The sequence below is a fragment of the Triturus cristatus genome, chromosome 12, assembly GCF_964204655.1.
Source record: "Triturus cristatus chromosome 12, aTriCri1.1, whole genome shotgun sequence".
Classification (NCBI taxonomy): Eukaryota; Metazoa; Chordata; class Amphibia; order Caudata; family Salamandridae; genus Triturus; species Triturus cristatus.
Genome location: NC_140595.1, coordinates 634,294,803 through 634,366,891, shown reverse-complemented (window position 1 = coordinate 634,366,891; position 72,089 = coordinate 634,294,803).

Genomic DNA, 72,089 nt, shown 5'->3' with positions numbered 1-72,089 from the left:
ACTAGAAGCAAGGGTCCCTATTTGGACAAAGGTACCTACCTCTGCCAACTAGAGACCCCCATTTCTAACAGTGGGTGACAGGATCTGCACTTTTAGGATGGACATATGATCCTGGACTATCCTGCTGAAAGAGTCTGCGTGCACTGACTTATTTTCTTTCAATGGAAGGCGGAACCCAAACACTTAAAAACCAGACAACATGCTTTTATTCAATTTAAATCCGTCTCATTGAGTCAGACTCATTCACAGGTCTCAATTATGAGTACTTCATTACATTCTGACACCCATAATAACCCTGTCATGAGTTTGTTTGATTTTATCATATCCCGTAATTACCGGGAGTGATAAAACCCAACAGTTGCATTTTTTCCCTCATTAAATCTGGGCAGGTCAAACCTGTCGGAATTTAATAAGGGACCCAGATATTTATATTGGAACCTGCGGCTTTTGGTGGAGAAAGGACAAAAATCTGCGTGTTAGACCTAATTTTAATAGCCATAACTCATGATCGGTTCTGTTCAACATGCCCATTAAATTCCGAGCCCTGTGTTATGGGATTTTAATGGGTGTATTAAATGGAATCTACCCCTCACAGGCATATGTAATGGAGGACTTAGGGTGCAGTAAACAGTGACTCAATGTTTACTCACAGGAACATATATCATTTTATTAGGTAGGGACAGATGTTAAGTAGTTACCTGTTAAGTAGTTACCTTACAGGTAAGATTATTCCAAATACTCAAACCCATGCCCTTGGAATGGCACCAATGATAAGATCTGCTGTGCCTTGCCATATTATCTGACCTTTGACCCTGCTGGGGACCTATGAGGTGTCTCCCTTCAAGTAGTACCTCCTGGACTATCAGTGGTCGATCCATATTTGAGATGAGCCACTATTTTTTCATACATAAGTAATACTTTCTACTATGTGATGTGAAAATATTCAGCATTTTCACCTGGTGCCCCTAGTGTAAGCTGAAGCTGGTGAACACAGAGGCATCTGATCAGTACTTAATTTGTAAAAAAATTTGAGCCAGGCCCTTGTTAAGAGGTCACTACAGCTTGCACCCCTCCATCGCCCCTGCCAACACTGCAATGACAGTACTAACACAACTACTCCCTTCACACTCCTACAAGTGTGACAACTGAGACAATTCCAGGCCCCAAAACTATAAGAATGGCTTTGGCAGCAGGTATAAATCATTTTTAATGCATAATGAATCAACAAACAACTTATGTTGTGCTAATAACCATGTGTCAGACTGTCATAAGTGCCAGTGTTGGCAATTAAGTTCTGGTGCCGAGCACCGGGAACAACCGGCTCAAATTAATCACTGCCTCTGATACTCTTCCCCACACCAGTGATTGACCTGAGCTGACCTGGGATCTGCAGATTGTCCGACTAATACAAGCAGAGATATAAAGTTTTCCTTCATAATTCCCCCCCGGCACTTCCGAATGCCAGAATTATAGCATGCCAAGGCTGTCTGGTCTTGAGTCCTCCTTTTGCCTCTTTCACCCACCACCCAAACTTCCTATCTGTTTATCTTTTATGTGTAGGTTCTTTTCATCCTTGATTTCTCCTTCAGTTACATATTTTCTACCATTCTCTTCTACTTTCTTGCTCCCTTTTTTTACGTCTCGCCTGAGCCAGCGCTTTAGCGCTGCTCTGGCGAGAGTTTTAATAAGCGGGTTTTGGAAGTGCAAACTAGTGGCTTTTCAGGCCTCCAGTTACAGTGCATGTACGCCGGGCGCGCGCACCATTTGGCAGCCTGCGTGATCACTTTCGCGGCCAACTACAGTGCATATACGCCAGGCGCGCGCACCATTTGGCAGCCTGCGTGATCACTTTCGCGGCCGCTTTGATGTTCTCAGTGAGCCGCGCGGCCACTGAGAACATCAAAGCGGCCGCGAAAGTGCACACCATTTGCTTATGGTAGAAAGACACACCTGATGGCGTGCTAGATCTAAGGACTTCCTGTTAGGATTAGGTGAAACACTGCCTGCCAGAACAAAACTTTCTGTAAGGAAACCTCACGACCTCCATGTGGTTCTCTTTTCCTCTACCTTAAATTAAAATTTAATGCACCTTCTATCGAAACATAAATATTACACTTCAATATGTGACATCATTTTCTGCCGACTACCATGCACTCTTTCAGACTCTAATTTGTGAATCCTACACACTACTGGGGCTCCTTTATAGTTCTCTCAGATCTCAAGTCAAAACACTTCCTTTCTTTCGTCAGCCGACCGTCTTCGGTGGAGGCCTGACTAGTCCTACATGGTGGTCTGTGTCATGGCGCCCCTAGAAGCGTTATTGATGCATTGTCCAGCTATATGCCTGCTACTTAATAAAGACATGTCCAAAAATACCTACTGGTTGACACACTGAATGGTGCAGCAAGGTCAGGAACCAGCACGAGGAGACAGGAAACAGCAAGAGTCAGAAAACAATGCATGTGCAGAGGGAACTTCTCATTGGTCGAAAATGACACTAAAAAGTCCCAGCAGCTGACAACTAACTCCAGGAATTCCAGTCATTTTGTAGACTTGATTTTCTGAAGGACCAACAATTTTGAGCACGTGGCAGAATGTACTACACATGACATGGCGCTTGTTTACAGATGGGCATTCCTAGCAGACTGCGATTATTGCCAGTGTTGACAATTAGGTGCCGGTGCTGAGCACCGGAAACCACTGGCTCAAATTAAGCGCCCTCCCTCTGACCCTCAAATTAACAAGACATGACATGTTCTTACGAGCGCGGATCAACTTTTCAATAGAATACCAGCTAGTTTGGAAAAAGTCCCAAATATATAACACTTCATTATTATAAAAATAATGTAAGGAAACGTGTAAAGCAAACAGAGAAGCTGAATCCATCTGTATCTGACCCAAAACTGATCTTTATAACTTATCTGATTGGCCAGCTCACTTGCCATTGGACTTGAACTGACAAAGAAGCCCGTGCATTAGTATTACCTTGAACGTCTAAGGAGAAAAGTTTTTAAAGAATTAAACATCTCAACATTATATGGGTTGGGCCGGCTTGGCAAGCATTGGCATAGCCAATAGGTCTCACCTTTAGGACCTTATAAGTGTTTAGCCATGCAACAGTTGCATAACTAAATACTTATAAGGTCCCAAAAGCGAGACCTATTGGCTATGCCAATGCTTGTTTGCTTTCTCTCTCTACCTCTAGTCAAAGCATGATAATGGAAAATACGGTAATTCCTGAAGAATTAGTGCATGTAATCACCACCTGCAAAATTAAGCTTCATTCGAATTTACGTAGGGCCCGATTACAACTACGGGGCGGGCACCGCGGCACCCGCAGTCCGGCCACCCTATTATAACTTGGGCAGTCGGACCGTCATTGCACTGCCGCGACCACCAGGGATCCGAGGTCTTGAGGCCACAATATGCGTGGCGGCACCACTGCGCTCCTGCCAAGCATATTACAAATTTACTCACCACCACACTTTTCATGGTGATGCAACCGCCATGAAAAGTGCGGTGGTGAGGAAACAAAAGTGGCCCTACAGGGTCACCTGCTGTCGGGGCACAACATGTTCCCCCCTGTGTGCATACACACCAGTACCTGCACGTCATAGACTGAAGCAGTCCATGCTGTGCAGGTACTGCCTTTGACTTTGCCATTGTGCTGCCTATTTCGTAGGCACCATCGTGGGACTGCCAAAGAACCAGCGGCCAGTGACTTTAAAAGTCATAATCTGGCAGGCGGTGCGCAAATGGGTGTGGCGGTGTGGGAGTGTGGCGGCGGAGGCGTGGCGGTCCTCCTACCACACAGCGAAACTCATAATCGGGCCAGAAGTGTCTTCAATTTAGACCTTCCATCCATTTTATCTCTCTAATATTTGGTGGTGGGTAGGAATAAAGGAGAGTGCTGAGGAGTGGCTGTATATTCTGAAACAGCTCAAGCCTCCCTAATAAAACATTTGTATCATTGAGATCTCACAGCTCGTGGAGGCCAATATAAGACATAAAAAATGTATAACTTGTTAAACCTACTTTAAAATAAACTCAAATGTAAACATAAATTTAAATCGAGAAACAATTCTGTGCTCAATAAAAGTTGTGAATTATAGGTGAAAGTTTTTTTTATTGCTTATTTCCAAAAATAATGTCTCCCATCTCACTGCTTCGAGATTTTTTTCCCAGCACTACTATTATAACCTTAGAGCCCGACTTAGTGGGCTCTACTGGCCATTAAAAGCCCGCTCCAGCTTTAAAGGCCACACCAAAGGTGAGGGCCTTTAACAAGGGAGCGGACTTTAATGGCTGGTTGAGCCCTCTACACAGGGCTCTAAGGCTGTTAAAATGTTCCGCCCCTAGAGGGAAGAATGTTCTAATTTGTAAAACAAAGGCCTCATGAAGGCCGAAAGGGTTTAAATCCCCTTGGGCTCCGTGAGGCCTTTGTTCACAGCATTAGCTGTGAAGAAACATTGGCATTTTGGAGCTCCAGTCTTCTACTGCCCATTAGAAGCCTGGAGCACTCCATTGTCTTCAATGGAGCTCCCAACATTCCAATGTTCTAATTTGCCATTTTAAGATGCTTGGTTCAGGTGTTTTCTACTGCTTAGTATATGTAGATTTTAAACGAGGTGAAGGACAGCCGCTGCCACAAGGGTTTACAGGTTTTAGCTATCATGGTTAAAGACCCTCACCCAAAGCAGGCTCCGTCAGACTGGGCGCCATCATGTGGAAATTTCAGCGGTGCAATTTGCCACCTGACCTAAACATGCAGGGGGCATAGCTTCACAGGGCGGTGTTTGGGGAGTTACACTCTCCTCATAAATGCATTTTCAGTTTTCAGGTAGGTAGTATGGTCTGGGGTCAGGTAGTGTCACTGGAATCATCATCACTCATTATCAAAGACACATGGCCCTATGAAGCTTGGAAGAGCCCCTTCAGAACCGAACCCACTACCCCTACCACACACATAGCTCAAGGTTGTATGATGGAATCCCGCATACGTTTAGCATGCATGCCTTTACAACTCCAGCATAAGAACAAATGCGCTGGTACGAATGTTTTCCTTTATCACGCAAGTTGTTACAACGACTTGCCTTAGGGTGGCGCTGGACTTTGAAATAGTATTATTTACTGTTCCAATTCCAGTCTGTGCAACACTATGTAAAGGTGTTGGACTTAAAATCCAACACCACTGCACCAGGTTTATGTAACGATTTGCGTGCTAAACAAATGTGTGGTAACCATGCTATAGCTCTGTTGCCGGCGTTGTAAAGACAGCGTCATTTCGGCTTCATATTAAAGGATGTTTCCCATAGCTCAGCAGAGGAATGGAATAGAGTAATAAACACATTTTTTTTAAAGTTGTATATAATGCAAACTCGAATCAAAGGTTTTGGAGCGCTTTACATGAGTACCAGTTACATTACACAAGGACAAATTAAGGCCTGAATTGTTGGAATCAGCCGATGATCTGAAATTCTTCCCATTTCAGATTCAGAAGTGTGCCTCTCGCCCCTCTTTTCAGTTGTTTACTTTTTGATCAGTGCTTGGATGACAGCTCACAGACACACAACGCCTAGCCGGAAGAAAGGACTGTATTTCGAGGTGTACACAAACCCGTCCTTCCCAGCTGTCCTGTAACAAGTCAATGCTGACGACTAAACTTGCATTTGCCAGATGTTCATATATACCTTACCTCTTGTTTCTTCTTAAACAAACATTCTGGTGAAGGTTGGAAGGCACCTGTTTTCCGTAGCTGGAGAGCAAACTGGTGGAACAGGTAATATGTACCGACTACTGCGCCTTAACTCTCTGCTCAAACCACAGTATTTGAATGTACTCATTCGTAGCCTGTGTCTGCAGGTACGTGCTCCAGCCCCGTGCTGTAATCCTGGTTGCATCATGTGACGAAAAATCATACGATTGTGGGCAATGTCATTTACATATGTACAATGTAAAAGTAAACAGAACATTTCACTGTCTGCTAATATTGCAGTATCATTTTATTATGCCTCATCACTTCTTCATTTTCTATTTTTTGGAATATGAGTTAGTCAGGGCCCCACACACGCTATATTTGTCCATGTACAGCATCTCACTGTCAGATGCTCATGCTAACATTAAAAAGTTTGCTGTGAGGCACTCAGCATGCTGTTCTCAAACATGTAAAATACAAATAACGTTGAGAACACAAACACACATCCACATGTGCAGCAGGTGCTGTAACCCATCAAATTATCCTACTTGTATTGGAACCTGTGGCCTGCAGGTGGAACACTGACACAATAGCGACAGCATTAGTGTGTAGCAAAAACATTGTGTCAAAAATATTGTTTACAAAAATATCGTCTCTCTATACTAATAATGGAACGTACAAAAATATTGAAAATATTGAAAGAAAATATTGGTTCACACTAATATAATTAAAAACATACACAATTATCGGTTTATATATATATATATATATATATTCAATTATCACGTTCCCAAATCGTTAGCACTCCGACGACAAACAAAGGGTACGGACTCCACTTCTGTGCAAAACTTCTGTTTTATTTCAAATCTGCTCCAGCTGTCATGACGCGTTTCGGTCACTGCCGTGACCTTGATCACATAAAGTAGCGCCATTAGTGCAGAGTTTAAAACCATAATACGTCCGACCAAATGGTGTATGACAACAGTCAACATGAAAAACAGACTATACGCACTTCATTTTTTGAGCAAATTTCACCAGGTGTTGTTTGTGCTGAAAAAACTGTGCACTGCTATATATTGTTTTAGCTCTTTAAAACAAGTATGCAGATATTTACTATTATATGGATTTTATTTCACTTTAATAGATTATTTTCATGGATTTTTTTCACTTTTTTGAGTCGAGCAGGCATATGTTAAAATCTAACCTCATTGACCAAACAGACCTAAAATATACATATTCAAGCCTCAATCAAACAGACAATGTGATCATGGTATGGAAGAGTCCAGAAATTGCTTAACAACTCTAAAAACAATTAGGAACATGTGATGTGTCCCAGGACATTATATATATATATATATATATATATATATATATATATATATATATATATATATATATATATATATATATATATATATATATATATATATATATACATATATATATATCGAGCACGATCCAGCATAAATCCGTTAAACGAAAGAGCAGGAACGGACCACCACACAGCCAAGTATTCTTTTGAATTTCAGTGCTTTATTCCATATTTTCAGCCAGCATGACGCGTTTCGACCGGGAAACCCGGTCTTGATCACATGACATGCCCCGATCACCTACGTGTTTAAATACAGGTGTAATTGAACATTGGCCCCTCCCAGAAGTAAATAGGGACAACAGACTATGCTCTCAAGTCATTTTAGTTACATAGTCATTGTTATATGTACATCTCTAATCCAATATCTATATTTTGCAATTTGCAGGAGTAGATGTGTGAATACAGACAATTATAAGTATAATTATACACACAATGATTTTTAAATATATTAAAAAACTTTAAAAAGTTAAAATTTTTTCAAAATATAAAAATTCAAAGTTCTGGTGGGCAAGTGCCCATAATCCAACATATATATATTTTTTGTTGAATCAGACAAATAGCATGAATATGCATATTAGAGCCAATGTAAACATAATAACAGTTAAGTTTAATGGGCGAGTGCCCAATATTTAACATATGTGTCCTTGTCTGTACTCAGGAAGGGGAACATGTGTATTTATATACCTGCATTTTCTTTCGTATTTACTTTTCTGATATAAAGTGCCCAGTGCAAAAACCAAAAAATCATCTAAATATAACACACTAAGAGTTTCTCAATAGGGGTTTAGCATTAATACTAAGTTAACTGTGATTAAATTTATACCTGATTATTACAGCGAAAATCATGTCTACTGTTCAGTTTCGCTAAGTCTTTTAAGAGCTTCTTAACAGTACAATGCATGAAAATGGTAAATAAATAAGGATAAAAAATCGTGTGCAAATAGCAATTAACAAAGCCACCCACCTCATAAATACCAGATAAAAACCAGTAACAACAGGTAAAACTAGTTAAGATCTAATAAAATGAAGATCGTAGCTTATATAAAAACCTTCTTACACGATTAAAACATCAATCCTAAAAACCATTATCACAAAATAAATATTAATAGACTTAAATTTCATTGATCAAATCATTTGCAGCAAGTTTAAGATACAACGTTAAAAGATGAAATTATCTGCCCTCTCATGAAGTTCATTAAATGAAATTGTACAAATAACCCTCCATAGTTTAACTATAAAAAGTTGTGCAAATCTTCCCCAGTGTTTAAACCGTTTGGCATTTTAGTATCTAATTGTACTATATACTGGCTTTCTAATCTGCGTAGTTGTTTTTCTCTGTCGCCACCCCTGATGGATTTAGGTACGGCATCTATGACAAAATATTTGAGGTCATTTAAATTGTTTTGATGCACTAGTTTAAAATGTCGAGCCACCGGGTAGTTGGAATCAGAGTTGACAATAGCCCGTAAATGCTGAAGAATGCGGTTAAAAACTTGAAGTTTTGTACTGCCCACATATTTTAGTTCACAAGTACATTCCAGAACGTAGACCGCATAGTCAGTTTTACATGTGAATTGCCCTTTAATTTTGCATGTGTTTGTAGAGAAAGCGTCTAAAAACTCTGTTTTATTAGTGCCAAATTTACAAGCCCTACATGAGCTACACTTGTAAAAACCTGTCTTATTCGTTAGCCAGTTCGTCTTTTCTTTTTGTATTTCTGGACTAGTTTTTACAAGTGCATCCCTCATAGAGGGTGCTCTTCTAAATGTGATAGATGGTGAGTCCTGTATCTCTGATGATAACGAAATGTCAGACTTTAAAATAGGCCAATTTCTTGTAATGATGCCTCTGAATCGTTTGTGATGACAACTATACATGGTTATTAGTCTGACTACTGATTTTTCTTTTTTATTTGGTTCATCATTGGTGCTCAGAGGAATCACATCTTTGTCAATATTTGTTGTTGTGTCTAGAGGGCTTTGTATTTTGGCTAAAGCAGTTTTAAGATCATGCATTTTGTAACCTCTTGCTAAGAATCTCTCTACTGATTCATTAAGGCAAATAGTTAAATCTTGTTCATTGCTGCAAATTCTTTTAATTCTAAGAAATTCCCCATAAGGAATACTTTTGATCAAATGTCCAGGGTGGGTGCTGCTAGCATGGAGGATCGAGTTCCCAGCAGTTGTTTTTCTATGGAGTGTTGTATTAATGATATTGTTAGTAATATATATCTCAACATCCAGAAACTCAACTCTCTCTTTGCTAATGTTTGCTGTAAATTCCAGGTTAAGATTGTTGATATTAATAATGTCAACAAATTCTTGTGCTGATTCAGTGGTGCCATGCCATATTATGCAGACATCATCTATGAATCGCCACCATCTTACTATGTTTGATATGTCTGAGTTTGTCAGGATGTGTTTTAAGACATGCTCCTCCCACCAGCCTACATGCAAACATGCATAGCTGGGGGAGAAGCATGCTCCCATCGCCACGCCCCGTAGTTGTTGATAAACTTCTTTGTTGAACAAAAAGTAATTGTTATTGAGGCATATATGTATCATAGTCAATAACATTTTGTTATGTTCATTGAATTTTACATCCCTGCTATCGAGATATTGTTTTGTGGCTTTAAGGCCATCTTCATGATTGATGCTGGTATAAAGGGAGCATATATCCATCACAATAAAACAATATTCGCTGTTCCATGTAATCTCCCTAAGTTTGGTTAAAAAATGACCAGTATCCTTTATATATGAAGGAAGCAATTCCACAAAATCTCTAAGAAAAAAATCAACATACTTGGACATAGTTTCTAGTAGTCCACGTTGGGCAGATATTATAGGTCGCCCAGGTACCGGGGTTATTTGTTTATGTACTTTAGGTATGAAGTACAGCGTCGGGGTACATGGGTGATCAGTTTTCAGAAAATTATATTCTTCTTTGCTAATAAGACCCATTCTTTTCCACTGTGCTAATTCCCTAAAGACCAGATCTTTTACTGCTCTTAATTCAGAAAAAGTTGCCTTCCTATAACATAATGGATCCCCAAGATGTCTATAGGCTTCTTTAATATAGGCATCACGTGGCCAGAGCACAATATTGCCCCCTTTGTCCGCATTTTTCACAATTATGTTGTTTTGCTTGTTGATTTTCTTAATTAATCTCGAATATTGTTGTTCATTATAACTTCTGTGTTTATTTTCACATGATATATTTCTGTTCAACGTTTTTAATTCATCAACAACACAGTCACTGAAAATGTCTATAGCATCCCGTGGCATGATTGGAATGAAAGTTGATGGGGAACGGAAAGGGCTGGTGGCTGGGCTGGTACTGTTAATCCCCATTTCACGAAGCTCCTCCTGTGTGTTTCCCACTGTTTCATCTGCATGGCCTGCTAATGAATAGACATTTCTCAACATAGGCACATCTGATACCTGGAATTGATTACTCGGCTGAGTCTCAATATTGATCGCTGTAGCTGTGTTAGTTGCTCTTTTAAGTTTGTGAAATTTTACAAGTTTCAGTTTACGTATAAATTTAAAAACATCAATTCGCGATTGTACATACTTAAATCCTGATTTGGGGCAGAATGAAAGTCCTAAGGCCAGGAGTTGAACTTCTGCCTTGTCGAGGTTCAAGTCAGTCAGGTTAATTACAGTGTTTTTGTTTTCTTGATTTTCTCGTTTAAAATAGTAAATCCCAAATATTATAATGAATAACTAATATAATGTAAATTAAATAAATGTAAATAATATTTAATACTCTATATAAATATATGCCTAATGAAAGAAACTCACATATGTGTGTATATGTTTTATATACATATCTATAATGTAACACTTATTAAAATATTTCTTTTACATTATATACATTTTTTTGTTATTTTTTAATTTACTACTATAAAAAGCATATAGAAATATATATATTCACTGAAAAAAACAAAGGTTAAAGTAACGTTATACTCAGGTGAACAGGTCAGTGACATTAATATTTTGAACTAAAAAAAATACAGAAATTCACCAGTCATAGTTAGCAGAACTAACTATAACTTGCATCCCCGCCATGCACTCTTTTTGACCTCACATATTACATCACTCATGACGTTCTATGTCATCATTTATGACCTCACTGATGATAAGAAACAATCAAATGACATAATTGATGCCACCACTGATGATATCACTGATAACATCATCCAATGAGTTTGTTAGGAGCTCATTACGATGGCAGGCAGACTTGGTCCGCCCGCCACCGTAGCAGTGATTGGGTCCGACCGCCATGCGTGCGGCGGTCCCACATATACAATTATGATGGGAACGCCTCCGCTGCGGTCAGATTCCGCACCTTTAACATTGCGGCGGTGGCTGCCTACAGCAGCACTGCCGTGATGTTAAAAAGAGCATGTTGTGTATTTCACTGCACTATGTGGCAAGCACTACACTGTGCCTGCCACTTGGTGCAGTGAAATGTAGGGGGGTACCATGGGTACCCCCCAGTGCACCCAAACATCCCCCCTATACAAGGGGAGCCCGCAACTGGCCCCTGAAGACATTCTCCGCCAGCCTTTCAATGGCGGTTCAACTGCCACGGAAAGGCTGGCTTCTGCCGGCATCATTATTGTGCCGGCAGAGCATGTTAGGCTCCGCCACCATTCTGACCATGCTGACTGCTCCGCCAGGCAATCATGATGCTTGCTACCTGCGGACAGGCGGCGGATGGACTTTCAGTCTGCACGATGCCCACGGCCATCATGATGTGGCGGGGTAAATCTCATGACGATGGCGTAACGATCGCCACCGACGGCCCGGCGGTGGCTATTTTTCCGACATCGTAATGAGCCCAAAGTTTGTTTTATAGTTTACTTAGTGGCAGGTATATAGCATATTATTTTTCTAGCTAATTTTGTACATCCTTTGTCCAGCTAATGGGTGCAAGTGTTTACAAAACACATGTGCTTCTAATGCATCATAGGTGTGTAGAGGCATTGAACACGTTCTAAATCTTTGTATTGAAGAGTAACTGTATGCAGGTGACAGTTGATGACTTGTGTCTAATATGTTCCACACAAGTATTTTGGTTCTGCAGAAAAAGGTTCCAACAGGGTAAAAAATTATACATAGTAGATGCTAAGGGCCATAATTGCACCAACGTGGTTCAAGGGCACTGCAAACCTTAAGTCAGATTTTTTAAGCGATGCAGAGCCACTTTCCATGGCTTTGAGTGGCTCCAAAAATCTGGAGTAAGCCAAAGCGGAGCAAATCACTGCGTTGCGTTATTCTGCTCTGGGAAGGCATTCCATAGGTATTGTGTGGGTGTTCCCAAACAACACCTGTGGTTTTTGATGCATTCCCAGATTTACAAGACCTTGCATTCTGCAGCACACATAGATAGAGGAATATGCCTCTTGGGATTGTTTTTGTGCAGGAACAGACACAAAAAAATCCGGTATGCAGCGCAGGAACCTTTGCAACATGGTGCACGGGTGCCTCCGTTCGCGCAAGGCTACATATTGTGCACCAGCGCAGGGGGAAAAGTCAGGAATGTGCCTTATGCCTTGTATACAGTGCATTCCTGCCCTTTCCCAGTGACGCAGTGCAGCGCCGCAAGGTGACTTGCTGCTCTGCACCACAATTTCATAAATATGACCCTAATTATTGTAAGCCACCTTGAGTTATTAGACGAATCATCTCAGCATCACAATTTCTACATAACATAGAAGACTGTGTGCACCAGGTCCTAACCTACGTACATGTTTCTTTTGCTTCAGAAGATGGGATATCTGTAAAGTTTCATCCCAGTATGAAGGCTGCAAGAGGTATGATCTTTAGCACAGTCAGACCTTGGTTATTTTAAGCAAATAGTGTCTATTTGACAAGTGTTGCTTAGAGTGTACACTGTTCTTAGTAGATACTTTTTAATATTCTGTGGTGTCTTTTGCATGAGAGTTTCACTGTCTGCAAACAGTGTGGTACAGGGTAAACTCTCTCCATAGAGTAAACACTGTTTACATTATCCACTTTTCTACTGATATCAACTTCAATTTTCAATGCAGGTTCGATGACTGTGAGGGGTCTGATACACATAAAAGCTATCCATAGTAGGGTATTAATTGTGGAACAGACGTTGAGTATCTTGAGGAACTTGGTATCTCTGAATACTGGTATACATAGTGAACACTGTGTGTAATGAGAGTTTTGCATATATCTGTGGTTGGTTGTTAATGTGAACTAGGCTACCAGTGAAGTGTACGTATAGGGTCAATAGCACATAACACAAGCTTGCTACACCTAAGAGAGTTGTAGCTGTGATGGCATTAATGATGCTTCATATTATTCTGAGCGATTTTGTACTTACTTTCAGGCCTTTAATACCATGCTAGTTTATGGAGTAATTTGCACAAAAGAAGCTTGGATGTCATCAGTGATGTCATTTGAGTCGTCATCAGTGATGTCATAAATGACGTCATAGAACATGTCACAAGTGATGTAATATGTGAGGTCAAAAGGAGTGCATGGCGGGGGCACAAGTTATGGTTAGATCTGCTAACTATAACTGGTGAATTTCTGTGTTTTTTGTTAGTTAAAAATGTTAATGTTGTCACTGACATATTCACCTAACTATAACGTTACTTAAAAAAAAAAAATTCCATTGAATTGCCAAGATTTTTTTTTGTTAAACAAAAACATATTTTTTTATCACACTTAACTATAACGTTACTTTAACCTTTTGTTTTTTTCAGTGAATTGCCAGGCCCTGCAGCAAAGCCCCCACGGGCAGCCAACACCAAGCTGCGTACGGCCTTCGCCCATGCACAGCAGAGGGTTGGCCACAGGAGGCAGCCAATCGGCCTGCAGGCAGCCATCCTCACACTTTGAATGGCCTTTTATCCCACGCTGCAAGGGGATGGCCACAGGCCCTAGCTTGCAGCCCCACAGGCACACCAATATAAAAAGGGGCAGAGGTATCTTTGGCCCCCCTGCCCGAGCATCATTAGGTCCTGGGGCCCCCAGGGCCCTAAGTATTTTAAAGGGGAGGGGAAGGTATGGTCCACCTCCCATAGCCTCATTATGCCCTGGGACCCTCATCTGTCAGGGCCTTAAGTTTTTACCCAAGTACCAGTTGACTCTGGGGACCCCATCCACCAAGCCTGTTTTTTTTAAAGGGGAAGGGAGCCACTTGTCCCGCCTTACTGAGCCGTTTTGGACCCCAGGAAACCATCCCCTGGGACCCAAAGTATATTTTAAGGGGAGGGGGGCCACATGGCCCCACTAGGGAACAATTTACAGCCCTGGGGACCTCATCCCCCAGGGCCCAATACACTATTTAAAGGTGAGTGCACTGGTGCCCACTCGGGGCACTCAGCATCCATAGCGTTGGGGCCGCAGGTGATCCCCAGCGCCCTTGGGGACCCAGCTGTCTCTGACTTGCTGCAGAAGTCTGCATTGCTCCCGCCCACAGGGAGCAGCTACTTATGCTGCTCCCTCTGGGAGGGAGCAATATCTGATTTGTTCCCCAGCCCGCATCAGTGCAGGCAGGAAAACTGATCAAATGTATGTTCCCAGCTGGCAGGAGCATTTACAAAGCTTCCGCCCATTGGGAGCAAACAGAAGTTTCCCTGCCCGCACTGATGCAGGCTGGTATACTGCTGTATGGTGAGCTGCCTGAGGGGTTGGGAAGATAATAGTGATTGGTAAGGTTTGTGGTGATGTCTAAGGTGTAGGCCAGGCACTCCTAGGTAGTTTTCCAAGTGCCCTCACACACCCTTGCGGGTGCAAAGCATCATCATCGGGCGTTGCTCCTCGTGGGGGTGGCGCTGCAGTCCCTCACGGGCCCTTCAAGAGGGCTCTCTTTCGGAGATCTTTAAATTGGAGTAGCCGTAGTTGTGCGTGCGGGTGTGTGGGGATGGTGGGTGATGTGGTGAGGCTAAAAAGACCTGTAGGAACCCCAAGTAGTTTATTAATGAGTCCTACGGGTCTGGTTAAAATCTAACGGGGAGTGGTGCCTGAGTAGTACTCAGGAAAAGTAGGGGGAAGGTAGGTAGTTCTGTTACTCTCGACCCGTATGTAGTGAAGTTAGAGTGAGAGTGAGAACGTGTGGTGGGTGGTCAACATGTTTCGCGCTTCCCAACGGTCCCTAACGGATCCATAGCGCTTCGTCAGGACCAAAAGAAAAATGATAACAAAAATAGTAGATATAGGTCAACACGTATCCTATGTATCCATAGATAAGGGATCCCGTTGTATTCGAGTCCCTAAGAGCGAACCTAAAAGGATAGGGAGGGGAACAAAAAGGGAATAGGGAGACAAAAAAGAGAGGCAAACTGTAGTGGTCAGCAACAAATCCAGGGGGCGTGATATATATCCCTGGTGTCAAAACCTGTCCGTGCGAAGAAATACTCGCATGATGGTTGTGCCACATGCCAAGGGAGGGGGGTGGGTGCAAGAAAGACTAGTAGATCTATCGACTCTGTGGGTGTATTGGTCGCGCAGACTAAATCACTGCGAGGCGCATGCATTGTGGACAAATCCACAGTGCTAAGTTCATGCAGGGTTATAGAGGAAGGCATAACTGCGCATGTTGTGCTGGTGTCTAATAATCAACTGGTGACCAATGAAGCTACTTGTTGCCGACATCCCTCGTGGTCTACCATAGTGCATTGTGAGTCGTGCGGGGTTTAAGAGGGGGTCATGACTGCTATGGTTGAACCGGTGTTTCGATACACCCTCATGTGTCCCCTTCTGAATAATCCTCGGTACGGTGACTCCCACACCATTATACCCCTGACTTACTTTATTTACCTTTTTTTGAGTGTGGGACCATTCCAACATGGCCGCCACACAGAGCTGCGTGGAAATACAGTCCTCCTACTGTTTCCTCGACACACCCAGCTGTTCCGGGTTGAGTGCCCAATCATCGCTGCTCCGGGTTGAGTATCCAATTAACTTTGGACATAAAGTGTGCCTCCAAACCATCTCGACTACCGGCGATCCTGGAGGCACGTAGGTGTTCAGAGCAGAATACCCGGGGCTTAAGTAAGTACTTGACTGCAGCTACCGTACTGAGTTCTGTTTGTACTATCATAACTCTGCCCAGTCAGTCCCACAGGGCTCTTTTAAACTAATATGTTTTCTCTTTCCCTCTTTTCCCCTCCCCCCCCCCGCAGTGTTATTGCTAATCCTACGCTGGTTGTCTTTTTTAGCTGGCGCCCCTCGCCCCAGCTGATCTTTATCCGGTATAGCCTGGACCCAAATTCCTTTGGGTAGGTCTACCAATTGTTCTACTCACGTTAGTTTGCCGCCCCCCACCACGTAGAACAGTCTCGTGCACGGGTAACTGCTGAGTCATCTCACCGGCTCTTATATCCAATCTCACATGTTAAGACATCTAGACTTGTCGTTATGAAGCTGTCTCACCTGACACATATCGACCTTCAGACACCGGTTCAACCATAGCAGTCATGACCCCCTCTTAAACCCCGCACGACTCACTATGCACTATGGTAGACCACGAGGGATGTCGGCAACAAGTAGCTTCATTGGTCACCAGTTGATTATTAGACACCAGCACAACATGCGCAGTTATGCCTTCCTCTATAACCCTGCATGAACTTAGCACTGTGGATTTGTCCACAATGCATGCGCCTCGCAGTGATTTAGTCTGCGCGACCAATACACCCACAGAGTCGATAGATCTACTAGTCTTTCTTGCACCCACCCCCCTCCCTTGGCATGTGGCACAACCATCATGCGAGTATTTCTTCGCACGGACGGGTTTTGACACCAGGGATATATATCACGCCCCCTGGATTTGTTGCTGACCACTACAGTTTGCCTCTCTTTTTTGTCTCCCTATTCCCTTTTTGTTCCCCTCCCTATCCTTTTAGGTTCGCTCTTAGGGACTCGAATACAACGGGATCCCTTATCTATGGATACATAGGATACGTGTTGACCTATATCTACTATTTTTGTTATCATTTTTCTTTTGGTCCTGACGAAGCGCTACGGATCCGTTAGGGACCGTTGGGAAGCGCGAAACATGTTGACCACCCACCACACGTTCTCACTCTCACTCTAACTTCACTACATACGGGTCGAGAGTAACAGAACTACCTACCTTCCCCCTACTTTTCCTGAGTACTACTCAGGCACCACTCCCCGTTAGATTTTAACCAGACCCGTAGGACTCATTAATAAACTACTTGGGGTTCCTACAGGTCTTTTTAGCCTCACCACATCACCCACCATCCCCACACACCCGCACGCACAACTACGGCTACTCCAATTTAAAGATCTCTGAAAGAGAGCCCTCTTGAAGGGCCCGTGAGGGACTGCAGCGCCACCCCCACGAGGAGCAACGCCCGATGATGATGCTTTGCACCCGCAAGGGTGTGTGAGGGCACTTGGAAAACTACCTAGGAGTACCTGGCCTACACCTTAGACATCACCACGAACCTTACCAATCACTATTATCTTCCCAACCCCTCAGGCAGCTCACCATTTTGGTACTGCCAATCATAGGAACTGATACCATTTTGTGTATTAAGCTATCTTAGGAGCGCTGGTACAGGACCTTCTTCTTAACTCTTGCTCCTGGTCCCCCTCTTAGTGTGATTATGGTATACTGCTGTGTCTCGAAGTAGGCTCCTTGGGACACAGCAAGTGACCTGGCCAAGGGTATGGGGTCTCTGGAGCCATGTAAGGCTCAGGGAGAGAGCTATGTTGGCCCCCTCCCTTTTTGTTAAAAGTAGTGGCCCTGGGGAATGGGGTCCCCAGGGCCTTTTAAAGGCTCAGGAAGAGTGGTCAGGCGTCCTCCTCCTGATTTTGTACGTTTTTGCCCAGAGATTAGGCCCCCTGTGCCTATAATGGCTTGGGGAGAGGCACCCAGAGCCCCCTCCCCATAATTAATAAAATTGGCCCTGAGGAATGGGGTGTCTGGGGCCTTTGGAGCCTCGGGGAGGTGGCTCTGCAGCTCCCTCCCCTATTCTGCACTTTTTGTGGTCTTGGAGAAGGGGCCACACGCTCCCTTCCATTATGAAAAGTAGCCCCGGGTGTTGGCTCCTCGGGCCTATAATGCTTCAAGGAGAGGAGCCGCATTCCCCTTTCCCTTAAATAAAGAATATGGCCTAAGGGGTGGGATCCTGGGGCCTCTACTTGAAGAATACGGCCCTGGCAACCATTTTCTTGCAATCCCGCTGGAGTTATGAGGGATTGCAGCAGAAACTGTAGATTTGTTTTTATTATTTTGGCCCTGGGGGGCAGGGGTCCCACTGGCTCCCCACACATGGGGCCTAGAGGGGCAGGGTTTCCCTACCCCTGCCCCCTTATATTTTGTTTGATATACAGCATCAGGACAGGGGATCAAGTCCTGCCCCTGCCAGCAACGTTTTTCTAATGTTACTGGCAGAGTACTCGCTCCAACAGTAATCAGCCTCCCATGGGCTTCCATAGGAGCAAATTGGCCCAAGGGAAATAAAGCCCACGGGGCCAATCAGAACAATCCATTTTGAAATTGGTGCTCCCGCAAGAGTCTCTTGAGCCTCTTACGGACCCAACCACCCAGAAAACACAAATACTTTTGACCCTTAATTTCCCCAAAAACTACAGACCGTAATTACACCAAATCACAAAAAGCACTATCTCTGGACCAAGATCTAGCTTCCTTGCAAATTTGGTGCAATTCCATTCAGCAATTTTTGCTGTAGCCTTTCTTAAAGTAGGCTATGGAAAATGCTTGGGGATTTTGTGTTTTATGACCCCCTGTTTTCTTGGCCCCTGCTTGACTGATCACCCCGAAACCTTCTAGGAAGGAGCTGAGGTGGATGAACTATTGTTTTAGAAAGTTATGTGAAGATTGGTCAAACGGGGCCAAAGTTATTAGCAAACCAAAAAACACTCCATCTATAGAAAAGCAGACCTAACTATAAGTACCTAGTGGCGATTGCCACTAGGTAACATATTATATATATATATCTATATATCTATATATATATATATATATATATATATATATATATATATATATATATATATATATATATATATATATATATATATATATATATGATATATATCTATGTGTGTGTGTGTGTATATATATACATATTCACTGAAAAAACCATAGGTTTCACACATGTTATAGTTAGCGGAAATTTTACTGATAAAAAACCAATGAAATTCCCCCGTTATAGTTAGTGCAGGCAACTATAACTCACGAGACCGCAATCCTCTGCTGATGCTAATACTGTATTTAGACACTTATTTGCCCATGTCTTCTTCCATAAATTTTTAGCTATACATATATTACAAATATTTTTTTTTCATAAAGACACACATGTCATCAGCAGAAGATTGCGGTCGCGTGAGTTATAGTTGCCTGCACTAACTATAACGGGGGAATTTCATTGGTTTTTTATCAGTAAAATTTCCGCTAACTATAACATGTGTGAAACCTATGGTTTTTTCAGTGAATTTGCAAGGTTTTTTAAATGCTAATTCCTAACTATAACGTGTGTGAAACCTATGGTTTTTTCAGTGAATTTGTACGGTTTTTTAAATGCTAAGTTACTTTACGCCATTCGTGGCGTGCGCGCCCACTTAACGCAGTTCGTTCCGTGCGCGCATGGTGCGCTTCGCGCACCGTGCGTGCACAGTGAGCACGCGGTGCGCTTCGCGCACCGTGCGCCCACTTTACGCAGTTAGTGCCGTGCACGCACGGTGGGCACGCGGTGCGCTACGCGCACCGCGTGCCCACGTTACGCTAGATGGGCCATGTACGCACGATGCGCTTCGCGGCGTGCGCGCCCATTCGTGGCGTGCGCGCCCACTTAACGCAGTTTGTTCCGTGCGCCCACTTTACGCAGTTAGTGCCGTGCACGCACGGTGGGCACGCGGTGCGCTACGCGCACCGCGTGCCCACGTTACGCTAGATGGGCCATGTACGCACGATGCGCTTCGCGCACCGTGCGCACATGGAGGACATATGATGCGCTTCATTGTGAAAAGTAATATTTTAATTTTTCACATAAGTGATAAGCCATGCACAAATGGTACCCTTCGGGCACCATTTGCACATGGGGTGGGGAGAGTATGGATAATTTTATTTAAAAAATTTTTTTTACCGTACACGTACGGTAAGCGTAATCGGCGAAATTATCGAAAAAATTAAAATTCCGTTTTTGGCCTTGGGGGATCTTTGGGGACTCCCCCAACATGGCTAGGTGCTTAGGAGCTGTCTAAACAGCCCCTTTACATGTTTTGGTCCTTTGTTTTTTAATCCCCACTCAGAGTGCGAGAGAGAAAATGGCGGCCGCCGCTTCCTGGTTCGACCGATTCGAATGTTTACTAAGATCTAACATCCAATCAGAATCGCGCTCGCGCACGTCACCGTACGCGTACGGTAAGCTTACCGCAAGCGCACGGTAAGCGCACCGTAAGCTGCCATAGATATATATATTGATTTAAATGCTATTTTCTCAGGAACTACTGAACAGATTTACACCAGACCTACAAAAGGCACTTCCTTGACCTGAGGACTACCTCTCTGCCAAATTTCAAGTAACTCTGTTCAGCCGTTCGGGCTGTAGCTGTGTCTAAAGGTCCTATGGAAAAATGCATGGGAAAAACGCGTTTTGGGACCCCCCCTTTTTTCTCAGCCCCCGCTTGACGAATCCCCCCGAGACTTTCAGGGTAGGAGCAGAGCGTAGCGCCCCACCTATTTTGAAAATTTCGCGAGGATTCGTCGACCGGCGCCAAAGTTATTCCAAATAGAATGTTGCGGATTTCCTGTGGAAACAGGGTCCTAACTATAACTACCTACTGGCGACCGCCAGTAGGTAATAAACATACATATATATATATATATATATATATATATATATATATATATATATATATATATATATATATATATATATATATATATATATATATATATACTGAAAAACCATAGGTTTCAGGCATGTTATAGTTATGTAATATGTCATGTCATCATCAGTGCATTGCGGGGGCGCGAGTTATAGTTAGCTGAACTAACTTTAACGGCAGAATTTCTCTGGTTTTGTACAAGTGAAATGTCCAAATAACTATAACGTCCCTGAAACCTATGGTTTTTTTAGTGAATTTCTAAGGTTTTTTAAATGCTAATTTCTAACTATAACGTCCCTGAAATCTATGTTTTTTTCAGTGAATTTCAAAGCTTTTATAAATACTAATTTCTAACTGTAACGTGCCTGAAACCTATGTTTTTTTCAGTGAATTTCAATGGTTTTTTAAATGCTAATTTCTAACTATAACGTCCCTGAAACCTATGGTTTTTTTCAGTGAATTTTGAAGGTTTTATAAATGCTAATTTCTAACTATAACATACCAGTCGCGTTTCCAGAGTGGTGGAGAAAGGTGAAGGTGGCCTCCGAAACACCTCTTGGCAATCCCACTGTGTGGGATTTACTGGAGGTAACATGAGGAGTAGTTTGCCCCCAAAGTCAACCTTGGGGGCCAACTATCCCTTTTATTACCACCAGTAAGTCCCACACAGCAGGATTGCTAACTTCTTATATCAGGCCCCGCCCCCTCCCTGCACCACTGTGCAAACGTGCCCCCTAGCACATTGTAAGTTGGATCCTTGAATCCTGAGGGTCCTTTGGGTCCAACTAGCCCACCAGGTACCTCCAGTAAGCGCCACAGAGCTGCGTTGCTGAGAGGTGTAAAAAGGGGTGTGGCCTCAGACCACCTCTCTGCAACGCAGCTCTGTGGCGCATACTGACCTGGTGGGCAAGTTGGCCCCCAGGGACCCCCAGTATTCAAGGGGAATTCCCCAACATACAATGCACCATGGGGCGCATTTGCAGAGTGATGCACTGAGGGGGCGGGGCCTCTGGCACGATGCCATTTTTTATTTTATTTTATTTTTAGAAGGGGGGCTGTGTGGCCCCCCTTCTTTCCCTATTTTCTGGTCCCTGGGGACCCCATCCCCCAGGGCCTGACCACTATTGTGTTAATTTTTTTAAAAAAATACGGGAAGGGGGCCGTGTGGCCCCCCTCCCAAGGCCATTTTTGGCCCCGGGGCACCCATCCCGCGGGGCATGGCCAGTATTTAAAAATTGTTTTACAATATTTGGAGGGGGGCCCCCTTCCTCAGGCCATTTATGGCCCCGGAGACCTCATCCCCCGGGGCCAGTTTCCTTTTTTCAAAAACTATGTTTTTGGGGGTGATGCGTGGCCCCCCTCCAGGGCCACTTCTAGCCCTGGGGACCCCATTCCTCGGGGCCTGGCCACTCCGTTGGGGACCGTGGGAGGAGCCCCAATGCCCCCACGATCCTGCAGCTCCCTGACTCCTGCGACAGCCGGCACTGCTTTTCCACAAGGGAGCTGCTAACATGCGGAAAAGCAATCTGCTTTGGATTTTGGAAGCAAGAACAGGAAATCTGCTCTCGCTTCCAAAATCCAAACCACTGTTTGCTATGACAGGGCGGGAGCCGCACGGCTCCCGTCCTGCCACAGCAAACAGCAGTGTCCAGGGGGTGGGCACCCCAGGACACTGCAGGAGCCGGTCCTGAGGGGTGGCAGTCCCCAGGGCCATCAAGGGCTCCAGGAGGGGGGGATGCGAGGCCTCCCTCTCTACCAGTGCAAAGCCCCGGGGAGGTGGAGGTCCCTGGGGCTCAGGGGTCTGTAACAGACCCCCGCATTTCCATATTTAGTGTCAGGGGAGGTGGTGCTCCCCTTGACGTGTGAGCCCCTTCAAAGGTTTTTTGATTAAAAAAATAGAGCCCCGGGGAGGTGGTGGTCCCCGGGGCAGCGTGGGGGGGATTGGGACCCCCAGGCATTTTTTTCACAGTCCCGGGGAGATGGCGGTCCCCAGGGCTGCGGGGGGCCGTGTGCCCCCCACAGTTGTTTCTGAAAGCCCTGGGGAGGTGGCGGTCCTCGGGGCTTCGGTGGCTAATTAATTGGCAGTGCCCCCGGGACCTGGCCCACCCGGGGGCCTTTTGAAAACGAAGCGCGGGAGCTCGTGCTTCATTTTTTAAAAATAATTTCAGTGGGATTCGGGAGCCCATCGCGATTTCCGCCTAAATTATTTGTAAAAAATGCTTTTTTTGGCCCTGGGGGTCCTTGTGGGACCCCCTGAGCAGACCTGGGGGATCAAGGTGTTTCTACCCTGCCCCCTTTTGTTTTTTTAGCTTCTTTTTTCTGTCTTCTTGTGACTCGGTTCTACCGAGTCACAAGATGGCTGCCAACACTTCCTGGTATGGAGTGTTGGCAGCTAATCAGAATGAAGCTCGTGCCCGGGAGGGTTCGCGAACCCACCGCGGCCATGGATATCGAAACTTTCTTTTTCTAATTTCTCAGGAACTACTGAATGGATTTACACCATTTAAAAAAAAGGTCGCTTTCTGAACCAAGGGCTACCTTTGTGCCAAATTTGGTGTAATTCCGTTCAGCAGTTTGGGCTGTAGCTTTGTCTAAAGTTTCCTATGGAGGACAGATATCGAACCCATTCTTTTTCTAATTTCTCAGGAACTACTGAACGGATTTACACCATTTAACAAAAGGTCGCTTTCTGGACCAAGACCTACCTTTTTGCTAAATTTGGTGTAATTCCGTTCAGCAGTTCCGGCTGTAGCTTTGTCTAAAGTTTCCTATGGAAATTAACATGGGGAAAATGCTTTTTGGGACCCCCTTTTTTCTCAGCCCCCGCTTGCCGAATCACCCCGAAACTTTCAAGACAGGAGCTGACCGGAGCGCCCCACTAATTTTGAAAATTTCGCGAAGATTCGTCAAACGATGCCAAAGTTATTGGGAAAACAAAAAATGCTTTTCCAATGGAAACTAGGTCCTAACTATAACCACCTACTGGCGACCGCCAGTAGGTAATTATCTACTGGCGGTCGCCAGTAGATAGTTATAGTTAGGACCCTGTTTCCAAAGGAAATCCGCAACATTCTATTTGGAATAACTTTGGCGCCGGTCGACGAATCCTCGCGAAATTTTCAAAATAGGTGGGGCGCTACGCTCCGCTCCTACCCTGAAAGTCTCGGGGGGATTCGTCAAGCGGGGGCTGAGATAAAAGGGGGGTCCCAAAACGCGTTTTTCCCATGCATTTTTCCATAGGACCTTTAGACACAGCTACAGCCCGAACGGCTGAACAGAGTTACTTGAAATTTGGCAGAGAGGTAGTCCTCAGGTCAAGGAAGTGCCTTTTGTAGGTCTGGTGTAAATCTGTTCAGTAGTTCCTGAGAAAATAGCATTTAAATCAATATATATATCTGAGCCAGCTTACGGTGCGCTTACCGTGCGCTTACGGTAAGCTTACCGTACGCGTACGGTGCCGTGCGCGAGCGCGATTCTGATTGGCTGTTAGATCTTAGTAAACATTCGAATCGTTCGAAACCAGGAAGCGGCGTCCGCCATTTTCTCTCTCGCACTCTGACGAGGAGTGGAAAAACAAAGGCCAAAAACATGTAAAGGGACTGTTTAGACAGCTCCTAACCACCTAGCTTTGATGTATGTGTCCCCAAAGTACCCCCAAGGCCAAAAAATCAGGTTTATTTTTTTACGAAAAATCGCCGACTACGCTTACCGTACGCGTACGGTAAAAAAAAAAAAATTATCCACACTCTCCCCACCCCGTGTGCAAACGGTGCCCGTAGGGCACCATTTGTGCGTGGCCGATATATTCCATTTAGAAATCTAAAAGCTTACCTTTCACAACGAAGCGCATAATATGTCCTCCATGTGCGCACGGTGCGCGAAGCGCATCGTGCGTACATGGCCCATCCATGGCACTAACTGTGTAAAGTGGGCGCGCGGTGCGCGAAGTGCACCGCGTGCTCGCGCACCGTGCGCGCACGGAACGAACTGCGTTAAGTGGGCGCGCACGCCACGAATGGCGTAAAGTAACTTAGCATTTAAAAAACCGTACAAATTCACTGAAAAAACCATAGGTTTCACACACGTTATAGTTAGGAATTAGCATTTAAAAAACCTTGCAAATTCAGTGAAAAAACCATAGGTTTCACACATGTTATAGTTAGCTGTACATTTTACTGATAAAAAACCAATGAAATTCCCCCGTTATAGTTAGTGCAGGCAACTATAACTCACGCGACCGCAATCCTCTGCTGATGCTAATACTGTATTTAGACACTTATTTGCCCATGTCTTCTTCCATTAAATTTTAGCTATACATATATTACAAATATTTTTTTTTCATAAAGACACATATGTCATCAGCAGAGGATTGCGGTCGCGTGAGTTATAGTTGCCTGCACTAACTATAACGGGGGAATTTCATTGGTTTTTTATCAGTAAAATGTCCAGCTAACTATAACATGTGTGAAACCTATGGTTTTTTCACTGAATATATATATATATGTATATATATATTTTTTTTTTTACCAATCCTGGCAATGGTGAAAGACAAGCACCGACTCCGTAAGATGATGACAAAGAGAAGTTTAATCCTACAACAACCTAGATGTGTTTTGACAGCGAACCGCCTTGATCACTATATATATGTGTATATCTATGTGTGTATATATATATATATATATATATATATATATATATATATATATATATATATATATATATATATATATATATATATATATATATGTATATATATATATATTCATTCCAAACGACGGAGCCCAAACAAAAACCCACCAGCCGGTTAGTAGCATTCAGTTCCTTGAATTGCGGAGGGTTACAGCATAACCAGTTTCAGCCCCTTTCGGGCCTTAATCATATGCATCATGTGACCTCAGCAGTTCATCTCTCTTAAATCCACATACAACACTGAAGATGGACTACAGGTAATGCCCTTTCATTCAATTCAAACTTTAGTGTGTTAGTATGTGTGTGAGTGGCTGTATGGATGAATGAGTGGATGTGTCAGTGGTATATGAGTAAGTAAGTGGGTATGTGAGAGGCATGTAAAGGTTAGTGTTGGGGTGTGGAAGTAGCTGTATGGGTGAGTGACTGGATGCATAAGTGTTGTATGGGCGAGTGAGTAGGTGTGAGTGAGTAAATGTGAGAGTGCCTGTATGCAAGAGTGTGTGCTTGTGTCAATGACTGTATAGGTGAGTGAGTACATGAGTTAGTATCTGTATGTGTAAGTGATTGGGTGTGAGGGTGAATATATGGGTGAGTGAGAGGCTGTATGAATGACTGTATGGGTGAGCAGGTGTGTGAGTAGCTACATGGGTGACTGACTCTGTGTGAGTGGCTGTATAGGTGTATGAGTGGGTGTGTAAGTGTGTGTGTGTCTAAATGACTGGATGTGTCAATGACTATATTGGTGAGTGAGTGGGTCCATGAGTGGTTAATGGGTGAGTTAGAGGTTGTGTGAGTGCCTGTATAAGTTTGTGAATCTGTGAGTGGCTCTATGGATCAGTGAGTGGGTGTGTGAGTACTTGTATTGGTCTGTGAATGGGCATGTGTGTGGTTGTAGGGCTCTGTGTGTGGATGTATGAGAGGTTGTATGGGTGTGTGAGTGGTTCTGTGGATGATGTCATCAGTGATGAAATTTGGCATGTCATCAGTGATGTCATCAGTAATGTCACTGTCCATTTCATGAGTGATGTAATATGTGAGGCCATAAGCTCTGCATTGCAGGGACCTACGTTGTAGTTAGCTCAGGTAACTATAACTGTGGAATTTCACTGGTTTTGTACGAGTAAAATCTGAGCCTAACTATAACGTCCCTGTAAGGTTACAGGGACATTATAGTGAGGCTCAATTGTAACATGCACAAAACCATTGAAATTCAACAGTTATAATTACCTGAGCTAACTATAACTTATGACCCAGCAATGCACTGCTTATGATCTCACATATTGCATAACTCATGACATGGTCAGTGGCATCACTCATGACATCACTGATGACATCTCAAATTACATCTTTTATGACATCACTGCTTTCTCTGTGTTTGGTGGAGAAGTTCTCATATTCCTCTGCATCAAGAACACATCACCAAAATCGGCGGGAAACTAATTTGGGGTCCTTTTATTTAGCTGTCCATCATCCTGGCAAAAGGCGGGAAGACCAATGCATACTACTAAGGTGAGCGGGTGGGGCCCAATGGATGGAGCTTCAGGTGATTTCACACATTTGTATCCTCGTGGTCATTTAAAGGGAGAACCATTGACTCTGCTCCCACTAGATCAGGATAAGAAAGCACCCACTCGCCATAGTCACTACAGATTGCACTCCAATAGATCAACGATGCATTCACCTCCACAAAGCATTTGAGATCAATGTGGAATTGCCGAGAAAATACACTTGCTTTGCCTTTGTCAATACCAGGAGGTCAGCATCATCTGCCCTTTACAAAAGTGGAGCATCAACTGGAGCACCTGCCATTTTTATGTTTTTATGTAAGTGCTTCCCATTGAAGTTAATTTCTGTGAAATGAGCATCAGGGCCAGAACGGTCCACTGATTTCAGCCCCGGGGACTCCATCCTCCTGGGCCTGGCCTCTTCATTCTGGGTGCCCTGGAAAGGGGGCTGAGTCCGAGTCCAAAGATGGCAGCCAACACTTCCTGGTTGAAGTGTTGGCAGCCAATCAGATCTCTGCTTGACATTGGGAGTATTTGCAGAGGGATCACGTTCATAGATATGCAAATTTGGTGTTATTTTGATAAATCTAAAACTACTGAACGTATTTACACCAAATAACAAAAAGCACTCTTTCTGGACCAAGATCTACCCTTCTGACAAATTTGCTGTAATTCTGTCCAGCAGTACAAGCTGTAGTCGCGCTCAAAATCCCTACAGGAATTAATATGGGAAACAAACTTATCCTGAACACAGACCTTTTTCTTACTCCGCTTGACAGGCCACCCTGAAATGTTCCATGCACAACTAGCTGGGGTAGGGCACTTTTTTTGGAAAATGTAATGAAGATTCGTCAACTGGCACCTACTGGCAGTTGCCAGTAGGCAGTTATAGTTAGAACCTAGTTTCCATAGGAAGAGTGTTTTATCACTTGCCAATAACTTTGGCACGTTTGATGAATACTAACAAAACTGTCAAAACTAAGGCAACGCTCAGTTCAGCTGCTGTCTTAAAAGTTATGTGGTGATCCATCAAGTAGAGGCAGAGAAAAAGGTGGGGTCCCAAAATGCGTTTTACCCATGTTAATTCCCTTAGGAACTTTAGACATGGCTACAGCCCGAACTGTTGAATGGAATTTATGGCAGTAAGGTAGATATTGGTCCAAGTAAGTGCCTTTTTGTGATTTGGTGTAAATCCTCCTGATCTCGTGCTAAGATCTAATTGGCTGCCAACACTTCAAACCAGGAAGTGTTGGCAGCCATCTTGGGACTTGGCTGCAGCTGAGTGTAGTGCCAGAGGCACTTCCATATATTGGGACCACATGATGACCTTTTGACTACCATTGATTGTTTTAATTGACTTTAGGTTTTTACTTTACTCTAGCCTGAATGTACAACATCATGTTTTCTGCATTGACTTGTGATTTATTTTGTGTCGCCTTGTAGCTTCAGAGGGGGAGTGTTTGCTTTTTACAGCCCTGCCAGGAACAGAATGGGTGAGATGTGCACATGAAAGCATAAGAGAGAGAAATGTGTGGAATATATTTCTTTGTCTTTGAGTGTAGTGTTATGTGCAGTGGTGCTTAAATGTACAGTATGTTGTACTTTGGAAAATGAAGTGTGTGATGCTATATGCTGTGGTGCATAAATGGGCATTATGTTGTACATTGGGAAGTTTTATGAAGTTTTTACTACTGGCTTTGACATGCTCTCATGTCATCTTGAAGTCTGACTCTGTCTAGCTTGAGATTTACACACACAACCAGGCCCCCAGATCACTCACGATGTTTAGACTATCCACGACAAGATTGTTTTCTAGACTTTTGGAGATGTTTTCTACTTTCTTAAGCTTCAATAAGTTAAGGGGCTGGAACATGTGGGAGCACAGAAGAATACACGAGAACTCCTTTGCCTTTGGAATGCTTGTGGGAGATCGGCCAACTCCAGTAAGTTTCCTTGGTGCAGAGGAGGTCTTCTTGGAAACTTCTAGTACATTGAGTTTATAAAACTGAGGTCTTCTGACTTGGAGTGGGATTTTTGTTTTGACCTGAAGGGACAGACGGTCTTATTCAGTGTAGCAGTTCCCGGCTTGCTGAGTCACTTGACCCCGGCTGTGAATCCCCCAGTCTTGTGTGGGCTAAACCAAAGTTATTGCAACTGGTGATGTATTTTCTCTGATTATTGGCATTGTGATGTGTGAGTGTTCCTGTATGCACATTCACGTCTCCAGTGGTTATAATCATCTGATGTATTCTGAGTATATAGCTTATATCTTTCCCTTGACAGGGTTTATTCCTTGTGTGTGATTATTTGCATTTAAACAGTGCCTATAGAAGAGTGCATGGGGCCGTCACCTCCACGGGGCACAATTTTTGACCCTGCACCCTGAGTACTGCCACCTCCCCAGGGCAAATGTGAAATAAATGCGGGGGCCCACACAGCAGCCCCAGGGACTAAAATAAATAAATGAAGTGGGTCCATTGTGGGCCCCAGGGACTGCTACCTCCCCAGACCACAGTTTTATGATGGATGGGGATGTGGGTCCCCCCTCATGGAGCTAATTATGGCCCTGAGGATCACCACCCCCAGGGCCAGCTCCTGCTATGTCCAGGGGTACCCTCCCCTGGGACCAAGCTGTTTGCTGTGGCTTGTCAGAAGCTTTAACCCCTCCTGTCAAGCCACAGCAAACACACCGCTTTCAGCAAGCGAGAGCAGTGAAAATGCTCTCTCTTACTGAAAGTGGAGCATTTGTCTGTTTCCTTACCCACTGTTTAGGGGCGGATCCTCCATGTGGGTGGAGGAACGTCGCCCCACTGCTTTCTCGCAATGCGAGAAGCAGAAAAATAAAATTGTATTATAAATACCATTTTATGTATCTGCTTCCCGCACAGCGAGAAAGCAGAGGGTTTGATTGGGGGCGGGCGGGTGGGTGAGTTGGCTCGAGGGCAGGGGAGGTGTGGCTTGCCCAATGCTCTGGGCCCTGACCATTTGGTCGGCCCTCTGGGGCCGATCAAACCAGTCATGTGCAGTCTCCCTTTTCTCCATGTAGGCTGCATGCAGCCTACATGGAGAAAATGGCCTCCCCATAGACGCCTGTGTGGTTGGCCCCACAAACCAATCACAATGCTGCTATTGAAGCATTGTGATTAGCTTAGGGGAGGGGAGGGAGGCTGCCTGTTTCCTGTTCCTGCAGAGGCAGGAAAGCAGGAGCAGACCGAGCAGTGAAGACACAGGACCCAGGAAAGGTACGTTTAAAAAAATTATTATCTAACACTAGGCCTGGGCGAAGCACTACGCTACGCCCGCGTAGTTTGCGAAGTTCGCGCTACTTCGCACTACGCGAACTGCACGTAGCACAGTGCGAACACGCGTAGCGTAGTGTTGCGTAGTGCTGCGGTCATTTTTTGCTTGCTCGCGGTCCTCAACGTCAAGTTGGCGACCGCGAGCAAGCAAAATGACATCCCGGCGAGACTTTTTCCTTGTTCGCGATCGCGAGCATGGAAAATAAACCTCCCGGCGAGATTCCCAACGCGAGGAGGTCAGGTTTCTCATTGCGAGGGGTCGCGTATGCTCGCAATGAGAAACTACCAGTTCGCGTTGAGAAAGCTGCCGCTCGAGTAAAAATCTACTCGAGCAGCAGAAAACTACAGCTCGCACTGTGCAAGATGCCATTTTCAATGATTGCACAGTGCCGGTTGCTTGTCCGCACTGTGCAATCATTGAAAACAACATCTTGCACAGTGCGAACATGTTACTACGCAGTTCGCGAAGTGCTACGCGTAGCTCGCGTAGTGCGAACTTCACTTTGCGTAGCTTCGCGAAGTGCTACTTCGCGAACTACGCCCACCCTTATTTAACACCACCTCCCTGCGCGACTATCCCTTCCCTCGTGACCACTCACCCGCCCCTCTCCACCTGACCACGTGCCCACCCCCCCACCCCTGAGCCATGCTGGCCGTGACTGCCACAAGCAAGCATGGAAACAGACAAATTGTTTTTAGACAGAGGGAGCTGAATGGTTAGCAGCTCCCTCTGTCTGAAAGCAATGTCGACTTCCTCAGGTGGCGGGGAACCAATAGTGACTGCGGGGGCTTTGACTGTGGCCAGGCTCTGTAGCTAACCCACCTGGAGGCAGCCTAACCTAACTAACTATAACATTACTTTAACCTTTGTTTTTGTTCAGTGAATTTCTAGTTTGTTTTTGTACGTAAATTGTTTTTTGTGTGTATCTATGGTTTAATACCTGAATAATGTTTCCTGTGTGCAGACATTATTTTGAAAGAGAACAGCTTTGTATTGTAAGGGTGCACCGTTTGCAAAATGTTTATAAAAAAGATGTCTGAAGAGTAATTCAACAATATTTGTATTGAGATTGTCCTTCTCCTGAGTTTTTGTAACTCTCATTCTACAACATCTTCTCAGCAAGTTCATTAATATTCTAATACCATTCTTTTCATAGCCTTTGCATTACAGTTGCAATTATAATTCAGAAATAGAGTGATCAGTTTTTGCAATAAAGTATTGGATTAATTTTCACTATGGAAATTTATTTTTAAGGTGTTTCATTACTCTCGTGAGCGGCTTGAAAGTCGCTCGTGGGGCACTGGCAAGATCGTAGAGTTATAAATTTGGATTAAAGTATTATATAGAGTTCTTTTTTATGTTTTCAGTTATTGTTTAACCGTAATCAATAAGAAGGGAGGTTTTTTTTACCAATGAATACCTCTTGCAAGATGCTCATAGAAGTCGAAAACACAATCCCCTGCGTGGACTACGAGGGGACTGTGCTTCCTGTTCAGTCCTCGCGAACCACTTGTGAGAACGTACTTTTGGAATTAACTTAAAAACACTGGGGGATATTCTCAAGAACGTGTGATATTCATAGCAAAATTACCTTAATGCAACAATTCACATCGCAGTCTATCGTGGGAAATTAGCACAGTGGTAACGTGGTATTCTCAAGCTGGCGGTACCATGCGATAGGCTCACGATAACGCGTCAAATGTCTGCGATAAAGTCAATGCTATGCCGCAAAAATGCGAAACACAAACGCAAATAAAGCTGCAATGAGGCTAATAGCGGTACAAAAATCAGCGAAAACCACCAGCGGGCCAGCAATTCCCATGTGTCATGCGGTAAAATGCACTATAAAAGCAGAGAAAAAAAAGGGAGCAAAAAAGAATGGATGCACCCGGACCGAGTGTATAGGCCAACACGAACCCCACAAGCCCACCAGACCACCAGCAAGGAACCTTGGGGTCGGGGAAGGGCAAGGACAAGAGGAAGAGGAAGATGGGGTGCAGTCCACAGGGAAACCAGATCAGCGTCACGGAGGTGACAGAACACTACCACCCACTGAACGTCAAAGTGACAAACGTGAATGCAGTCGGAGTGTCAAGGAGGTCTATGGAGGAGGACAAGAGGCGCTGGCATGATGTGAAAAGCCAAACCAAGCACAAACCCGCTGCCAACAGGAAAGCAGCAACGGCGACAGGAGGTGGAAGTCCTGCGCCACAGGAGGAGCTGGAGGAAACGGAGGCCACAGTCATCAGGGTGGAGACGGCGCAAGGAGTTGGGAGTCCGGACACAGCTCGATAGGACCTGACACAACATCAACAGGGTGAGTAACGACCAGGGCCTGGGGGAACAGGGGGGATGGGGACAATGTCACACATGCACAAAGATGTGTGGCACACTGCACATCCTTAATGTCCCTGGATCATGTCCCTGATCCCCGTGGCAGACTGAAGCACCCCCACATAGCAATAACAGCACATCCGATGACAATGTGGCACAAAGTGGAACACCGACACTGCAGAACAGAGGGCACAACTGGGTCTGCTCATGCGCAGAAACAGGCCAATCACATCCAACATAGCAGGAAACTGTGAGATGGAAATGCACGTGTACAACCACACATCCGTCATGTAGTCCAAATGTCCACTGTCCCGCAACAAATGTACAGCACCTCCCAAACAGCCACAATGTACATAGTCATACAGTTTGCATGTAAACTAGAACAATGTACCAACATACATGTCAACACAATGTCAACATGCATCTACCCTTCACATTGCAGAGGGACAAACAACACCTCCAACAGAGCAGACCAGACTACTCATCAGTGATGCTGGAGAGGACCACCACACCTTCGACACCGATGCCCTACAACAGCCCATGGACATCTTAGGCAACCCACCCCCAGGGGCAGGGCAGCCAAGCTACACAAAGGAGACCCCAGCCCCTGCACAGACCACACAGCAGGAAGCACCTGCCACCATGGATGGCTCCCAACACTTCACCTAGGCACACATTGCATTCCAATACCAGGTGTCTGAATGCCAAAAGGAGGTGGCCGAACAGGTGCGGGTGGGGTCAGAGCTCCTGGAAGCTGAAGATCACATACGTGGGTGTTCAAGTCCCATCAGGGACTACCTACACTCTGCCATTGCGTAATCAAGACTCAGTTCCAAATGTGTGACTGACCTGGCAGCTGTGTAGGCTGGTGGAGTATGTCAATGAGAAAGGAGTACTGCGGGCCTGTGTCGTGGAGGCTGTGATGGTCTGAGGAGGCTGCTAAGCTCTCGGGCCTCGGGCCATGGGCTTGGGGCTTGCACCGGCACGTGGTGGTCCCTCTTTGACACACGCCGGTGTCGGCAGGTGAGCAGTGAGGCCTGGCTGCGCAGGGGCGGGCATGATGGGTCGGGGACCAGTGGCCCGGGGTGCAGCAGGCGCACAGGTTCGCAGGCAACACTGCTCACGGCGACGGCCTCGTGGCGGGCTGAGAGGCGCCGCCCTGGCAGACACATTGGGCTTTCCGGAGGAGAACCACGCCCAGAGCTACGTGCTCTTTATTCCCACCCCTATGCTGGCCTGGCATACGCCGGGCCAGCCCACTCTGCACACGCTTACAGGTGGGGACGTCACAAGCTACATTTCCGGGATCTTTCCCACTGACTGGGGTGACATGGTTGCGTCCACTGTCCACTACACTCCATACACAAGCAGTGCATGTGGACATGAATATGTATGTGGTCTGCATACTGCAGTCTGTCCAGCACATCTCCGCCACACTTGGCATTGTGTACATTCTCATTCATGGGTCACTTGCCTCCGTCACACATGCCTGGCTCCCACCTCTCTGCCCACATTCTGCCATTGTGTGTCTGAGGTGCCATGCTTTTGATGGCTCATGTACATGGCTAGCCCAGGTTGCCGCAGTAAGTTATGCTGTCGTGTCTGGTGGGTGTTCTTGGCATGTTGAATGTGAGTCTGTGATGTGTGCATTCCCAGAGTTGTGATTTGCATGATTGTGGAGTTGGGGGGTGTGGTGTGTTTATTTGGTACTTTCCAACGCGCAGTGCATTTCCATGGGTGCCATCCTGTTAGCGCTGGTTGATGATGGACTGTCGGAGTAGAAGTAGGAATCATGCACACTGCCTGGGTAGTTGGCGACGACGTTGGTGGCGATTCCCAGGTGGTCCACTGTTGCCTGCACATTGATGGAATGCGTGTGCTTTCTGTTGAGGTAATTGTGTGCAGTGTCACCAGGGGGCACGAGTAGGACATGTGTGCAGTCAATGGCCCCCTAACACATGTGGGACGCCAGTTGTTCATGCGCAGTGTGGGGGAGTATGGGTACTGGGATACCAAGCTGATGATGGCATCCAAGACAGTTGTGATGAACTTTGATAGGTCTGGCTGTGAGACTCCTCCGACTCTGGCGGTTGTTGGTTGGAAGGTCCCAGTGGCCAACATGTGCAGCACAGCCAGCAGCTTTCTCTGCGGAGGGATGTTGGTTGTCTGCTGTGTTGGTACCGTCAGCCTGTGGGTTGGTGTGTTTTCTGAAGGTCCGCTGTCTTGGTCTGCGCTGCCTCTGTGGTAGTCTGGGGGGTAGGGGGGGTGGCAATCCTAGGGGTGGTGGTGGTGGGTGTTGTGGCACCTGTTGGGGCTCCGTGCTGCATGATCAGTGGCTCCATGGCATCTATTGGTCTTCAGGTGTGGCTGTGGTCTGGGCTCCCTTGTCTGGTGCCGGTTGTCATCCGACTTTGCACCAGGTTAGAGCAGGTGTTAATTTCCTGCTGCTAACGCGCCTTATCGCATATTCTGTGTTCTTATCGCAGATCTGGCTGGTCGTTGAGAATGTTGAGGTGTGGTGTTGTAGCAGCTTTTTGCTCAGGAACGCCTACTCTGCATCTCATTAGCGATAGTTGCCGGGGTCATCCGTGGCGATGTTTTTTGAGGATGCTAACGCTGGAAAACTGGTGATATTGGATGTTAGCATCAGCGTGTGAATGGGGCGAAAACGTTATTGTGATTTTGGCTGCGATAAAGTGCAGATAACTCAGCGATAGGTCCTTGAGAATATGCCCCATTGTTTTCTTGTAATTCTGAACAAAGTATAACATTAGCGGTGCTGATTATGAATTGTTCCATTCAATATATAAAGCAATAATTATTTTTATAGTCTCATGAGACACTCGTGAGACTCTCACAAGAGGCCCGGAAGAGAAAACACATCCTGAATAAGAGGTTTGATTGGTTCATATTTCTGTCTTTATTTACAAAAGGTAGATTAATTCCTTTTGGTTTATTTGCCTATTGAAGTTTGCTGTGAGTATACCCTGTTGTCTTACTGTGTTTGCCTTTTTGTTTTGGCATAAAAAAGTATCTTCATCCAATTCTGACAGAGCAGCCACCTCAGCCTGCCAAAGATTCTATGGTATGGCACGTTTTGACATGAAGCCTGGTGGCAAAAAAGTCTCTACAAAGTATATCATCTGAAAACTTTGCAAGAAGGGGTTTAGCCGGCGTAGTAGAAACAAACAGTACAGTATGAGTACCACAGACATATGGAAGCACCTCAGGTTTATGCATTAACAAATACTTGCTCAGGCAGAGTTAGCTCATGCTGCAGAGCTAGCCAATTCTTTACTGGTTTTCACCTAATTTGAACCTGGATTAACTGTGCCTGCCCAGGTACTGAGTGCTGAAACAGATAACAACCCTGCGTATCTTAATAAAGCACTTTTTTGCTGCTTATGCATGCATATGCGTTTTTCATCTGAGACAAGCTTGTTCAAGATCACAAATGCCCCATGAGCAGTATGTTTTCTTTAACAGTTATATGTACACATTTTTCTACTGTTTTATAAGGAGGAATTTCATGTTTTAGTTCAACACTATTCTAAAATTTGAAAATGCGAATAAATGTTGAAAAGTTAAAAAACAACAAACTTTATGTTGTTAAAAGATGTTAACAAAAATGTCTCTTTTCAAAGCTATCCTATAGTTTCATTATTTATGTTCTTTGTATTATTCTTCCCTTTTTTTCTCGCGAGAGCTATGAACAGGCAATCATAGTTGGTGGCTCGCTGACGAGCTTTAAAGTTTGTGATTTCAAAATTGATTTTACTACCATTAGCTCTACTTCTTTGTAGCATGAAAATGAGATATTTTTAACTGTGCTTGCAACTAACGTAGACAGTAGTTCTAGACAATAGTTCTGATGTGCAGTCTGGACAGAAGCTGTTCTGTAGAGCTTCCACAAAATGTTTTTCGAAAGCAGCCTGGACTTTATAGGTATAACATGATAAGGTGAGTCTTGATCCCAGCCAACATGGTTGTGGTATAATGCCATGGCTTGTGCAAGGGCCCACTTCAGGGCGTACGCTTGTTTGACAGCATCAGGAATGAGGACAGGAAACTATGGTATTATTATATCTTCCCTTTGTGGGACTTTCTGAACAAAATCAGGTGGCTATTCCCTTTCAGCCAAGAGAATGTCATAGGTAAGTGTTAAATTGTCCCACAAATTACTTTAATATCACCCTCAATTTGATGTCCAAATCATACAATCTGTCAGGAGAGCTAACCTGCTGATCTGATGTTTCAACTTGAATAAAGTTGTTAGTTGCTCTTGCCACCAGAAACTCTTGAAGATTATGGTGAACTATTGTGACTGTGCCGTGCTGTCTAGCAGTATCAGTGCCCACTCTTCTGAAGCAGTGTTCTCAATATGTGTGGCATATTTAATGGAAATACCTGCCACTTTTTTCTTTTTGAATCGGGGTTTTTGTTGTGGAAGTTTCTCTTCCTTTTTTATGATGATGTCAGACAAGCGATGTGAGACCTTTCTTGGTTTCCCATACTCTTCTTGTCTGTACTTTGATCGACCTCCTATCTCCGATTGTTTGTAGGGTGAGTCCTGAAAGGAACGAGAACGACATGTATCAGTTTACTGATACCTATTAGGCTGTTTAATTGTTTTATAACTAAGCAAGTTTTACGCTTTTCAGAGGACTCGGATTGCAGAGATCCAACCCATGTTTTTGCTTTTTCATTATTTTGTTTGTTGGTCCCAGGTGCCAGTTTGGTGTTATCCTTTTTGGAATTACCCTTAAATTGTGGCTAATTTGGTCTGGCTCCCAAATTATCTTGACCTATAGAAGTATTGGTTTCAGCAACCATTTTTCATAATTTGCGCTCTTGGTCCACTGAAGGAACCTGCCCTTGGCACTGGCTTACTGCTAGTGCTGCTGCTTCCTTTTTTATGTTACTTAAAATAATTGAGGTGACTTTAGTATAATTGCAAAATAGTTTAAGTCCCAAATCTAGGGACAGCCCCGTATTAATTTTAAATGTATTTTAACACATCAGATAAATCTGCTAAAGATGGTGTACCATGTGTTATGGTATATATTGCAGAAAGAACTGTGCCCTGGGAGGCACATTCATCCACTGGAGGAACCATCCTAAGTGTTATGCACATTGTGAAAATTCCATCTTTGTCTTGAGATCCCAAATAGGGGAAAACTGCTTCAAGCTGGTTTGTTTTTTGTGCAATCCGGAAAGGAATTTCCTCCTGTCTGATGGGAAATTTACACATTATTATATTGATTTTTACAGGACTAATCGCAGTCACTGCTAATTGTGGCTGCGTAGCTTTAACAGACCTCGCTTGGGTTCCTGTTACTGTTCACATAACAAACAGCGTTAGACATCTGTACAGTGTAACTAGGCCTCTGTAAAAAGCATGGCGCTCTAAAACATTTAGTGGTCCTAATGTTTGATATGGTGTATAGCCGACTAGGACTGGACATGTTGCTCCCTCATTGCTGAGGGTAACCAGTCTTACATTGTTTAGTAGATGTGGTAGGGTGCCTTGGAACCAATTTGTATGTTCCTGAAATGTTAATGGTATCTCTAAATCTTTATAGGACCTATATTGGCCTGGTATCGCAGCTGCTGTGTAGTTGTGGAATATTTGTGTATTGGCATTGACTGCAGGAAAAGTGACCCATTAATAGAATACCTCTGTTTGTATGCTTCATGAGCCACCATCATGAAGGTAACATCTCCCCCTCTCAGAGGGATCCCTTGTTGTAACATTTATGTTAACCCTTGTCTGCAATTAATAGGATTAACTTCTGGTACTTGCGCCATATTTAATGAATGGAATTCAAAGAAGGGTAAAACTATAGTGAGGTGATCCTTTTAAAGGTTCAAGTTGAACAACCTACAGACAAATATAGGGATTTCCTATCTAGCTGAGGAAGGCTAATTCCTAACACCCCGGACGTCTCCGTATAAGGTGAATTGGAGCTTTGGGCACATGCAAGAACTAGTCAGAAGACCCATTAAATAAGTTCCTGACCTAGAACGTTGGTGGTGAGGATTAACGCGAAAACAAAATGGCCACCGCTATGTGAGCTCCGCGTTTAGGGGCCCGTTTTTTAATCAACGAACTACGGATTTAAAGGAATAGTTTCCTGAATCTGTGTTAGCAGCCCTGTGAAGCCTATCTGCAGCTGTGGTGTTTTTTTGTTTCTGGCACTGAAGACATTGGGAACAGTGCTTTTCTCCCTCTGGTGTCAGCTTGGAGCTCCTCATAAGGTACTGCCGAGATTTCCTGTCAGGGGGGCGAAGCAAGCATTCGGGAAAGGGCCTGGCTTTGGCCTAACCATTCCCACAGTCCACTTTTCTTTGCTGCATTTTTCTGCATTTATCTTCTCTCTTTGTGCATTGCAGTTATTTACTTCTTCATTTTTTATAACACGAAAATGGAGTATAAAAATGCACAAAATCCCAATAATAAAAGGAAACAACAGATTTCTCCTCCTCCCGTTAAGTCTAAAGTGGTGGAATCAAGTGAGCCTTCTTTTACATTAATTCTTGACTAAATTCATGCGCTATGTGCCAACACTGATACTATTGCGTCAGAAATAAAAAATCTGCGTAAAGATATGGCTAGTATGTCAATGAACGTTTCTGATAATTCCATTAAAATACAGGATAACAAAGTTAAAATCGACGCCTTTATACCTCTTGTGGCTAAAATTTCTCCTATGTCTGCTCAGTTGTTGGATTTGGGAAATCGTAACAGGCAATACAATCTACGTATTTTTAATTTACCAGAGGATGTTGAAGGCTCCAATTGCAGACTATATCTGGAAAAATTGATTCCTGGTCTTTTAAATATTACATTTTCAGAGAAATTTGAAATAGATAAAGTGCATAGGATTCCATCCCATCGTAATCCTCATCACACCAAGCCACGACAAATGACTTTTAAGGTCCTACGTTATCATCATTTGATTTTGATAAGGAAAGCGGCATGTGAAATTCCATCCTCAATGGTTAATGGCAATACAATTTTTATCCACCAAGACTTAGCCAAAGAGACTGTTAAGTCCTTCCAAAGCCCGGAAAGTTTAAAATTGTTTCTGAAGCAGCAATCACATCATTCACAGCATTCTATGGATACGCATGACTCTGCTACTCGAATAATATTTTAGCTTGTATTTCTGAATAATTTTGTGTTCCTCTTCACGCTGGGCTCCAATGGATAGGTTATGCTTGTTAAGTGCGTGTGCGTTTCATATTTGTTATTGATGTTTCTTTGTGGTTGTCGTTTATGTTTTCGTCTTTTGTATGTTAGTTTGTATATTCTTTTACCTACTCTTTCCTTTGTGGGTTGATAATATTGTCTCTTCTCCTGCAAATAGCAAAAAAAGGTGTGGCTATTCTTTTTGCAAAACAAATTACATTGCCAAATTTTGAGTACATTTTCAGATACTGACGGGAGATATGTCATAGTTAAAATTAAAGTTCATGATTCAGTTATATTTTTATTAAATGTTTATGATCCTACTGCGGATGATCCTGCTTTTTGGTCTAATCTTACAACTGAAGTTCTAAAGTTGGGTAAAGTTCCTCTAATTGTTGGAGGTGATTTTAATATTATGTCTGATCCTTTATTAGATAGATTATCTTTTACAAAATTTCGTCCTCCTAAGGTTTTCCTATGCTTTCAAATCATTTATTCAAACCACAAAGTTAGTTGATATTTGGCGACTACACTTCCCGACAGAAAAAAGTTTTACATTCTTTTCTAACCCACACAATTCTCATTCTAGGCTTGATTATTTATTAGTCTCCAAGCAATTAATTAACTACGTGATTACTCCTATGATTGGTAACATTGATATTTCGGATCATGCTTTGATTTCTTTTGTTTTGAATTTAAATTCAACTTTTACAAAGCAATCTAGATGGCAAAGGAATACTGGCATTTCCTTCTTATACCTGAAGGATCTACTTCTATGGTTAATAGATGGGACGCTTTTAACGCTTATATTAGAGGTGTAACTATTTCTCTTATGGCCCACGAAAATAAAACCTTTAATGCAAATATTAAAAATTTAGAAAAGCAAATGGCACAATTTGAGACTTTTTATTATGTCTAATGATCCTCAACATAGAATCAAATTACAAAAACTTCGATATGAGTTTAACTCAATCCTTGGAAAAAGAGCTGGCATTCAGATTTCTAATTCTAAAGCCAAATTTTGTTTTAATGCCAACATATCTGGAAGACTTTTAGCTATATATTTGCGTATAAAAAAAAATAAAACTCAAATAAGTTCAATTCATGGCCCTAATGGTTAAATTGCTTTATCCCACAATGATATTGTTAATGAATTTTTGGATTTTTACTCTACTCTCTATAACAAACCTAATTTTAGTGATGTCTCCTTAATTGATTCTTTTTTAACTAAATGTGGATTACCCAAGATTTCACAATCAGATAAAATTGGGCTTGACTCACCCATTACTCAAGATGAAATTCTATTAGCCATAAAGGGGTCGATTCCGATCCTAGAAAAATTTTCCCCGTACGAATTGTATCCGGATTTTTTTACGTACGAATCGTACAAGTCCTGTACAAACTGGCAAGTACGATTCGTATGTGAAAAACACCATACGAATCGCATTGGGAATATACCCCGACAGGTCCTCGGGTCGGAAAAAGTGTCCGAAACATGCCCGGACAGTTTTACGTACGACTCGGTAAACCGACGTCCGAATGCGCAAGTACGATCTGTCCCGTCCGTCCGAATCCACAACCGTATGGTAAAAACACCGTACGGAGCGAACCTCCACAGCAACCATGGAGACGTCCAAACATGTGCCCGCATACGTGCCGAACACCCCCCCCATGTCCGCGACGTCCCCCCAGCCCCCCATATGTCCGCGACATCCCCCCAGCCCCCCAGTATGTCTGCGACGTCCCCCCAGCCCCCCGTATGTCCGCGACGTCCCCCCAGCCCCCCGTATGTCCACGACGACCCCCCAGCCCCCCCGTATGTCCGTGACATCCCCCCAGCCCCCCGTATGTACGGTGCAGACCCCCACACCACCCCCGTATGTACGGTGCGGACCCCCACCCCACCCCCCGTATGTACGGTGTGAACCCCCACCCCCGTATGTACGGTGTGGACCCCCACCCCCATATGTACGGTGCGGACCCCCACCCCAACCCCGTATGTACGGTGCGGACCCCCACCCCTGTATGTACGGTGTGGACCCCCACCCCGTATGTACGGTGTGGACCTCCACCCCCATATGTACGGTGCGGACCCTCACCCCAACCCCGTATGTACGGTGCGGACCCCCAGCGCTACGCGCTGGGGGTCCGCACCGTACATACGGGGGTGGAGGTGCGCACCGTACATATACGGGGGTGGGGTGGGGGTACGCACCGTACATACAGGGGTGGGGTGGGGGTCAGCACCGTACATATGGGGGTGGGGTGGGGGTCCGCACCGTACATACGGGGTGGGGTGGGGGTCCGCACCGTACATACGGGGGTGGGGTGGGGGTCCGCACCGTACATACGGGGGTGGGGTGGGTCCGCACCGTACATACGGGGGTGGGGTGGGGGTCCGCACCGTACATACGGGGGGGCTGGGGGGACGTCGCAGACATACGGGGGGGGCTGGGGGGACGTCGCGGACATACAGGGGGGCTGGGGGGGTGTCCGGTGCGTACCGGGCCCCCTTTTCCTCACGCTTCGCGGCGTACGTAGCTTTACCGGCACTTTTTGTGTGCCGTAAAAATATAGCCGTCCGGAGTGCTGTCGGTACGAATCGTACTTGCTGGTACGTAAAAAGGTGCCTAACTCCGTCCGCATGTCGCGTACGCGCCGTCCCGGATCCCATTTGTATGTGTTTTTGTGTCGGTCGGTGTTTTGTACGAATCGTACGGAAATGGTGTTTCTGACGAATCGTACTTGCATGTTTGTATGGTGTTTTTACCGGGTACGAGTCGGACGGAGAAAATGCTCCGACCGACGGTTCGTACCCGGTTTCTCCAGGATCGGAATCGACCCCAAAATAAGTCTCCTGGTCCTGATGGTATTCCTGCTGAGTTTTACAAAGAATTTCAATTACAGCTTATTCCTTTTTTATTTCAACTTTTTACCGTTTTTGGTTCTACAGGAATTACCACAGGTTCTTTTACTGAGGCTTTAATTATTGTACTTCCTAGACCTGATAAGGATCCCACACTTGTGTCAAATTATCGTCCTATCTCTTTAATTATTCAAGATTGTAAATTATATGCTAAAATACTTGCTTCTAGATTATCCCCTGTATTAGATTCCATTATTCATCCAGATCAATCTGGTTTTATGAAGAATAGATATTCTGCTAACAATACAAGAACTTTGCTACATGTTATTGAACAAGGTTCCACTTTAACTCTACCATCAGGAATTCTCGCATTAGATGCTGAGAAAGCTTTTGATAAAATTCACTGGCAATTCTTATTCCATACATTATTATCGTTCAATTTTGGTGACACATTTATCCGCATGATTTCTGCTTTGTATTCTGCTCCTACTGCTCGTTTATTTATCAATGGCCAAGTTTCAAACCAATTCTCCCTTTTTAGAGGTACAAGACAAGGTTGCCCCCTTTCCCCACTTTTGTTTCTTATTGGTATTGAACGTTTACTTACTTCTATAAGAAAATGTGATAATATTAAAGGAATCAATATTAAGGACCTAATTATTAAAACCTCAACTTATGCTAATGATGTACTTCTATTTATTAGTGATCCTTTATCCTCATTCCCTTTCCTATAAGAGATTATTTCAAAGTATTCCACAGTTTCTGGATTTAAATTAAATACTAATAAAACTGAATTTTTTCCTTTAAATATTTATTGCACTCCTGATATGATACCTATGAATGAAATTATTTGGCAAAAAGATAAATTGAAGTATCTTGGTATTCAGTTCTCTTCATCCATAAAATCAACAATAACATTGAACTGTGACTTAATCTTAAATCATATTAAAGATAAAAAATCCAAATGGTCTTCACTTCGACTTTCATGGTGGGGAAGAATGGATTCTATTAAAATGACTATTGCTCCTAAAATCTTCTACACCCTTGCCATGATTCCTACACAATTTTCATTAAAATTTTTCAAGGATGTTGACAAACTTCTCTCCAAATTTCTTTGGAATAACAAGTCACCTCATATTAGCTATAAAAAATAAAAAATGCCCAAATGTAATGCAGGTTTTGGTTTACCTGACTTTTTTCATTACCATAAAGCTTTTATTTTAAAACAAAGTTCCATATGGTTTAACCATTCCTTTTTAAATAATCCACCTACTTGGCTTTTTATCGAGAAATCAATAGTTAAACTATTTCCACTACCCACTTTGTTAACCATGTCTAATAAATCACAATTGTTTCATAAATCTGTTATTCCTAAATCCACTAAAATGATTTTTAATGACTTAGATTCACTTTTTCAATCTCCCATGTTTAATACAGAAGAAATGTCATTATGGCATAACACAGTCATTAAATTAAATAGAAATATAAGTTTCTGGTATTCATGGATTAATGCTGGTATTTTTTATCTTAAAGATGTCTATTACAACAATGCTTTCATATCATTTGAGGCTTTACAAACACATTTTAGTTTACCTCATTCTGACCTTTTCAAATATGAATATTTGTGTAATTCGATTTTAGATTCATTTCCTCATGTTATTCCTTCTAATGTTAAAGCTGATTTATCAATTTATATTCAAACTGTTTCCACATCATCTCATGGTGTTTCTATTTTATATAAAAAATTATCTAAACATTAATATGATTTCAGTATTTTGGAATAATGATTTCAATCTCCTTATCTATTGATGCATGGAAAGGTATTTGGCTTGGCAGTTTTTCTGGTTGGTTACCTGTCACGCTCTATCAAACTAACTCTTATATTTTATTCAACTGTTTATGGACTCCATTACATTTATTTCAAGCTAAACTTCTTCAATCTTCAACTTGTTGGCACTGTAAATTACATCCTGGTACATTACAACATATGCTTTTTGATTGTCCTTTAGAACTGAAGTTTGGGATATTATAAAAAAGATATTAAATATTCATGATGATGTTTCATTCAAAATATTAGTATGTAAATCTGCTAGTCTTTCGCAAAACTTAAATGACTTACAAGGTAAACTTTTTAATTTTCTAACATCAGCTGCTTTAAAATACATTACATTATACATTACATTCTGTTGGAAAGATGTTTCGCTATTATCAATTCATGCTTGGTGATCATGGGTAATTTTTACAAGAAGAGGAGCTCACTTATCCTTGTCTGGTATTAATCATAATTCTAACTCTTATCACTCTTTGTGGAAACCTGTTGATATTTATTTATCTTATTAATTATGTATTTATATCTAATTTTTTTATTGCTATTATTATAGACAAATATCCACGCTATAGTAGCTCTATTTTATAGTTAATGCAATAGTTTTATAGCTGTTTCCTTTCCCTCACCTTTTTTATTTTTCAACAAAGATTTGTACTGTTGTTACCTATTGTAATTCATTTGATGTTTTTGTATCTCTATATTGTGATTAGGTATTTTCGCTCAATAATATTTTTTCTGTATTGTCTTTGTTTATTGCTTAATATCAATAAAATATTTTGAACTTAAAACAAAAAAAAGAACGTTGGTGGTGCCATGTCATATGGTTCCTACAAATCAAGTAGACCTGTGTATCCTGACAACATAACCATCAGAATGTGGGGACTGAGTCCACACATATCAGAGTATGTTGGCCTAATTCCTAGCTAGCTCACAGTGCGCTATCTGAACCCCTAACCGTAAAGGGTACCAGATGGTATCTGCAAACTAAGAACATGACCCCTCTAATTACCCAAAGAAATCGTGAAAACAGATCTGCCCTTGCGTTCTCACTTAGGAATGCCCAAAGGGAGACACAAGAATGATAGAACTTGGCCTTCCAAACATTTTGTGAAGCAATTGTATTCTTGTGTAAAAAGGTTGAGCTGCAATTATTAGTATGATAAAATAAAACATTGTAACCAACATTACAAGAATGGTGAAAAAGATAAGCAGGTCAACCATTATAAAGTTACTGTGTAAGTGTGATTATATTTATAGTTGTACTCCTTATATAGCTATACTCTTCACTATAAAAAACATAGTGGGCGTACCCTCTGCCAGATCCCTTTGGCCAACACAACCACATACCTGAGTGTGATGTATCAGGAAGCCAATCTGGTGTAGAGCACACTACAGTCCTTTACAGGACATAGATTAGAGTCAGCAGAGCTACATCGCAGGCACAGTGTTACTGGATAATCGGCAAAAGTGCTCCTCTGCCGTGTTTGGCTCAGAAGTGGTTTATATAATAAAAGCACTGTTCCAATCGCACTGTGTCAGAGGTGCAGCACTGATGTGATTGTTTGTCTTGTGACTCAGAGCTGTCTGCAACCTGAGAACCAAATATTCGGGCATCACTTTCAGTGTTCCTTAGCCTTGACAGAGTGTACGAACTGCATGATAGAATGCTTACAAAAAAATAGGCCACAAGCAGAATAATTTCTATTTTATCATGTAAGTGCAAGGCATGTAAAAGTCACAGTTTAAGAAAATATGTCAAATTTAAATGTGTAACTAAAATAGAGAATTATGTGCGGGCCCCGTTGAATCTTACAACAACTGACTTGCAATCTGGCACTGTAAGGTACCCAAATCTCTCTGATTGAATGTCTCTTCTACCTGATTAAGGACAATTGACACACTCTTGGTTCCATGAATAGTTTGTTTTAAAGATGTCATTAATTCCAGGTCCCTCATTTTCTAACAAATTTAGCCCTACCATTAACACCTCCTGTGCATCTTGTTTTGCTTTCAAACTGAACTGTGCACCACCATTACAGTGGTCCACTATATCTGGTATAAATGCAAAGGAATTACACACATGTTTTTCTGTGTGTACTAAACTGATCAGAGTTGTTAAACTTGACTTAAAGGTTTCTCTTTCTGTTGTAGGCAGAATAGAACATTAACTACTACATTACAGTAACATGATGCTCCGGAAGAGTTAGACAATGGAAAACCTATTACATTGCTGACTTAATTCATTTTCAGCATTTTGGAACTCTTTGTAGATCCTTCACTTAGTTTCGAAACTTTAGAAAAATGTACAATCTCAAAACCTTTTTGCTTTCTATAACATGGATGCTTGTCAACAATGGAATATAAACTGAGATTAGGAGCATAGAGCCTCGCAACCGATTGTATTCCATCACGCATGATAAGTCATGCATTGACTTTGCTCTCATTAAAATCAATCAAGAAAGAAAGAAGAAATGAAGAAGGTACAAACCTGACAATCTCCTCACCTGTGATAAAAAAAGCAGAGGACCTTCTTTAAATACTCTGTGACCTATATTTATCACTGCTGCATCAAATCCTAATCATTGAGATTTGTGAATGGTGACAGCATAAATCAAGCACTTAGGAAACTGTTTTTTTCATACAGTTCTTTTTAGTAGGAGAAATCTAGCAGCACAACTTCCAATTTTGTCTCCTTCCTCAATATGATCAAATTTAATTGAAATATATTCATACACCATTCTGTTGGGATATGTCATGAAGTCTCTCACTTTCCCCATCGTACCATTCACTAATTCCAACCCGATGTTCAGATTTTGACGCAAAATTATTCTACAATCTTTACAGCAGTTTAAAATCTTTTCTGAACCAGCAGTATGTGAAACTGTTTTCTCTAGTGATTCCAGTTTTTTTACCACTGATTGGCATAGTGGTAAGTTTAAAACTTGATGTTCCATTTTATTTTTACTAGTAAGACTCACAATGTGTTGTTTTTCCAAATGTAGCATTTCTAAGTTACATTTTTCCTACTCGTCCAATGTTGGCATTAGGCCACAAGTTATTGTGTGGTAAAAGAGATCGACGCATGAGAGAAGCAACAGCTTTCTTAGCTTGTTTGCAAATCATTCATATTCTTATATTTTTTAATATATTGCCATACTCCACATCTGCTGCCTGTCTCATATTTTGTCAACTCAGAGTACTGACAATTTTACCTAATTTAACCGGTGTGCAGACAGAATATCGAGTTTAAAATATCGAGTTGCACAAATATCGAGTCAGAAATATCGTGGTTCAGAAATAACGATAGCAAGAATATCGTTTACAAAAATATAGTTGTTAGAGATATAAATTTTTTAAATTAATGTTATGTATTTTAGTATATCTTTTAAAAGTATATGATGTATTTTTTTGTATACGAATTGTTTGTACTTTAAATATATGTGTCACATTTTTAGTAATTGTTAATTTTTTTATTTGAATTTTGCATTTTTAGTTCCGAAGCGAGTTGTGGTTTTATAGAGGAATAGGGTGGGAAGTAATTTAATTATATAAAATTAATTGATTATTTTTTATTTATTAATATTTGTTTAATTGAGATATTATAGTGTTAAATGCGTAAAGTAATTTATTATTAATTAATTATTAATTTGTTGGTAATTATTGATAATTATTTTGTAATTAATTATGGTAAGTGTGTAATTATTATTAGGTGTGTTTTTTTGTGTGGTTTTTAGAGGTGTAAAGGGTGGTAAGTAAGTTATTTTTAATTGATAAATTAATAATTGGTTGGTAATTAATTTTGAATAATAAATTGGTAATTAACTATGGTAATTGTGTAATTAATTTTAGGTGTGTATTGTGGTGTTTATAGGTGTAAAGGGTGGGAAGTAATTTATTTTTAATTGATGAATTAATAGTTGGTTGTTAATTAAGTATAATTAATTGGTAATTAACTATGGTAATTGTGTAATTAATTTTGGGTGTGTGTTTTGGGGCTTATGGGGTAAAGGGTGCTAGCTAGTTTATTTTGTATTAATAATTATTTGTTAATTGATATTAAATTAATTAAATATTCATTATGGTAGGTGTGTACTGTGTTTATAGGGGTAATGGATGGGAGGTAATTTGTGTTTAACTAATTAATATATAGTTCTTAATTAATTTTTATTATTTGCTATTTATTGTGGGTAATTGTTTATTTTTTGTGTGTTGTTTTTACTTTTAAAGGGGTCAAGGGAGGGTATTAAATACATTTTAATTACTTTATAATTAGTTGTTTATAGTAATATTATTTTAATTTAAGTGTGTGTTGTGGACATTATAGTGTTAAAGTGTGTGCAGTTAATAAATGTTTATTAGTTTTTTTATTAAAAATATTTTTTAATGATTATTACTGTTATCACGGTGGTGATGGGGTACTAACTCCCACATTCCCCACACTTTATTTTAATACCAAGTAATTGCCAGTTTAATAAATGTATTGTGGCTTTTACATTGGTTTTTAAATCCACTCACTTTCACGGGCCCCCACATAGATTTAGAAGTGCCTCCTTGTCTCCAGGTGTAGGCCTGCTCTCTACCAAACGGAGTTTCTACAGAGCGAGGACTCACAGTAATGAAGCATGACACCTGGTGGTGTGTGAGGACAGTCCTTCACTTCTTTGAGATGCCTGGTACTCCACCAAGTACCTTGTAAGCTCCTGGTCATTTACCTTCAGGGTAGCTTCTTTGGTGTATACATGTTTAGGTTAGAGGCCAGCTCACCCTGAATACCTCATAGCCTCTTGTTCCCTCCCATGGGAAATCCCAGGGTTTAGTGTGTTGCAATAGTAATTTTTACCCTTCCGCTATCCAACACTTTCCTTACTGTTGCACTCACCGGAGTGGGAATAGTAATTTTTACCCCTCTGCTATCCAACACTTTCCCGACTGTTGCACTCACTGCAGTGGGAATAGTAATTTTTGCCCCTCCGCTATCCAAAACTTTCCTCATTGTTGCACTCTCCTGAGTACTCGACCAGGGACACACCACGGCTCTCATCCTTCTAGACCTCTCTGCGGCCTTCGACACAGTTTCACACCGCACACTTGTAGCCAGACTTCATGACGCGGGGATACAAGGAACCGCCCTTGACTGGATTCAATCCTTCCTCTCCGGCCGAACCCAGAGGTTCAGACACCCTCCCTTCCTCTCCGAACCCACCGATACCAACTGTAGAGTTCCCCAAGGATCATCGCTCAGCCCCACGCTCTTCAACATCTACATGGCCCCCCTCGCCGCCATCGTCAGACAGCACGGGCTCAGCATTGTATCCTATGCCAACGACACCCAGCTCATCCTCTCACTCACGAAGAAGCCCAAAGACACCAGACTCTGTTTCCAGGAAGGAATGAAGAATGTGGCAGCCTGGATGAAAGACAGCTGTTTGAAGCTCAACTCTGAGAAGACCGAGGTCCTCATCGTCAGACACTGCACCTCCGCCTGGGACAACACCTGGTGGCCCGAAGACCTGGCTCTTCAACTGATCCGGAGCTGCTGCCCCCCCAGCGCCTTGAGACCCTCACGGGTGAGTGGTGCGCTATTCAAAACCCTGATTGATTGATTGATTGATTGATTGATTGATTGAGTGGGAATAAAAAAATGTACCCCTCTGCTATCCAAAACTTTCCCTACTGTTGCTCTCACTGGAGTGGGAATATTCGTTTTTGCCTCTCTGCTATCCAACACTTTCCCTACTGTTGCACTCACTGGAGTGGGAATAGTAATTTTTACCCCTCCACTATCCAGCATTTTCCCTACTGTTGCACTCATTGCAGTTAGAATAGTAAAAATTGTACCCCTCCGCTATCTAACACTTATCCTATTGTTGCACTCAGTGGATAGGGAATAGTAATTTTTACCCCTCCCCAATCCAATACTTTCCCTTATTGTTGCACTCACTGGAGTTGGAATAGTAAATTCAATTACTCCACTATCCAACTCTTACTCTACTGTTGCACTCACTGGATTGGGACTAGTACATTTTACCCGTCTGCTATCCAACACTTAACCTATTTTGCACTAAGTGGAGTGGGAATAGTAATTTTTACCCCTCGGCTATCCAACACTTTCCCTACTGTTGCACTCTTTGGAGTGGGAATAGTAATTTTTACTTCTCCACTATCCAACACTTTTCCTACTGTTGCACTCTTTGGAGTGGGAATAGTAGTGTTTGCCCATCCACTATCCAACACTTCCCCTGCTGTTGCTCTCACTGGAGTGGGAATAGTAATTTTTACCCCTCCTCTATCCAATACTTTCCCTATTGTTGCACTCACTGGAGTTGGAATAGTAAATTCAATTACTCCCCTATCCAACTCTTACCCTACTGTTGCACTTACTGGATTGGGAATAGTTATTTTTACTCCTCCGCTATCCAACATTTTCCCTACTGTTGCACTGACTGTATTGTGAAATTTAAGTTTAAATATTTTTTATTAATGTAATTTTTCAATTTATTATAGTTTTTGTTTTTTATATTTTAAATCATTGATATATATTTTATTTTTTATATAATTTTAACCTTTTAACATAAATTAAAAATAATAGTTTATTAATTGTTTTAAAGTAAATATATATCAATAAATGTTTGTTTGTTTATCTTATTATTAAGTTTTTGTGTAATATTTTATTAAAATGCATATTATATTTTGTTAAAATTCAATTCAATATTTACTATATTTAATATGTATTATTTTATTATATATATATATATATATATATATATATATATATATATATATATATGTCGATATTTATACATCTATATTTTTTACATTGATATTTTTTAGTCAATATTTGTGTACTTACCTGTTCAAGTATAGGAGTCGTTATTTTTGTTGTCTATATTTTTTACTCACATTTTTTTCACAAAAATATTTATTACATCGTTGTTGTTTAAGTGAACCAATTTAACCATATGTTAATATTTCAAATACTCCATATTGACTTTTTAGTTTACTCATGAACAAGTTTCTTAACAACTTGTTGATTATTGACAGGAGTCGGCTGTAGAAGGTCACCAAAATATATGACGTGTTTTCCACCAGACAGATCATCATAGCTAATTCTGAGGACCTCTTGCATCCTCAGATAAATTAAAGCTAGCGTTAGGTTAGATACCATGCTAACTTCATCAATATTGAGAGCTTTTATGTTTTTTTAGAACTCTGGACTCTTCATGACAAGCATCATCAGATGATTTTAGGTTCTCTAGTTTGTGGTCATGTTATACAGGCAACATAAACATTCTGTGCAATGTGATTCCTTTTATGTTGTGAGCTGCTAGTCCAGTAGAAACTGTCACAACACTTGAGAGATCACAACTAGTCTTCCTGCGAACAAATGCAGTCAGAACTTTAATTAGAACACGTTTTCCTGTACCTGCCTGATCACTAACGTATAGAAGTGTAGGCCTAATATTCTACAGGAACATTCAGACTTATCATGTAGTAGGTCACTCTCTACAAATTTGGTTATTTGCTGAAAAAATTCTAGTTGTTCTGGATTGAGCTTAGATATCAAATTGTCTAAATAAATGGTGTCACTCCTCGCTTGGCCCATAGCATTTTCTACTTCATTCATAGCTACGGATGCCTAATTTTCAATTATAGTCTGGCCAAGGGGATCTTGACTATTAGGTCCTGAGCTCTGGCTATCTTGTGAACTGTCCTTTGCAACTTCTATAGCAGTTGTTTCCTCTTGTTGGATTTCATAATTTAACATTTTTTGATATGCGGGAAAAACTTTACATTTAATACTATGTTTGACTACATTGAGAAGTGTCTTTGTATTGGTCATAATCACATTGCAGTTCCGTCTCTACACCAAGGTTTAAAAAGTTGCAAATGAGCTCGGAAAAATAATTCTTTTTTTCACCTGTTTAACAGCTCAGTTTACAGTGATTAATGTGACATGGTTTTGAATATTTCACTAAACATTCATTACAGCCAGGAATCCAAAACTTTCCTTTCTCAATGTTTTCATATATGTTTTTACTGTATGTATAGTACTGCAGTACTTCATACAAGCAAATATTTTCTATATGGACACTCCAAATAGGATAATAAATATCCATCATATTTGTTTTAAGGAGTTCAGTGCTTTCTGGATCAAACTGAGCTAGATACTCAATTTCAGGAAACAGTTTCTACGCACGTTTTTGTGTTGATGCCAAGCCTAAACTAGCTCAAATGATTGATTTGGACTTCTGGTACAAGATAGAAACACTGAGTTTGTGACAAGCTTCATTAGATCCAACTTCCCTGTGTGAAAGCATCTTTAAACTGAAACTGTAAACATCCTTTATTTCTCTCTCTTCAGAACTTTGTTATGTATGAGATGACATCGAGCAATAGCAATAGAATTGTCTGCTACAAACTGAATAACCATGGACAGGATTATAGGATTGTAATCATTTATAAGTTTTGAAGCCTCACTTCTCTTCAGATTGTATGTATTCTTAGGTGAATTACCAGTGACAGTGTGTCTGACTGTAGGCATAAAACTGTTTACTCTTCCTTTAGAGATAAAAGGCCCAGGTAATCCAAAACAACACTTAGCATGGCGGGTGGATCGCCACCACCTAACCGGCGGTGGCGATCCGCCCGCCAACACACCCCACAGGGCGGCCCTTTACCCCCGTCACATTAGCATGGCGTGGGGGTACCGCGGCAGACGGAAAGACCGTCCGCCGCTTTTCTGCCGGTAGGCAATCGTCCCGATTGCCTACTGGGCGGAAAGGGCCCATAATATGGTGGCGGTGCCTTGCAGACATCGCCATCCATATTAGTATGTGGCATTTTCAATGCCTTTCCATGGTGGAGACTCTGCCATGGAAAGGCATGCGGTTTTCGCTTCGGGGGCCTGGTGTAGGCCCCCAGGGGGGTGGAGGGGTGGGGGGCTGCACTTGGGGGGTACCTATGATACCCCCAACATTGGCATGGACCAGGTGGCAGGGACCGCGCGGTGCCTGTCACGTTGTTCATGCCAATGCACAACATGCATATATTGCATTGTGGCAGGTGCTGCTTACAGCACCGCCCGCTGCAATGCAATATATGCGGGATGCCATCGCCACCGTGGCGGTGGCATCCTAATTGCCATGGCGGGATCGCCGCACCTCTGGCGGTCGGTCCCGTGTACCGTTACAATGGCATCGTAATGGACCCCTAAGTGTAGCATTTCCCTTCTGTTCTGTGTCTCCATCTGCAATATTTGCCACATTTATGGGACTGAAATCACAAGACTTGTTGCCTAAGAGTTCTGTTCTGAGAACTCTTCTGCAATGTCACTGCTCAATGGATGATAACAATGAGCCATCAGTATCTTGACCAAACTTTGGTGCGTCTTTCACCCACAATACCATATGTATATGTGATGCTCCTTTAGCTTGGTACTCTTTTATCCAGAAGAAGTCCACAACCTCACCGAGTGGTGGATTCTTTTTGTTTACAGATAAAATTGAGCATGGTCTCAAATCTTTGCTAGAAGAATCTACACACATTTACGGGATCAATGGAACACAATTCACATGCAGGCTTGAAATCAGTCCCTGGAATGTTTGTATTAGCTTGCCTGAAAAATTCGCTCAACCCAAACATACACAGCTCAAAGTAACAAACGAGTAGCTGCATCTAGATTGCGTAACATACACTTAAGCTCACCATGGCGACGAAGCCAATATTAATTGGTGCCACATTGGCAAGCCATAACATTAATCAAATTACTTTCTAGTACCTTATCTTTACCTTGCACCTTTTCCACAAAATCTCTTGCAGTGATGTCATTAAACCATGTCCCTGTTCTCATAACATGGCCCACAGAATAAGATAGCACCGACAGATCACTCTCAAACAAACCGTGGAAAATGTATGACGTATTTTGCCTAAAGCGTGGATATTCAGAATACAATCTCCTGAATCTATATTTTGATTCAGGAATCTGTACTGAACATTCATCATAACGACCACTTTCCCCTGTAGGAAACAACCTTGGAAAACAGCATGCTTCTAAACTCTTTTCCTACACATTTACTGGTTCTCCTTTTGCTTGCTTCATTTGGTGCAATTCTAAAGTATCATCCGTCATATCTCTGGAATGTAGATGGTGAATTCTGTAATGTTCACATATTTCTTCTGCTTTACCCAAGTCAACTTTTTCAAACTGAGCAAAAGGAGCTGATGTGGAACTTCCTGGTCTAATACAGGTAACATGTTCGTCTACATCAATATCTTTGTAAAACACATTTGTGAATTTAAGATATTGCAAAGATCTTCTAACCCTATTAATGCTCACGAATTCCTATCAAATTGTGTTCTCTTTAGTAGGTAATCCTATAACTAGAACCACTAGTGGTTCTTCTTCTTCTCGATCTACACCTACAATTTCAATATTCTTCTTTATATTCAATGGCAAGTACACAACTTTACCTTTCAGACCTTTTAGTAGCTTAGAAAGAGATAATTACTTATTTTTAGTCTCCATTCTGACAATGGCTTGGAAGGGATTTAGGGGCCCATTAGGATGGCGGGCGGACTTAAGTCCCCCCGCTATCCTCGTGGTCCCGCTTATTAGGATGCGACCGCCACCCTGGCAGTCGCAGTCTGCATATTTGACATTGCGGTGGGTGCTGCTTACAGCAGCACCCACCGCAATACCAGATTGACATGTTGTGCATTCCCATGCACAAGGTGGCAGGCACCTCGTGCATGAGAATGCAGGGGGGTACCATGGGTACCTCCCAAGTGCACCCCCCACCCCCACTGGCGGCCCACAATGGGCCCCAAAGCACATCTCCGCCAGCCTTTCCATGGTGACATCGCCGCCATGGAGAGGCCTTTTCAACCAAGCTTATAATATGGATGGCGGTGCCTTCCAGGCACCACCATCATATTATACCCCAGCTCCGCCCGCCCGGCAATCGTAACGATTGCCGACTGGCGGAAAAGCGGCGGACGGACTTTCCATCCGCCGCGGTACCCCCCGCCATAATAATATGGCGGGGGTAAATCAAGCTGGGATGGCGCCCGCCATTATAATCACTCCCTAAGTGTTTGTTTGAGAATGATTTCATACACATTCAGGTTTTGAAGCTCAGCAGGAATTGGAAAAACATCCAATTGGTATGAATACCTCTAGCAGCCATTTTATTATTACTCAGTTTGTCTATACAATATTTACAGACAATCTGGTTTATGCACAAGTCAAACCGATCTACAGCGAAAAAATAAAGAGCAAGTTTAAACCACTGTACTAGCTCAGTATCTTCTGTTTTTTCACAAATATTATTTTCTGCAATTGTTCTTGCAAATGGATCAATTTTTAATTTCTCTAACACTGTGCTAGTATTAGAAATTTCAGTGTTCTCCACAACCATCTCACTCTCTTCCATTGGCCTTTCAGGCCCAAAGTATTGCATCTGAATGTCATTTATAACAGAACTGACTTCTGAATGACAAACTCTTAATAACACATCAGTTTTTGAAGCTTATTAGCTGGACTTTTGATAAAATACAATCTTCTTACTACATTACCTTTTTGGGGGCCAGATGTAAGATGTGATTTTGCATGCACAAACGGGTTTGCGACCCGATTGCGCATGCAAAATCACTGTGGGTCATGTACAAACACCATTTTGCGACTCGCAAAATAGTGTTTTGCAACTCGTTATAAGGAAGGGGTGTTCCCTTCCTAATAGTGACTCACAAGCCATGTATGAATGTTTTGTGACCGCAATTGCGGTCGCAAAAGACTCACAATTTACTGCCCTCTTCGAGAAGGTTGTAATGGAGTTGCAAATGGGAAGCCATCCCCGGGGGACCCATTCCCCTTTGTGAATGGCTCTAAAAATATTTTTTAAGGGCAGGTAGTGGTCTCAGGGACCACTACCTGCCCTTAAAAAATGAAACAAAAACGTTTCATTTTTTTAAAAAATGCATCCCGTTGAAAATGGGCTGCATTTAAAAAAAGCTGCTTTATTAAAAAGCAGTCCCAGACATGGAGGTCTGCTGAGCCCAGCAGGCCACCATCCCTGAGAGGGCCAGCCATTCCCAATGGGCTCGCAAATTGTGAGTGGCTCATTAATATTCATGAGCCTCGCATTTTGCGAACCCATTGGGAATTGCAATTAGTGTCCACGACACTGTTGTACATTGTAAATCGCGACTCGCAATCGAACACAAGTTGTGAGTCGCAATTTACACTGGTCATACATCTGCCTCTTAGTGTGGTGCACACACAAAATCCATATATGATGGAAAGCACTATCAGAAATCTGTTGTGATTAGCAAGCCAATGGATGTCCTTGAAGGTTTGGCAGTCTCCTAACTCGACGAGTATCAAGGCATTGGAGTAGTTTTATTTTTTGTTTTACAGCTGCTCTGCTTTATTTGTTTAAGAAGAGTCTAAATTTGTCAATAGACCTTTCTACACTTACACTCAAAAAATATTTGTGGAGGACACTGACCTAATACTTCATTAGTTATTTCTTCTTTTTTATTAAGCAGCTTATCTAGACATGACATTCTCTTCGAAATGAGAATAAATAGCTTTCACTACTAGACACTCACCAAACTGTTTCTGCTTTTGGAATGTTCTTCTTTTTTCTACTGCCGTCATGCTTCTCATAATAATTGAGTTTACTCTTCTTGAAAAGACCTCCTGACAACATTCTTCGAATTTCTTAAACCTGTCTGGTTGGCCTTTACTTTTTCTGACATTATTTTTTTTTTTTAAATAATTCTATTTTTTGTTAAATGCTGACATATCTTCTATCCTAGTTATACCTGCAGAAGAATGTTTACATACTGTTAATAACCTGTTTATAAAATAATAGGGAATTTTACTTGATTTCAACTTTTTTTAACATTGCTTCCTTTCTGTGGCTGTATTTCATATTTGGAAACTTCTTTGTAGTACCCCTGATTTCTCTTCTTCTTTTTCTGGTTCTTCGTTGGCATCTTTAATTAACTGCAAACCCTACAGAGAAAATAAAAGTCAGATAATATTTATTTCCACTTGTCACACAGTTATTACTAAATAGGTAATCTATGTTTAAGGATTATAAGAAAAACTAGGCCCTACTACAAGATTTGAACAGAGTATCATTTGGTGGTGGTTGTGTATTATGAGAGTAACTCCTTCATATGCAAGTCCATACAGAGTGAATGGTTCACTTTTATACAAGTACAGAATCTCTCCTGACATCCCCGCAGAAGTTAAATGGTGGCCGTGAAGGGCTTTACTAATGAAGCAATGTATCTCTACAGATGTAAAGTGGTTGTTTGGTTCAGTTCACAAAGAGATATCTGTTTAGTGACACATTTGAAGAGGATAAAAGGTCTGTGTAGTAGGATCCATAGAAACAATAGGCTTTGCTGTTACAGGGTAGTATCTCATACTACCCTGTAACAGCAGTCTCTCTAAGTGAGAGCTCAACAGAGATCTAATGTTTTGTGTAGAAGACTTTACAGAACTAGTACCTCATGTGTTATATTGCTTTATAAACAGCAAGGCCGCTACAGCACACCATCTCTCCTGGCACTCCTCTACAAGTTAAACAGTAGCTGGGAAGGGTTTTACCAACTATATGGTCTCTCTACTGAGACCTCTCCACATGTTAAATGTTGGGATTAAAAGGCTTTTATTAGAAACCCATCCTTGTACAAAGACATTTTCTGTAAGTGAACCACACCTAGGATTTCTATATGAAACAGAACCCTCTGCAATTACAGCACCGAACACAACACAGTGTGCAGATCATAAATGAGTTGCAATTTATAAAACCTTGAGTCTATCTCATACAACTTAGAGACCATGAATGCTTTAGTTTAATGTCAGTATGCACTCTCTAGAAAACACCTCTGTTCATGGTGAAACCTGAGTGTTACACAGTTTAGTAAGGAACTCATTTCTTATGCAAACATATTTTTTCTGAGTGAGCTGCATTTTTGATTAATTTCAGTTATTGCACACTCTCTAATGTGAAAACACTACTGTATATGTCTAAAAACTATTAGTAAGGATGTATGCTCTCACCACACATCTTGTGTTCGGTAAACATTGTTTAAAATGGAGCCTGTAAAACAGCTCAACAGTAATACATCACCACAATGTAAAACTTACCTTTGTGATCACATCTCTCTCCAGGGTGACAGGTCTACAATTAGGGTATGGGATAAAGGACCTCTATGCTGAAAGCCTCTCTTGGATGAAAAGCATAGAGACTAAGGTATGGAGAGAGACTGCTCTGTGAGCTCATAGTCCTCCCCAGAGTAACACCACTGTGTACTCTACTGCGGTTGGAGACTGCTTTTTCTGCTCCTACCTAGGAGGGTTAGCAATGGAGTATCCTCTCTGCTGAGAACTGTGTCTTGCTTGAGTGGTGAGGACAGCTGAATGAGGAGATACACTGACCTCTCCCTCAGATCCCTCCACATGGGAACAAACAGGTGTAATAATAGGATGTGCACAGGGATAGACTTCTCAGCTGAAACTTCTCTCCAGAGTCACAAGCATATATAGGAACACATGCAAAAGAACTGCCCTTTCCACTAGCACATCTGCATCAACTGATAGCAGTGCATAGTAGAGTATGAGGATGCACTGACCTCTGTGCCAAAACCTCTGTCTTGTATGAGAGGTCTCTATGCAACAGTGTGGACAAGGACCGATCTCTCTACTGACACTTCACTGTTGCACGGCAAGTCATCATAGTTCAGTATTCAAATAATTGGCTTCTCCATTAACAAGTACCATAAAAGATCAGCATAGTACCGAATAGATACATATACAAACAGGAGCATTTCTGCAGTCTTTGAAGATGGAACTGGCAGGTGTAGTCAAAATTGGGCTACTGTAATAATATTAAAATTTATAATAAGTATTAAGCAAAATAAAACAACTAGTAACTTTAAAAAAAGTTATGCAATAAAATAATTTAACAACATTACAAAAATACAAGAATAATAACAAAATATATCAACAATTGTATAGTAAACAAAACAACCAAGAATTGTAAAACAAGCAAACCGACCAACTGTACAATGTATAATAGCTTCTTATTACTCTGATGAGTAGCACCAAACACACTCCATCCTTTTTCCGTCATTTCTCTATCGTATTTTGGTTTAGGTAGACTTACTTGACTTGCTTTCTTTCAGCCACCTCAGCCTGCCGAAGAATGTTCAGTTTGCACATCAGGCTAGGTGGCAAAATAGTCTCAGTGAAGCTTCACATGTTTAAACTTTGTAAAAAGAAGTTTAAACGGGAAAGTAGAAAGAAGCAGTGTAGTATATACATTAGGAGAATGTGGAAGCATTTAAGATCCACACATTCACAAAGGTTAGCTCAGACAAAGTTAGCTCACTGAGCCAAACCAGACATTTCTTCAGGAGCTTCCATGTCCTTTCAACTGGCAGATACTGTGCCTTTCCATGTTGCACTGCTCAAGGAGAAACCAGGCCTGCTTTCCTACATAAATCCATTTTTTGCTGCTTATGTAACCAGATCATTTTCTCACCAGAAACAAGAAGATTTGCAAAGAACAAACTTCTGTAAGACCACAAATCTCACCGGAGGCAGCAGGTACATAATCAGTTCTGCAATTAAGTTTTTTTCCTGACTTTCCAAACAGTTATTGTTTCCTGTTTCTGCCAAAGTGAGCACATTTTTTTTTCTTCCTTCATATATTTTGTGACATGGTACTTTTCATTTTCACAACCTCTGTTTTCCATTTTCCTCCTAAAAAAAGATATAATAACCCAAAAATGTAAAGTTACATAGTGATCAATAACTGATAACAGTGATACATTACTATATTCTCTAAACCTTTCTACATTTTTTCACCCATAATCACATATTTATATTTATATCTAGTGTAACACTAACTTGTTATTCCTTTCTCCTGAAAACCTTTTTTTCATAATTAAATTATAACATAACCCTGGTTCCATAAAAGTTTATAAAGCAACACATTCCTTTTGACACACCTTTGCTAACAGTGAGGACAGTGTTTTAGAAATAGCAATATCCCCACTCAGACATCTAATATGGGTAAAGCATGTGAACAGTAACGTTCACAAAAACACTAGAACTTGTATTACTAGATTCCAGATTTGTTTCTTTTATAATTTGAGCAACACTGCCAACTACATACAGATTGCACGCTTCATTTTTTAACACAGCATGCAATATTTGCTGATATCGCTTTACCTTCTAATGTCTAGTTTTCATATTCTATATTGAGAAATCTACACCTTTACAAACAACTTTTCAACCAGTATACCTTGTGTAGAATAGGTTTACTAACAGTAGTGCACTTACTGACACTTCTCAACAGAGTTAATAAACAAAAATCTTAAATACCCGTACTCAGAGCTTTTTCTTAAAAGCAGCTGAAAACATCAGTCATTTTCACTTCCAAATTAAATCACATCTGCTGAGTACAACTCAAAGATACCTCCTTCTCCTCCAAACCACCAAAGGCAATCTGAGCTATCTCTGGCTCTGCAGCTAATCACAACTAAGGGTGGGCGTAGTGGGGCTACGTGAAGCAGCGCGTAGTGTGCCCAAATCTACGCACACTTGCGCGATCCGCGTAGCCCCACTACGCGCCGCCCGCCTCCCGCCCACCCTCCTTTTAAATAATACCCTGCATGTTAAATGATTAAAAGTAAAGAGACTTACCTGAAGCGCGGCGTCTCCGGGGCTCCCTCTTCCTCGTTTCCAACTTCTTGTGACAAATGCGCATGCGCGGACGCCCGCGCATGCGCATTTCTCGCAAGAAATGCGCATGCGCGTGCGTCCGCGCATGCGCATTTGTCACAAGAAGTTGAAAACGAGGAAGAGGGAGCCCCGGAGACGCCGCGCTTCAGGTAAGTCTCTTTACTTTTAATTATTTAACATGCAAGATATGACTTAAAAGGAGGGCGGGCGGGAGGCGGGTGGCGGTTGGCAGGCAGCTACGCTTCGCCCTGGCGTGTGCGTAGCGCTGCCTGCTTCGCCTACTTCAAAAACTGCGAAGCAGGCAGCGCTACGTACACTACGTGGGCGAAGCGTAGTGTAACGCCCAGGTTTAATCACAATACAGCAGTGCTTCAAGCATGCAATAAGAATCTTAACTATTGGGTGGCATTAGCACTTTTTTTCAACTTCTCCCCATAAGATCTCAGAAGATTCTTGTGGGATCAAAAAAACACCTCATTGTAGGCTCAGTAATTTTCTGAGCGGTTTCATGAGAAGCTCCGAGGATCGAACAAGCCTCATGCGACAAGCGTCACTCCCTGAAGCTTGCACCCTAGTCTTGCAGGATCACAACACAGTTGTAGGGAAATAGTAGTATAAGGGAGGGACTAACATATCCACTGAGAACCCTGTGTTGAATAATGAAGGTGCAGACTGGAGTATGAGGATGCACTTTTAAATCTCTCTCAAGTCACAACTATGCACAGTAAGGCAACTGCAGCGAATGGCCTCTCTGCTGAAACCTCTCTCTTGTATGACGAGTGTACATAGCAGGGCATGTGGAGGGACTGCCCTCTACACTGAGACCTCTCTTTGGAAGGACAGGTGTGCATAGTAGGGTGAAGGGAGAAAAATGCCTTCCTTTCAGATCCCTCTCTCAGATAACAGGTGTGTGTAGTAGGGTGTAAAGGGGTGGACTGGTCTCTCCTTTCAGACCCCCCTCTCAGATGATGAGAGAGGAAGGTACTGGCCTCTCCATTCAGAACCCTATCTCAGATGATGGGTGTGTATAGTAGGGTGTGGGAAGGGACTGGCATCTCCTTTCAGACCCCTCTCTCAGATGACGGGTGTGCATAGCAGGGAGTGTGCAGGGACATGACTCTCCTTTTAGACCTCTCTCTCAGGTGACAGGTGTGCATAGTGGGGTGTAGGAAGGGACTGGGGTCTCCTTTTATACACCTTTCTCAGATTACTGGTGTGCCTATGTGCGGAGTGACTGGCCTCTCCTTTCAGACCCCTCACTTAGATAATGTTGTGCATAGTAGGGTGTCAGGAGGGTCTGGCTTCTCCTTTTAGACCCCTCTCTCAGATGACAGGTGTGTGTAGTAGGGTGTGGGGCAGGACTGGCCTCTCCTTTCAGACCTCTCTCTCAGAAGATGGATGTGTGTAGTAGGGTGTGTGGAGGGACTGACCTTTGTGCTGAGATCTCTCTCTGTAATGAAGGTTGTGCGTAGTAGGGTGGCTGGCCTCTCCTTTCAGATCCTTCACTCAGATGGCAGGTGCCTGTAGTAAGGTGTGGTGAGAGACTGGCCTCTCCTTTCAGACTCTTCTCTCAGATGACAGGTATGCCTAGTAGGGTGTGTGTAGGGACTGACCTCTCCTTTAGATCTCTCTCTGAAATGACGGGTGTGTGCAGTAGGGTGTGTGAATGGACTGTCCTTTCCTTTGAGACCTCTCTCTCAAATGACACGTATGCGCAGTAGGGTGTGTGCATGGATCTCTCTCTCAGATAATGGATGTGTGTAGTAGTATGCGAGGAGGGACTGGCCTCTCCTTTCAGACTTCTCTCTCACACATGACGGATGTTCATGGTAGGATATGCAGAGGAACTGGCTTCTCCACTGAGACTCCTTTATAGTATGGTGGGTGAGCATAGTATGGTGTTAGAGATACTTAACTTTACTCACAATAAATAAATAAAACAAATTTCATTGCACGCGCTGCATCGCCAAACGCGATGCAGCAACACGCAATGAAATTTGTGTTATTTATTTATTTGTATATTTACCTCCATTTTGCAATAATCCAGAATTTACTACCCCCTACCCTGCCCCTCCCCCGCCCTGTATCACCGCCCGGGAGCACTCCCCCCAGGAGTCGCTACTGGGAAGTAGTAACAAAGAGGCAGGGCAGGAAGAAAAGCGAGAAGGGGAGGAGCATTCTGAAGTATGGAGAAGACAAGAAAGGAGGAAAGTGGCGAGTTTGAGGGCAAAGTCAGGGGTAAGCGTAGCATTTTCTCCTATCCATCAGTTCTGAAGGTGATGTGGAGTTCGAATTGAACCTGCAAGAACCACATGAGTTACTGGGTCAGCTATAGCTTGAACAGATGAGTCTCTAGTAGACATCCTGAATATTTTGCCCTGAAATACCAGCTTTTTACTAAATACATATTTTGTGCTCAAACATCAGCAGGCCATTTCAATAAGTAGTGACATGGGCTACTATTAAACAAGGAAAAAATTTGCCCTACATGACCTTTTGCACCGTTGTGCTAGGTATGGCCACAATTATGTCAAGCATGTTGACAACAGGCCAAAGATGGGCATTGTCATGTCAGGGCCACTTTTGTGCCAGGAGCTGGCTCCATAATGCTAAGGACGTCTACAAGTCAAATAAAGCCCACCATATGCCAAATAAAGGAACCCTTACAGGGATTCTAACCAGGTGCATAGGCAATATGGAGCCCATTCTTTTATTTTAGACACAGCTGGCATGACTATGGGCTAAAATGGGGACAAGCGTGTTCAGCCCTATGCTCAGTCTCTACAATAGCTACTGCAGGATTAATCTGCGTTAGAATCTGTTTGAAGGGGTGTTTCCTGGAGTTGAAATGAGTTTTTAGGTGGTGGTTGGGGCATGGCCTTCAGCTGCAAGGCCAGTGCGTGTCAGGACATATCTAGCGACAGAAAACTCAAGTGCATTATGATGACATGGTTATCCCCCAAGATTGGTGTTTTCTGAAAGGCTAGCTTTGAAGCACAGGTGGCTCCAGGGGTCACTTTTGCTCTGAACTGGCATAGGCCGCTGTAGGACAGGACATGAACTCCCTGCTTTAAGGAGATTGTATGTGTGGTGTACAGTTGATATTCTCATTGTGGTATCAATTCATTCCTGATGATAGCATCTAAAATAGATTTAGCCCCTTGGTATGCTTGGGAGGTTAGACAAGACACTGGTTAGTTGAGTCGATGGGTGAAGCCCTGTAATGTTCTAAGAGTCATTGGTTAACAGGCAGCACCTGGAATCTTTCTGACATTGGCTTGATTGGATGCATCTGTCGCCTTTTTGTGGTTAGGCCCCTTCCCAAAAGTGTTCTTCTCTCGGTTTTCTAGATGTGAAGAAGGTGGCCAGGCGTGACTTACATATTTAGAGATTCAAGAAAATTCTAAATTAAACTAGATCATCCTTCCCCAAACAACACAATTAGTCTGTAATTGGTAGGACATAGATGGGTTGGACTGGGATAAAAAACAGTCCGTGGCACCAAAAAGAAAAGTGGCATCTACATTCGCTCGCTTTTCAAGACTTTTTGCAACACACTGTTTTGGAAGCAGATGGATGCCTCCCTTTTAGGAAAAGTTGCGGAAAGTGATGCATTTTAAACATTGCCAGCAGCACTGTGCCAAACTGCGTGGGATTTTAAGTTATATTTATAAGAATGATTGGGGCCATATATTGGCTTCCTAGCGACACTGTCAGAAGAAGCTGAATTCCAAGAGCATGCCCACCTGCAGACTTTCCTGGCACTACAACCCCAGACGCTGCTTTGCTCACCTTCTTCTGCTCTTCCTGTAGTAATGTAACCAGCCCACCAATCCAGTCCACACTAGTACAAAAAAATCATAGTCCCATTGTGACCAGCCTTTTGGCAGGGGCAGATTGTCAAATAGGCCACACCTGAATATAAGTTTGGTTGGTGAAGAGCTGAACACAGCTTTGCCGTCTGTGAATGCTCAGTCTGTTTCCCTATTGATTGTTAGATACAGTATGGTGTGAGTGTGGTCTTTAAGTACATTGACTGTTAGATACAGTATGGCGTGTGTGTTGTCTCTGTGTGCCTTGACTGATAGATACAGTATGGTGTGAGTTTGGTCTTTTGCCTGTTGACTGTTACAGTATGGTGTGGGTGTCGTCTCTGTGTCCATTGGTTGTTAGATGTAGTATGGTGTGGTTTCTGTGTCCATTGGCTGTTAGATGCAGTACTGTGTGGTTGTGATCTCTGTGTTCATTTGTTGTTAGATACAGTATGCTGTGAGTGTGGTCTCTGTGTCTATTGACTATTGAAAACAGTATGATGTGAGTGTGGTCTTTGTGTCCATTGACTGTTACATACAGTGTTGTGTGGTCTCTGTGCTTATTGAATGTTAGATAAGGTATGGTGTGGGTGTGTTCTCTGTGAACATTGGTTGTTAGATGCAGTATGTTGTGGATGTGGTCTCTGTGTCCGTTGGATGTTCGATACAGCTTGGTATGGGTGTGGCCTCTGTGCCCATTGATAGTTAGATATAGTATGGTGTGAGTGTGGTCTCTGTGCCCATTTACTGTTAGGTACATTATGGCGTGGGTTTGGTCATTGTTTGTTAGATACATTATGGAGTGGGAGTGGTTTCTGTGTCCATTGGTTGTTAGATACAGTACGGCATAGGTGTGATCTCTGTGCCCTTTGGATGTTAGATACTGATTGGTATAGGTGCGCTCTCTGAGATTCAGTATAGTGTGGGTGTGGTCTCTGTGTCTATTGGTTGTTAGATACAGTATGGTGTGAGTGTGATACAAAGGCTCACCCACTTTAGAGGATGGAAGGTCTGTGGCATCACTCATCACTCATCTCCTTCCTCGTCTCGATACCACGGCTTTCACGAAAGTGAGAGAAAGGGGCGGCACCCATTCTTTTTTTGGATCAAATTGGGCACTCCCAACGCACATAGAGTGAAGGTGAGTAGTGGGTTAAGTATCACGATGAATAACAGACTGCAGCTGGCCCACAGGTTAACAAGGCTTTGGGTACTGGGTTTGAAAAAAAAGAATTCTTTGGAAAGCAAAATGATTAACAAAAGTTAGAAATACTATCAGGTGAAAACTCAGATGGCTGAAAATGGCGCTGAATACCTAGTAGTAAGTAACAGAATAAAGCACTCAAAATTCCAAGGACATATAACAAGGCTTGACACTGCCTGTCCATAAAGCAATGTCTTTCCTTCCTTCTTTTCTACCTTCCTCCCTTTTTTCCCTCTGCTCCAATCTTTTTTCTTCCTTCTTTTCACTCCTCCAATCTTTTCTTCGTCATTTCTTGCCCTTTTCTTTCCATTCTTCATTTAAGTGGCTAATGTAGAAATCTCTGTGAAATGTTGTAAACAACTACGTTTTGGCAACACTTGCACATTTGGTTAGAGCAATTAAAGAATCACTGTATTGTAATGGTTACAATTTTACCAAGTACCTCCTTCACCCCGCTTCTTGGTTGCACCAACAAGCTACGTTCTGGGGCCAAAGGAGAGGAACTCCATCTTTCATATGCCAGGCACTGTTTGCAAGCTGCTGTAGCGCATATCTATTATCATTTTTTTTTTTTGCATCAGTCATTGGCGACACTTTCCTCAAGGTCGTCCGCAAACCAACTAACATTAGACATAAATTGAAAAGTTTTGTCTGTTTTTTAATCTCACGCTGATCTCTGTTTCTTTCTGAGAGGCTTGTGACTGTGCATCTTGGACTGTTATTAGTGTAGTGTCGCGGTCTAGTGGACGCGCGCACTACGGAATGACGTAGAGGCGCGTAGCGGACGTCGGACGCTACTGCGCATGCGCGAGGCATAGCGGCGCGAACGAGAGACGCGATCGGAGCGTGTTGCCCGGCGCTCTCTCCATAGGTGTTTTACTAAGTGTAATAAAGGTTCTAGTTGCAAGCAGAACGTCTCCAGAGAGTCTGTGGGGGAAGGTACTTACAGCCTGGCATCGTACTACATTACAGTGGCGACGAGACTGGGACAAGAAGAACCCCAGGTGCAACAGGCGGAAGGTGCCCCCCCCTAACCTGCATCAGAGAGAAGCCCACCAGGAGAGACACCACCATACGTGGTGAGCGACTGGAGAAGCTATACAGCAGACACCTACACACCGGGAGAGCGCGGCAGAGGCAGATAGAAGCCGGAGAGTGGCACGTGGGCAACGAGGAGCCAGCCACGTGGTAGGGGATATCGAGGACGGACGGCGGAACCGCAGAAGAGATCCTGGCGGAGACAAGGGACGACGGAGCAGCCGGCTCGAACGCAGTCCCAGGTACCCGAAGCAGGGGAGTGGGGACGGACGCACCAGGTAGCCCAAGGAAGCAAGTGGACGCAAAAATGAGTGCACAGTCAGCGACCCTGACGACGCCGATACCTTTCCTACCACGCCCGGGAGAACCCATAATGAAGTGGGAAGACTGGAGGGAGTACTTCAGAAACTACCTGGAAGCGCTAGAAGACGAGAACGAGGAGGCGTTCTCCAGCGCCAGGAGGAAGAGGATACTCCTACACAACCTAGGACCAGAAGGGATACGAGTGTTCCAAAATCTCACACCGATCACCAGACCAGCAGGAGACACAGACGTGTTCACCCACGCCATAGAAGATTTAGACAACCACTACCGACCAGCAGTGTGCACCTCCATCGACCGCTATAACTTCCAGCAGAGGAAGCAAGAGGCGGGGGAATCTGTGGATGACTACGTGGCGGCGCTGCGGAAGCTGGCGATGACATGCAGGTATGGCGGACTGCAGGACGAGTTCATCAAGGACCAGATCGTCATGCACACGACGAGCAAGTCAGTACAGGACAAACTATGGGCGAATGGAGATGCAACGCTGAATGAAGTGATCGCCATAGTGAAGAGAGCGGAGCTAACGAAACGCTGTGCGGAAGCAGCCAAAAGAGAACAGGCCCCCAGACTCACAGTCAACAAAGTAGACGACGCGGACCACCAGGCGCGGGGGAAACAAACGACGGGAGAGTACAGAGGAGCGGCCACAGGGAAACCAAGACCCGGACCGACATGGAAACAGAGCAAAGGCGAGGCAATGAAATGCTACAGGTGCGGCAGCTCGAATCATGCAGCGCACGACAAACGGTGTCCCGCGTTCAGAGCCAAGTGCGCGTTCTGTGGCCTAGTCGGCCATTACGAAAAGGTTTGCCGCAGGAAAGGAAGACAGCAGGCGGTAAAGTTCGTGGCACAGGACGAGGGGGAAGAAGCAGAAGGCCGTGAAGAAGACGAGGAAGTCCTGTGTATTGAAGACCAGGTACTGGGCATAGAGGAGAGAAGATCGCGTAAGCCCCAATGCGACATGATAGTAGGAGGCATACCCATCACCATCGTGGCGGACTCAGGATCTCCTTACACCATCATTCAACGTTCAGTATGGAGCGAGAAGTTCAGACCCACGTGGGGAGCACACCTAGAACCCCCCGACATTCGACCTGTCACATACACAGGGGACCCAATCCCGATGGTAGGGTTCAAGACTATGAAGTTCCAGTTCAAGGAGAGGAGTGCGATCTGCAAGCTGTACGTCGCGGAGAAAGGACCGTCAGTCCTGGGCTGGATGGACCAGGGAGTGTTGGGAATACAGCTGAACGCAGGAGGGGACACCCAAGTGCTGGCGACGCTGGACGGAGAGGAGTCGACAGCAGGAAAATGGCGGAGCGGGCACCCGAAAGTCTTCGGCGGGAAGATAGGGAGGCTGGAGAAGTTCTCCCACAAAATCGTTCTCAAAGACAATGCCCGGCCAGTTGCGCACAAGGTACGGAATATCCCGATTGCCGTTAGGGAAGCGGTGCAACAGGAGCTCCTCCGACTGGAAGAAGGAGGAATCATTGAGCCCATTGACAGTGCGGAGTGGTTGGCTCCCTTGGTGGTGGCCATGAAACCGTCAGGCAAAGTGCACCTCTGTGTGGACCTCAGGGAGTTGAACAAGTGCATAGTGGTGGAGAGGTTCCCCTTGCCACGCATTGAGGAGATGTTGGCCCGCACGAAAGGAGTGAAATGGTTCTCCACCATAGACTTGCAATCAGCGTACCATCAAGTAGCACTACATCCGACAAGCAAAAAGTTGACATCGTTCATCACGCCGTTCGGCTGCTACCAATTCTGCCGCATGCCCTTCGGCCTCGCCTCAGCAGCGGCGGTGTTCCAGAAGCTGATGGCCCGTCTATTCAAGGACATTGAGGGAGTGCAATACTTTCAGGACGACATCTTAGTGATGGGGACGGAGCAGGAGGACCACGACAGGAAACTGTCGTCAGTACTGAAGATCCTGGAGGAGAAGGGCCTCACAGCAGAGTGGGAGAAGTGCCATTTTGGGATGACGTCTGTCACCTACCTGGGACACGAGATAGGGGCACAAGGAATAACGCCGAAGAGAGGGAACGTAATAGCCATCTGCGACGCACCACCACCCACGTCCAAGGAGGAAGTACGGTCGTTTCTAGGGATGGCAGAGTACTACAGTAAATTCGTCCACCACTTTGCCACGAAAACCCACCACATGAGGCAGCTCACGAGGGACAAGACGGCGTTCAGATGGACGGAGGAGACGCAAGAAGAGTTCGACACAGTGAAAAGGGAGATTGGCGGAGCGATCCCGCTGCAAGGATTCGATCCCCAGGGGCGGTCGATATTGATGACGGACGCGAGTGAAAAGGGGCTGGGAGCCGTGCTCATGCAGGAAAGACCAGAAGGCGGAACGGAGACGATCAGCTTCGCGTCCCGGACGCTGACAGCATCGGAACAAAAGTTCAGCGTGATAGAGAAAGAGATGCTAGCGGTAGTGTGGGCCATGGCGAAGTACCGTCAGTTCCTGTGGGGGACCAGATTCCAGGTGAAGACAGATCACAAGCCTCTCGTGAAAGTACTGACATCAGATGGCCATGCCAGCGCCACGCCCCGAATAGCGAAAATGACACTGAAACTCCTGGAGTACAGGTACGACGTGGAGTACATCCCGGGCTCCAGGAACAAAATAGCGGACTACCTCAGCAGGGCATCGGCGATGGACTGTGCTTCCAACGTCAGGGAAGACGACGACGAGATGGTGGCTCTGACGGACGATCCGGAAAAGGCCATCAGTAGGCAGGACTGGAAGGATGCATATGAGGTAGATGCCGACATGGAAGAAATCAAGGCGTGCATTGTGCGGGGATGGCCAGACAGGAGGAGACAAGGCCCAAAAATCAGGCAGTTTTACGAAGTCAGAGAAGAGCTGTCGGTGGGCAACGATGGAGTTTTCGTCTACAGGGGTGACAGGGTGGTGCCGCCGGAGAACATCGTACCTACCCTGCTAGCCATACTTCACGAAGGCCACCTGGGAATCGTGAAGACAAAGGCCAGAACAAAACAAACTTACTGGTGGCCGGGAATGGACACGCATGTCGAGAGACACGTGAAGGACTGCGCGCAATGCCAAGGGGCAGACAAGACTCTCAAACCGATGAGACCACCCCTAGGGACATTCACTAACCCCAGCAACCCGTGGGAAGAGGTAGCAGTAGATATCCTGGGACCAATACTGGACGACCAAGGCATCCCCAAATATCTATGTGTACTAGTGGATAAATACTCGAAATGGCCAGAAGTGCACATCAACGAGGTCATGGACACGGACGAGATCCTACGCTTCCTCAAGGCGATGTTCCTTCGGGAAGGCATACCCAGGAGCATTATCAGCGACAATGGCCCCCAATTCACCTCCGACAAGTGGGTCGCGTTTGCGAACAGGAACGGCATAATACTCAAACACACCTCGATTTACCACCCATCCAGCAATGGACAAGTAGAGAGGTTTAACAGGGTGCTGATGGGCTCCATACAAGCGGCCATCACAAGAGGTAAAGACTGGGAAAAGGAGGTGCTCAGCACGATATGGGCATACCGCATCACCCCCACCGGAACGGGGTACAGTCCCTTCCAGATCTTACGGGGACGACAACCCTTTACCAAAGACAATGTGGCATGGCAGGAGAAGACCATCACCAGCAAATGGTCCCCAGCGGTGGTGCAGCACAACCTGCAGAAGGCACAACGTATATACACGGAGCACTACAACCGCCACAAGAAGGCAAAAGATACGGCGTTGGAAAAGGGGGAGTGGGTCAGAGTGAAGCTGGCTGTCCTTAAGCGGAAAGGAGAAAGCAAATACTCCCCACCCCTCAGAGTAGAAGAGGTGTATGACCGGGCGGCACTGCTCAGTGACGGTAACGTGTGGTCACGCGAGCGCATGGCCAAATGCAACAAGATCTTACAGTGGCCCCGAGAGTGCACGGAAGGGGAAACCCCGGCAGAGGGGGTGATAAAGGACACAGACTCATCCGAAGGAGGCCCCGGAGAGGACAAGGGCGGTGAGCAAGAGAGAGAGAGAGACAACTCAGGGAGAAGACCCTTGGTGGAGACCACGAGAGAAGAAGGCGAGGTAAAAGAGAAAGAGAGTCCGGGCACTCCGAAAGGTACCGACGGAGGCCTGGTCACAGAAGGAAGCCGAGAAGGACATTCCACTCCGGTAAGACACACCCGGGGGGGAAGAGCAGTGGTGAGACCATCCAGGTTCAGAGACTTTGAAATGGACTGACCTCCGGGTCGGGGACTTTGTGTGAGAGGTGTGAAAAGGGGGAGATATGTAGTGTCGCGG